The sequence below is a fragment of the Diceros bicornis genome, chromosome 5 (genome assembly GCF_020826845.1).
Source record: "Diceros bicornis minor isolate mBicDic1 chromosome 5, mDicBic1.mat.cur, whole genome shotgun sequence".
In the NCBI taxonomy this organism is placed as follows: Eukaryota; Metazoa; Chordata; class Mammalia; order Perissodactyla; family Rhinocerotidae; genus Diceros; species Diceros bicornis.
Window position 1 is genome coordinate 80,049,322 of NC_080744.1, and position 72,089 is coordinate 80,121,410.

Here is a 72,089-nt window from a genome sequence, read left to right on the forward strand (position 1 = left end):
CCAGGAGACACTTTTGTAGATATAGACATAGACACAGATATAGATGTTCTAAGATCTATGGAAAAGCAAAGGAAATAGAAGAGCTGAAACCATTTTTAGAAAAAAAAAATTGAGAAGAATCAGTCTATCCAATTACAAGACTTATTAAATAGATAAAGTAACCAAGACTGTGGTATTGGTGGCAGGACAGACATATAGATCAATGGAACAGAAAAGAGGACCTAGAAATAGACCCCCACAAATATGCCCAACTGATTTTTGATGAAGGTGCCAAAGAATTCAATGGAGGGAGGATAGACTTTTTTTTTTTTTTTGTGAGGAGATCAGCCCTGAGCTAACATCCGCCAATCCTCCTCTTTTTTTGCTGAGGAAGACGGCCCTGGGCTAACATCGGTGCCTATCTTCCTCCACTTTATATGGGACGCCACCACAGCATGGCTTACCAAGCAGTGCGTCAGTGCGCGCCCGGGATCCGAACCAGCGAACCCCGGGCCGCCGCAGCGGAGCGCGCGCACTTAACTGCTTGCGCCACCGGGCCAGCCCCTGGAGGATAGACTTTTTAATAAAAGGTACTAGAGAAACTAGGCAACGGTAGGAAAAAAATATGAACCTGGACCTAAACTTCAGATGTTATACAAAAAATAAGTTAAAATATGTCATAGACTTAAATGTAAAATGTAAAACTATAAATTTTTTAGAAAAAAAATTATAGGAGAAAATCTTTGGGATTTAGAGCTAGGCAAAGAGATCTCATCAAAAGCATAGTCCATAAAGGAAAAATCAACAAATTTGACTTCATCAAAATTAAAACCTTTTGTTCTATGAAATATCCTGTTAAGAGATGAAAGAACAAGCTGCTACAGACTGGAAGAAAATATTGCAAACCACATAAATGACAAAGGACTAGTATCTATAATATATAAACAACTTTAGAAACTCAACAGTAAAACAATAGAACAATTCTAGAAAATGGGCAAAAGACATGAAGAGACATCCCACCAAAGGGGATACAGGTGGCAGATAAGCACATGGAAAGATGTTCAACATCATTAGCCACTGGGGAAATGCAAATTGAACCCACAATGAGATATTACTGCACACCTATCAGAATGGCTAAAACAAAAAATAGTAACAACCCCAAATGTTAGCAAGGATGCAGAGAAATTGAATCTCTTCACTTACACATTGCTGGCGGAAATGTAACTTGTACAGCCACTCTGGAAAACAGTCTGGCAGTTTCTTAGAAAATAAACATGCAATGACCACACAACTCAGTAATTGTGTTCCTGGGCATTTATCCTGGAGAAATCAAGACTTAGGTTCACACAATAACTTGTACATGAGTGTTCGTAGCAGCTTTAGTCATAATAGCCAAAAACTGGAAGCTATCCGGATGATCTTCCATGAGCAAACAGTTAAACTGTCGTACATCCACACCATGGAATGCTACTCAGCAATGAAAATGAATGAACTACTGAGAGGTAACAACTAGGATGAATCTCCAGGGAATTATGCTAAGTGAAGAAAAAAAAAAACCAACAGATTACCTACAGTATGAGTTCATTTGTGTAACATTCATGATGATAAAACTGTGTGAATGGAGAACATGTAATGGATTAGTGGTTGCCAGGGGTTAAGGTGAGGGACAAAAGCGAGCGTGGCTATAAAACGGCAACAGGAGGGATCCTTGTGGTGATGGAAATGTTCTGAATCTTGACTGTATCAATGTCAATTTCCTGGTTGTGATATTATACTATAGTTTTGCAAAACGTTACCTACCATTGGGAGAGACTGGGTAAAATGTACGTGGTACTTCTCTGTATTATTCTTACAATTGCAGATGAACATGCAATTATCTCTAAATAAAAAGTTTAATTTTTAAAAAGCAAGAAAAATGCACATTACCTAGTAGTGCTACACTATGTGACACAGTGACAGTGGCTGGCAGCAGGAATTCTCCCTGAGAACTGCAGATGTGAGCAGAGATGGGACCTCAATGCGAGTGTGTATCAGTAACTCGGTGCATGCTCCAAATGGTGTGGAAAACCTTAAAAAGAGGAATTCCAAGTAAGTAGGATGGGCACTGGCCTGGCCTCTAATCCCAGTTCTGTCTCAAGCCAGCTGGACAACTGTGAGCATAACAGTTGGTTGCTTTGAGCAGCAAGTAGTGGCATACGATACTATCTCTTGCAATGTATGTATTATTATCTATAACCCAACAGGAAGCAGGGGTAGGCAGCTGCACCTGGGGTAGGATCAGTGGCCCTAAGCTGGCATTTCTGAGATTCTCTGGTCTAAGACAATTGTAGCAACTCAAGGCAGCACTGCCTGATACCATGTACACCAAACCAGAGAAAAGGGGACAGCAAAACAGGAACTTTTTCGTCTCATGCTCTTCTCTTGAGGAGGAAAATGACTCCACAATTTCCTAGTAGGTTCCTCCTTATGTCCCATTGACCAGAGCTGGTCACATGCCCACCACTGCCACCAATTGCTGGTGGAGAGTCTTGATTCATTCCTTATTTTTGGGCACATTGCCACCCAGAAACAACTGGAGTTCTGCTAGCAAGGAAGAATAGAGAAGAAGGAGACGAGACCTTGGACGGGCAACCCAAACTACTGCCCCCTATCCATCCAGTAAAAAGAGAATGGTTTCATCAAAAGAGAACAGGACATCCTTGGCACAATGTCTGGCCCAGATATTCACCCCACCACCTGCATCTCTAGAAGTTCTCTGGCTTCCTTGGAACTTTTCTGCAGCAATGACAGGTCTGCCAAGGTGGCCTGAGGACCCTGTAATGGATAAGCGTCAATGAGATTAGTAGAAGTAAGGAAGAGATGAGCTGATTGTTGGCTGTATACCTTATCTCTCTATTTCAAGCAAGATCTTCGAGACATTCTTCATCTGTTCCCTGGGGAGCTAGAAAATGACCAGATTCCTCCTGCATGTGTGTGGTTTAATATAAGTGCCCGTTAAATTTCTCCTGCAATTTAGGGGACCATATCTGGTTGGCTGTCTTGGTCAGCTTTAGGATATTGGTTTGAAAAAGGGTCATAAATTTTATTTTCAATTTTGTTTCTATGGCTTTTATACTTTAATATGCCCCTGCAGACTTGCTGATCCTGACGGTCAGGTTAAGGAGAGAAATGGGTAGTGGAGAAGAGTCCTCACCCCATGAGAGGATTTTCAGCCTCAGAAAGAATGCCTCCCTCCCTTTGTGAGTGTCAGGCCAATGTGGGGGTTAAACTAGTGTGTAGTGTAGAGTTGAAAGTGCATATGTTTTGTCTGACCCACTCTGTTGAGGAGACTACCCCTCCTTTCTTCTCTCAGTTGGGGCTGACTCCACTCTCTGGTTTGACATATGACCCAGATCCAGCCAATCAGAGAACTCCACATCTTTGTAATGGGTGGGACAACCGAAGCTGGGCCAATCATAGCCTTCACTGGAGCTGCTGGGTAACAATCTGCCCACCCCCTGGGTCCAGCTATGCCTGAAGCCAGTGCACCCATGGAAGTCTCAATTACACAAGCCAATAAGTTCCCCACCTACCGCTTTTAAACTTATAAGCTCTTTTGAGTTAATATTGTCTCTTGCAACTGAAAGAGTCCTGAATGATCTATGGGTCTTTCAGATATTGAATTTAGGGTATGCATTAGGTATTCCCCAGGACATCAACATTGGCCCCCGCCCTCAGTTATTCCTCCACAAAGTGGCATTTGAACAGTGTCAGAAGGGCTTGCAGCCACCTTTGAGCCTCACTACTGCAAACCTGCAGGATTACACGAGGGAATCTGTCCTGCCCTTAGCCTCAGTTCTCTCTTCTACTTTAGAGATGCATGAGAACAAAATGAAAAACCAGAGATAATACAAAAGTACAATGTCTGACAATCCCTGATCTGTGATTCCCAAGTCCAAAGAGCTCTGAAACTGAAGGTTTTTCCTAGCTTTTTTGACGGCCGAAACCTGACCCAATCTAGGCAGATTAGTGGACCCGATCCACTAATGGGGTGACATGCGGTCTATAGCCTGTGACAGCTCCCTTCCCGATTTTGGGTCTCCTTATAGCCTTGGGTTTCTCCCAAAAGTACTTCCAGCCCGATCCACTGCTATGCATGCTCAGAGTTGTCTGGTTCCTGCGGCTTCCACATCACTCAGCAAAAGTAACCGAGCCTTGCCCTGCACAGGGAAACTGCATCCGTCCCCGCCTTCAAGGTGAATGAAGTTACTAGTTATTATAACTAGTAAGATTTCTTCTCCCTCCCTCTCTCCTCCCCTCTCTCCCTGTCTCTCTTGCACACACACACACACACACACACACACACAAACACTTCTGGGATGGGGAGGGTATAGTACAAAATTATTTATGGATTCAAAGAAGTGAATGGTGGCGAGGAAGAGGGGCAGCCAGTGGTGACAGGGTCCCAGCTGGGGGCACTGTGGTGGCTGTGGCAGATATCCTTTGGCTGTCTTATCTCCCTCCTGGCTTCTTTGGGGATGCCTTCTTGAGGCTGGAAAGTTCACACCTGCATTTGACTCACTTGCCTCTGGACTGTTGGTAAGGGTGTGACAATTTCCAGGCACGACACCTGGAAAGGGAGGTGAGGCTGAGGCCTCCCTTCTGCTGCTTCCATTCAGCTCTGCTGGCTAGTACAGTGGAGGAGGCACTGGGTCTTTCTGCAGCAGTGGAAGCAATGGTCTCATGCTTGTGAGAGGCAGGCAGGGGCATTGGTGTGGCTGGCGTGGATTGTGGCTGAGCTGAGAAGCAAGTGGTCTCCCTGAGCAAAGAGATGGCAGCTGGCTTAGAGCCCAGCTCTGCAGTAGGAGAACTGGTCAGGAGCCCACGCCTTGAGTCCAGATGATTTGTGCACCACTAACACCTCTATTAACTCTCTTTCTGCGTAAACCTTCGAGATGGTTTCTATGATTGCACGTGACCTCGACTGTCACGAGGGCATGTGAAGGACAATGCAGAAGTCATTAGACTTGAGGGAAAGAAATATTCCAGAGGACTTGGAGCTCTGAAGGACTTTGTGTGAGGAATAGTTGGAATGGGTTTGGAGGTGGCTTAGGTAATGCTGACAGGGAGAGAGTGGATAGTACAGACTCTCAAAGAGGGCAGTTCTGGAGGGATGATTGTGAAACGATGTTCTGGATGCAGCTCTAGGATTTATGGACACTTCTTCCTGCCCCTTGAACTTGGGGGAGACAGCAGCCCCACCCAAGAAGACAGCCCAGCATGGGAGCATGAAGAGACCTTGTTTAGATCAAGGAGTAGAAAGAGACTTTAGGAGAAAGGATGAAGGATAGAAGGGAGATGTTTACCACAGAATGGGACTTGCTCAGGCCAAAGAGGAAGGGCTTGTGGAAGGACCTGGGTCAGTGCTGGGAGTGAGGAGGAGTGGGTCTGGGGCACCCCGTGGGTGCAGCTAGAGGCTGGAACAGAAGAATGAAGACAGGTGGCATCACCTGGCCCGGGAGGATGCTTATCCTTCTCTCCTCATTCCTGGATTAAAAGTTAGCCCCGGGCTGGGAATAAACCCAGCCATCCATAATTTGAATAAATAAGCCCTCAAATGAAATGAAATTGAAATGGTTTCACTTGCTGTGCTCCAATGATTAATTATAGATTATTAAATTGGCCCATCATTTTCCATTTGTCACTAATTTTTTTTTTTTCTGATGAATTTTCACTGGCTGATTTTTAAAAAAGGCTTTAGCAGGGCAAAATGTGGTGGAAAGAAATAGTATTGTTGTTCCTTTCGCATCTTTCTTTTCTCCATCTGCTGCTGCTCTGGCAGAGGTGTTGTATGGAGGGGGAACCGGGCCTGGGCTGGAGAAAGCTGGGACACAGCTGCAGTGCGGGGCTTCTCTGCCTCCAGAGGGGGTGGCGAGGGGCAGCGTGGGGAGGGTTGAGAGATAGGAAGACCAGACTGCCCACTGTCTTAACCAACCCTTGTCATCCATCCCATTTGACCCCACCAGCTGCCATGGAGGGATAAGCCCTGGTCCTGCCACCTCAAACTTCTCTCCAGTCTTCCTTGCTAGGAAGGCTCAGGACCATGCAGGCCTGCTCCTCACCCATCCCATCGCCTGGCTCTGACCTGGCCGAGCAGCAAGGCAAAGCCTTCAGCCCCCCTAGTTCCAAGGAGGTCTCTCCTTGGCTCTTCATCCCTCTTTTCCGCTGCCCTCCATCCCCACCGCTCATTTACTTTTTACCATTCTGATCTGTCTCTCAGTGTTTCACTTACATTTTGATATTGAGCATCTTTTCACATGTTTATAAGCAGTTGGAGTTCTTTTGTGAATTGCCTGCTTATATCCTTTCTCCATTTCTAATAAGTTGTTTCTTTTGCCAATACACAGAGCCTTTTTATGTATTATGGAAATTAACCCTTTGTCTACTATATATGGTGACTATTTTCTTTCAGCTTGTCCCTTATATATATATTTATTTTTACAAATGTTTCTTTTTTCTTTCCTTTTCTTTTTTTTTTTTTTTGTGAGGAAGTTCAGCCCTGAGCTAACGTCCATGCTAATCCTCCTCTTTTTGCTGAGGAAGACCGGCCCTGAGCTAACATCTATTGCCAATCCTCCTCCTTTTTTTCCCCAAAGCCCCAGTAGATAGTTGTACGTCATAGTTGCACATCCTTCTAGTTGCTGTATGTGGGACGCGGCCTCAGCATGGCCGGAGAAGCGGTGCGTCGGTGCGCACCCGGGATCTGAACCCAGGCCGCCAGTAGCGGAGCGCGCGCACTTAACCGCTAAGACATGGGGCCGGCCCCCCTTATCTTTTTTTTGTTGTTAGTAGTAGTTTTTTTTTTTTTTTTTTAATAGTAAACAGGTTTATATTTTTGTGCAGTTAAATCTCTCCATCATTTTCTTTTACGAATCCTGGGTTCTGGTTCTCGGTTAGAAAGTCCTTCCCAGTCCCAAGATTATAAAAATATTCTTCTGTACTTTCCTCTGATTCTTTCACGGTTTTGATTTTTACATTTTGATTTTTACATTTAGATCTTTAATCTGTCTGGAATTTACTTTTGGGTGTGGTATGTAAGACAGAGATCTAAGGTTTTTTTTTCTCCAAAACATCTGGACACTATTTATTGACGAGTCCATTTTTCTCACTATTATTATTCAATATTGGAAATCTATTAATGTAATTTACTAGCATATTAAAGGGAAGATACGTATTCATCTTGGTACCTTTTTGTGTGTGTGTATGTGAGGAAGATTCGCCCTGAGCTAACATCTGTGGCCAATCTTCCTCTATTCTGTATGTGGTTGCCACCACAGCATGGCTGCCAAATGGTGTAGGTCCACTCCCAGGAACTGAATCTGGTCCGCTGAAGTGGAGCACGTCAAAGTGGACCACTAGCCCACGGTACATTTTTTAAATTTAAAAATCTGACACCCAGCCTGATCAAAATCCTCAATAAGCTAATAATATAAGGAAACTTTCTCAACCTGAAAAAAACAAGCCACAGTATCAGTATTGGCTCATCAGTTGTAACAAATGTCCCACACTAAGACAAGATGTTAAAAATAGGGGAAATTGGTGAGGGGGTGAGAGGTTTATGGGAACTCTGTACTTTCCACTCAATTTTTTTCCTGTAAACCTAAAAGTGCTCAAAAATAAAAAATGAAATACAATAAAAATAACAAGCCACAGCAAACATGATATTTACTGGTGAAACTTTTGCAAGCATACAAAAATATCAGAACAACACATTTAAATGATATAAATATCTTGTCCACATTATTTCTCATTCTAGCAACTGTAGTCTGTGTGTCTTGATTCCTTACTCTGTGAAATGAGGGCGTGATGCCCCCACTCATCATCAGTTCTGCTTCCCAACTTCTGTCAGCATGTCTCTACTCTTATGTTGTCAAGATTGATAAAGTTTATGTGTAGCTTCATTTGTAGATTGAGTCTCAAAGGTGAAAACCAACAGATAAGCAAAAAACCAAGCTAATGTGATTTTGACTGTGTACATTTTATCCCTGCTGAGCCAAGTCATGCACTAGAATTACATTTCCTTCTTTATGAGTCTATTGTCAGTATCCTTGGGTCACAGAAAGAAAAAGTTTCACAGGGACTGTGTTTCACGCTGTCAATTGCTCAAAATCATGATATATTTCGGTTTGTTTCATGTTCAGTTTGTTTTTCTTTTGGAGCGAAGAAACATATGCCTTAAACAAATGCCTGCTAGTTCGCAGCTTCCTATAGTTCTATATTGCTTAGAATCCATTTCCTTCTTACTCTCAAACCCCACCCAAATCCTATACTAATTTGGATCAGGTGCCTCGTAGATAGATTATGACTCTACGTCCTTTTACTTTCCACGGAGTACCTTGAGGCGTTTCTGTTTCCGTCTTACATGTGTGCCCTTGTCACAACTTCCAATGCATGGAGCATGCTGTACTCCACGAAGCCCGTTTTTTCACAGGTCCCTCCCGCTGTCCTCCTGCTCCCATGGAAAGCTTGCTGTTCAGATGTAGACCTGGGGCTTCTCCTGACTGCTCTTGTGGGTTTGGAGCCATTGTTTCCCAGTCTCTGTTTTCCTCTTTTTTCGTTTATTCTCTTATTTTGCTGGAGTATTCTCTTTCGTTATGTGGATGCAAATAATCAATAATCATTATATTGTAAAAGAAAAGGGGAGAGAGAGTTTTATTCGAGCCAAAGTGAGGACTATAGCCTGGGAGTGCAGCCTACACGAGGGAAGGAAGTGCTCCAAAGACAAGTGGCTTTCAGCACAGTTATATACCATTTCCAAACAAAGAAACATACACCAAGCATGACAGGAGTAAATTCTTTCAAGGGCTCAAGGAGATATTTTGTTACAGATTAGCACATACACAGGGGGCCAACAAGATCTTGGAGTCACCGGAAGGGAGACTTATCTTCAAAGAATCACGGTAAGAGAGGCATCAATCCTTGTCTTCAAAGAGCACATTTTTTTTTTTAGGATAATGATTAAAGCAGATGTACAATGTATCTTTGACAAGCCACAAGTCAGGCCTTTTGGCTCAAATAAAATTTCAAGTTTAAACCAGAATGGCTTCCCCATACACCTCAGTATATAAAATTTTTCTTGTATCAGATATTTCCAAAGGAAAAATGTGTGAGAGGTTAACTTTTTTTATTCACAGGTGTCCAAAAGTTTCTTTGGTGTGTCCTCACACTTGATGGTCCCTTTGGCTGGCCTGTTAGATTGAAGCCATTTTCCTTCAGAGTCTGCGGGCTCCGCTCCATAGTATTCTAGCAGCCAGCAGTGCTGTCAGTCCACTGCTGTCTGATTCTCATTCCTTTGAGGACCATCTGCCTTTCTCCCCCTCTGAAAGCTTTTTAGGATTTTCTCTTGATCCTGGCTATTCTGAAAATTCATCCTGTGTGTTTAGATATGGATCTTTGTATCACTCAGGATGCTTTCAGCTGCAACAGAACTCCCAACACGTGGTAACTTAAAAGATAAGGAGACTTATTGGCTCATAAAATGAGAAGTCCCAAAGTAGGGCAGGTCCAGAGTTGGCTCATCTTCGCCCTCACGGCCCACTTTCTCTCCACCTTCTGTCTCTGCCAACCTCAACATGCCAGCTAGCTGCAGAGGCTGCAGGGACTCCAGGCATCACATTCTCTCTCTTTTTCTTTTTTTTTGTGAGGAGGACTAGCCCTGATCTAACATCTGATGCCAATCCTCCCCTTTTTTCTTGAGGAAGATTGGCCCTGAGCTAACATCCGTGCCCATCTTCCTCTACTTTATATGGGACGCCACCACAGCATGGCTTAACAAGCAGTGCGTCAGTGCGGGCCCAGGATCTGAACCTGTGAACCCCGGGCCGCCGAAGCGAAGCGCGTGCCCTTAACCGCCTGCACCACCGGGCCGGCCCCCAGGCATCACATTCTTGCCCTGCAGGGTTCAGAGTAGGAGAGGGAACCGTCTTGTCCTTGTGTCTTATTTTAAGAACTAAGAGGGGCCAGCCCCGTGGCTTAGCGGTTAAGTGCCGCGCTCCGCTGCTGGTGGCCCGGTTCGATCCGGGGCGCGCACCGACGCACCGCTTCTCCGGCCATGCTGAGGCCGCGTCCCACATACAGCAACTAGAGGGATGTGCAGTTATGACCTACAACTATCTGCTGGGGCTTTGGGGGAAAAAATAAATAAATAAAATTATAAAAAAAAAAAAAGAACTAAGAAATCCATCATAGGCTTCCTCCTGGGAGACTTTTCCTCTATCTCATCGGCTGGAATTGGGTCACATGCCTCTCCCTACGCCTGTGACTAGAATTACCATGACTGAATTAGACCAATGCAGAGCCAGTCTCTGGGGCTGGGCTGCACAGAGGAACATGAAGACTTAAAAAAAATCAGAGTTCTGTTATAAGGAGGAAAGAGGGAGGAATGGCTGTTGAATAGTAGGCCATTTCTCCTCTTATCTTTTTCAATTTTTATTTTATACTTTCAAATATAAAAATTTAAAATTCTGACACCAGTCATCTGAAAAGCATGCAAAGCAACTCAAAATGCTTACAAGCATTTCCCTTTAGTTTTTCTTCTTTGAACAGTGGTGTGATCAACATAACATGGTTTTCTTGTTGGGGAATACATATACAGACAGACAGACAGGTAGATAATAGAGCTCCAGAACCAATTCATTAGTAAGTGTATCGCTATTAGTTCATCTGACCATCCTCTGCACTCTTAACAGGAAAAGAACGTGGTATTTGCCCAACGGGAAGAGTTTTCTGTTTTCAAACTACGCAGAAAATAAATTTCTGCTTCATGCCACGGTCTTAATTGTCAAGGATCAGTGCACTAAGTCTCATCGCTAGTTTTTGTCTGTTCATATTCTAACATTGTGATCACGGGGTATTTGAGGGGGGCACTGAAAATTGAGCTCAACCCCCATGCAATCCATCTGTGCCATCAGACGCCCTTGAAAGGAGAAAAGCCCTGTTGTGTACACAACACTAAAGGTGGGAGACACTCTTCTTCTTGTTACCTGTGGTTAAACTGCTTCAGCGTGAAAATTGGAGGGGGGCTCTTGAAGAGGAAAAAAATACCCTTAGGCCTTTTAATTTAATTTTACTAAGCTGGGCTTCAGTCATGTATGTGGTAAGAATCACTGATGTAGAACTGAAGTATACAGTAGTCCATTTCAACCTGAATAATTTTCTCCTTTAACTCTAGGACATGTTCTTGTATTATTTTTTGAGAAGTACTACACATGAACTTGATTATAGAGAGGTCGAGAGAAAGTATGAGAGAGAATCTGAAATTCTCTGAATAGAGATTATGCATTCTTTTATATGACCATGGAATAATTTTTACATTTCTAATAAAATAGTATGTGTATTTTTAAAAATCAAAGAGTTTACTTAGGCTAATAATGAAAAACAGACTTTTCCTGCCTCATTCATGAAACTTCTAATTTTTACTCCTCTGAAGCAAATGTTTTTAATGATTTTAGCTGTTTTTTCTGGCATTTATATCCACATTTCTATATAACTTGACTATACTACTATTTCTTGAATTTTCAATTTTAGATATTATCTACTGATAATCCCTCTCCCTTCCCTGTCCACAAACACACCGGTACTTCCCCTCCTGCCAATATGATTCTGTCCTTTTTTAGATATATTTATATTTACATTATGAGCATGCAACTATGATTCACAGCCAGTCATATAATGTACTATGGTGTCTTTTTTTTTGCTCAGCTTTTTCTCTTTTCCAGATTTAAAAACTATCTAAAGTTGAGAGAGAGTGACATCAGCAACATGGTGGAGTAAGCCATTCCCTGTGTCTCCCCCTCTTCGAAATACAACTAAAAGGACATTCATGGATCAGTGGAGGATACCCACACAGCACACCAGGGCGCCTGAGACCCAAGCAGCTGTACATCTGAAGATGGATAGACTACCCCCCTGAGGAGGTGGTGGAGATAGGTGAGCACCCTCTGGACCCCAGGCAGTCCAGCGCTTGTATGCTACCACTTTCCTGGCTGGAGCGATTATAGCATCGCTGTGGCCTCAAGGGTGGGAGCGTGCCTCAGTGCGACTGTGGAAACAGGTGACGGCAGCCCTGAGCCGCCCATGTGATCACTTCCCTGTCTAGTGGGGGACCACTCAGGGCCACGCAGCCCACAGAGAGTGGCACAGGCTTGGACCCATTGGGGAAGCCCTGCCCGCCAAGCACAAAGGCCAGTGCTACCTAGGAGCAAAGGGCAACCAAGCTGCCACTCAGGCGAACAAGCTCCCAGCTGCCGTGAACACCCATAGTACTGCTGCGGCCCCAAAGCGGGGAAGCGTGTCTCGGCAGGACCGTGAGAATGGGCGGCAGTGGCCCCAATCCCCTGCGTGATCACTCTTGCATCTAGTGGGAGACACCACAACCCTACTGTGGTCCCAGGGTGAGGCTTTGGCTTGCTCCCAGAGGGGAGGTCCCGCCCACCAAGCACAACAGCTGGTGCCACCTAGGAGCAGAGGGTGGCTGAGATCCCAGTCCAAGCGAACAAGCTCCCGGCTGCCGTGAATACCCCTAGTACTGCTGCAGCCCCAAAGCGGGAAGTGTGTCTTGACGGGACTGTGAGAATGGGCGGCAGTAGCCCTGAGCCCCCATGTGACCACATTCTCATCTGCTGGGAGAATCCACAATCCCACCTGGTCCCAGGGAGTGGCTTTGGCTCAGTCCCAGTGGGGAGAGCCCGTCCACCAAGCACAACAGCTGGTGCAACCTAGGAGCAGAGGGCGGCTGAGATCCCAGTCCTGGAAAACAAGCTCCTGGTTGTTGTGAACACCCATAGTACCGCTGTGGCCTGGAAGCAGGGAGCACAGCTTTGTGGGTCTGTGGGAGCAGGTGGCAGTAGGCCTGAGCCCACCACGTGACTACTTCCCCATTCGGTGGGAGACCCCAGAGGGCCGCTGCGATCCCAAGGAGTGACCCAGGCTCAGACAGCCACACCTGACAGGGATCGCAGCAGCAGGCTCAGACTACACAGCTCCTGCCCTCCCCCCACAAGTGGCAGCAGGTGGAACCTGCGTCCAGAAACTATCACTATGTGCTGGCACAAATCCACTCCATCAAATGGAATAAAGAAATCTATTAATACTCCAGACCAGAAGGAAAAAGACAAACACCCAGAAATCAATCCTGAAGGCATGGAAATCTATGATCTAAATGACAAAGAATTCAAGACAGCCATCATAAGAAAACTCAATGAGATACAAGTGAATTCTGAAAGACAGTTCAATGAAATCAGGAACCAAATTAATGAACAGAGGGAATTCTTCACAAAAGAGATCGAAACTGTAAAGAAAAAACAAACAGAATTGATAGAGATGAGAAACACAATGGATGAGACAAAGAAAAATCTGGAGTCCTTAAACAACAGAGCTGATAATATGGAGGATAGAATCAGCAATCTGGAGGATAGGAACACAGAAATGCTTCAGATGGAGGAGGAGAGAGAACTTAGACTAAAAAGAAATGAAGAAATTCTCCGAGAAATATCTGACTCAATTAGGAAATGCAACATAAGGATTATAGGTATTCCAGAGAGAGGAAAGAGGGAAAAGGGAGCAGAGAGCTTGTTCAAAGAAATAATAACTGAGAACTTCTCAAACCTGGAGACGGAGCTGGAATTACATGTACAAGAAGACAACAGTACTCCTAATTATATCAATGTAAAAAGACCTTTTCCAAGGCATATATTAGTAAAGCTGGCAAAAGTCAATGATAAAGAAAAAATATTAAGGGCAGCAAGGCAGAAGAGAATAACCTATAAAGGAAGCCCTATCAGGCTTTCAGCGGATTTTTCAGCAGAAACCTTACAGGCTAGGAGACAGTGGAATGGTATATTCAAAATTTTGAATGACAGAAACTTTCAGCCAAGAATATTATATCCAGTGAAAATATCCTTTGGATATGATGGAGAAATAAAAACTTTCCCAGATAAACAAAAGCTGAGGAAGTTTATTTCCACAAGACCCCCCCCACAAGATTTGATCAAGAAAGCCCTCATACCTGAAAAAAAAGAAAGAAAAGGTTTATAAAGGCTTGAGCAAGCAGATAAATAGGTAGACAAAATCAGAAATTGCAACTCTCTATCAGAACAGATTAGCAAACAATTATAACTCTAAAGATAAAGGAAAAGAAAACATCAAAAATAAATATTATAACTTCATTTTAAACACAAATTTACAACACATAACGGAATAAGTTGTGACAACAACAACTTAGAAGGGGAAGAGGAAAGGGGTGAAACCTGCTTAGACTAAGGGAACAAGAGGATATCAGGGAATGGACTATTTCATCTACAAGATCTTTTATACAAACCACAAGGTAACCACTAAACAGAAAATGAGAACAAAGGCACGAATGATAAATAAAGAGAAAACTGAGAAAACCATAATAGAGAGCCACCAAACTGAATTAATAGTCCAAAATACATGGGATGAGAACCAAGAGAAATACATAACAATTGAAAAACAAGAGATAAAATGGCAGCATTAAGCCATCATGTATCAATAATCACTCTAAATGTAAATGGATTGAATTCCCCAATCAAAAGACACAGAGTGGCTGGATGGATTAAAAAACAAGACCCAACAATTTTCTGCCTCCAGGAAACACATCTCAGTTTTAAAGACAAACACAGGCTCAGAGTGAAGGGATGGAAGATGATACTACAAGCTAATGGTAAACAAAAGAAAGCCGGTGTTGCCGTACTTATATCAGACAAAGTAGACTTCAAGATAAAAAAGGTAATGAGAGACAAAGAGGGGCAATATATAATGATAAAAGGGACACTCCACCAAGAAGACGTAACACTTATAAATATATATGCACTCAACACAGGAGCATCAAAATACATAAAGCAGCTATTAACAAACCTAAAAGGAGATATCAACAACAACACAATAATAGTAGGGGACCTTAACACCCCTATTGATCAATCATCCAGACAGAAAGTCAATAAGGAAATAGTGGACTTAAATGAAAAACTAAACCAGATGGACTTAATAGATATATACAGAGCACTCCATCCAAAAGGAAAAATTACACATTCTTCTCAAGTGCGCATGGAACATTCTCAAGGATAGACCATATGTTGGGAAACAAGGAAAACCTCTACAAATGTAAGAAGATAGAAATCATAACAAGAATCTTTTCTGACCATAATGCTATGAAACTAGAAATCAACTACAAGAAAAAAGCTGGGAAAGTGACAAAGATGTGGAGACTAAATAACATGCTACCAAACAACCAATGGATCATTGGAGAAATCAAAGAATATCTGGCAACAAATGAAAATGAAAATACACCATACCAACTCATATGAGATGCAGCAAATGTGGTCCTGAGAGGGAAATTCATAGCAATACAGGCCCCCCCCCTTAACAAATGAGAAAAATCCCAAATAAGCAATCTTAAACCACACCTAACATAGTTGGAAAAAGAAGAACAAACAAAGCCCAAAGTCAGCAGAAGGAGGGAAATAATAAAAATTATATCAGAAATAAATGAAATTGAAACAAACAAACAAACAAAACCATATAAAGGATCAATGAAACAAAAAGCTGGTTCTTTGAGAAGATAAACAAAATTGACAAACCCTTAGCCAGACTCACTAAGAAAAAAAGAGAGAAGCCTCAAATAAATAAAATTAGGAATGAAAGAGGAGAAATCACAACGGATACCACAGAAATACAAAGGATTATAAGAGAATACTATGAAAAACTATATGCCAACAAATTGGACAATCTAGAAGAAATGGATAAATTCTTAGACTCATACAACCTCCCAAAACTGAATCAAGAACAAATAGAGAACCTGAACAGACCAATCACAAGTAAAGAGATTGAAACAAGTAATCAAAAACCTCCCCAAAAATAAAAGTCCAGGACTAGATGGCTCCTCTGGAGAATTTTACCAAACATTCAAAGAGATTTAATACCTATCCTTCTCAAACTATTCCAAAAAATAGAGGAAGATGGAACACTTCCTAACACATTCTACAAGGCCAACATCACCCTGATACCAAAGCCAGACAATACAAAGAAGGAAAATTACAGGCCAATATTGCTGATCAACATAGATGCAAATATCCTCAACAAAATATTGGCAAACCGAATACAGCAATACATTAGAAAGATCATACACCATGATCAAGTGGGATTATACAAGGGGCACAGGGATGATTCAACATCCACAAATCGATTAATGTGATACACCACATTAACAAAATGAGGAATAAAAACCACATGATCATCTCAACAGATGCAGAGAAAGCATTAGACAAGATCCAACATCCACTTATGATAAAAACTCTCAACAAAATGGGTATAGAAGGAAAGTACCTCAACATGCTATAGGCCATATATGACAAACCCACAGCCCAGATCACACTCAACAGGGAAAAACTGAAAGCCATCCCTCTGAGAATAGGAACAAGACAAGGGTGTCCGCTCTCACCACTGTTATTCAACATAGTGCTAGAAGTTCTGGCCACAGCAATTAGGCAAGAAAAAGGAAAAAAAGGAATCCAAATAGGCAATGAAGAAGTTAAACTCTCACTGTTTGCAGACGACATGATTTTATATATAGAAAACCTTACAGAATCCATCAGAAAACTATTAGAAATAATCAACAACTACAGCAAAGTTGCAGGGTTCAAAATCAACTTACAAAAATCAGTTGCATTTCTTTACTCTAACGACGAACTAACAGAAAGAGAACTCAAGAATACAATTCCATTTACGATCGCAACAAAAAGAATAAAATATCTAGGAATAAATTTAACCAAGGAGGTGAAAGACCTATACGATGAAAACTATAAGACATTATTGAAAGAAATCAATGATGATGTAAAGAAATGGAAAGATATCCCATGCACATGGATTGGAAGAATAAACATAGCTAAAATGTCCATACTACCTAAAGCAATCTACAGATTCAATGCAATCCCAATCAGAATCCCAATGACATTCTTCATGGAAATAGAACAAAGAATCCTAAAATTCATATGGGGCAACAAAAGACCCCGAATAGCTAAAGCAACCCTGAGAAAAAAGAACAAAGCTGGAGACATCACAATCCCTGACTTTAAAACATACTACAAAGTGATAGTAATCAAAACAGCAGGGTACTGGTACAAAAACAGACACACAGATCAATGGTGCAGAATTGAAAGCCCAGAAATAAAAGCTCACATCTACAGGCAGCTAATCTTTGACAATGGAGCAAAGAACATACAATGGAGAAAAGAAAGTCTCTTCAATAAATGGTGCTGGGAAAACTGGACAACCACATGCAAAAGAATGAAAATAGTCCATCTTCTTCTGCCGTACACAAAAATTAACTCAAAATGGATCAAAGACCTGATGGTAAGACCCAAAACTATAAAACTCCTGGAAGAAAATGTAGGCAGTACACTATTCGTCATTGGTCATAAAGGGATCTTCTCAAATTTCATGTCTACTCGGACAAGAGAAACAAAAGAAAAAATAAACAAGTGGGACTTCATCAGACTAAAGAGCTTCTGCAAGGCAAACGAAACCAGGATCAAAATGAAAAGACAACCCACCAGCTGGGAGAAAATAGTTGCAAACCATATATCCTACAAGGGGTTAATCTCCATAATATATAAAGAACTCACACATATGAATAACAAAAAAAACAAATAACCTGATCAAAAAATGGGCAGAGGATATGAACAGACATTTTTCTGAGGATGATATACAAATGGCCAATAGGCATAAGAAAAGATGTTCAACATCACTGATCGTCAGGGAAATGCAAATCAAAACAACACTAAGATATCACCTCATGCACATTAGAATGGCTATAATCACCAAGACAAAAAGATAACAAATGTTGGAGAGGATGTGGAGAAACAGGAACCCTCATACACAGCTGGTGGGAATGCAACCTGGTGCAGCCTCTATGGAAAACGGTATGGAGATTCCTCAAAAATTAAAAATAGAAATACCTTGTGATCCAGCTATCCCACTTCTGGGTATTTATCCAAAGAACTTGAAATCAACAATCCAAAGAGGCTTATGCACCCCTATGTTCATTGCAGCATTATTCACTATAGCCAAGACATGGAAGCAACCCAAGTATCTGTCATCAGATGATTGGATAAAGAAGATGTGGTATATATATATACAATGGAATACTACTCAGCCATAAAAAAGACAAAACTATCCCATTTGCAACAACATGGATGGGCTTGGAGGGTATTATGTTAAGTGAAATAAGCCAGACAGAGAAAGACAAACCCTGCATGACCTCTCTCATATGTGGAATATAAACTAACACACGGGCAGAGAGAATAGTTTGGTGGTTACCAGGGGGAAGGGAGTTGGGGGGTGAGCACAAGGGGTGAAGGGGCGTGTTTATATGGTGACTGACAAACAATAATATACAACTGGAATCTCACAATGTTACAAACTATTATGACATCAATAAAAATTTTTTTTAAAAAGTACTACACGAAAAAAAATTAATTTTTCCATTTGTTTTCTATATACTAGTCACCAATTTATCACCAAACTGATTGTAAAATTGTTTTGAATATGTTCAAACCCTTCCACACCAGTTTCATTTCTGAACTGAACCCAGCTTTCTTAGAGTCCTCGGGCTGCTCTTCTGCTCTGGCATTGTTACTTCCCGGGCCGGCTGCACAGCTGTTGTCCTAGGACTTCAGTATTATCCTAAGCATCTCTTTGCCTCTCACTTACGCTGAAGCCCCTGTTTGCTGAATTTCCAGGATTCTACTTTCTCAATTTACATATTCTTTTTTAATTGAAATGCAATTCATATACTATAAAATTCATCCTTTTGAAGTGTACAATTCAATAGTTTTACTATATGCATAGAATTGTGCCACTATCTAATTCCAGAATATTTCAGTCACCCCAAAAAGAAACCCCGTACCCATTAGCAGTCACTCCTCATTTCTCCGTCCCTCAGACTCTGGAAACCACAAATCTACTTTCTGTCTCTATGGATTTGCTCATTCTGGTCATTTCAAATAAATAGAACCATACAATATGTGGCCTTTTGTGACTGGCTTCTTTCACTCAGCATAATGTTTTCAAGGTTCATCCGTGTTGTAGCATGTGTTAGTACTTCATTCCTTTATATGATTGAATAATATTCCACTGTATGGATATACCACATTTTGTTTATCCACTTTTTGGCTACTATGAATGATGCTGCTATGAAATTCACGGCCAGCTTTTGCATGAACATGTTTTTTATTCTTTAGGGTAAGTATAAGTGTACTAATCCGAGTATACTTAACCCGTAAGTAAATATAGGTATATGCTTATTCATTTTGATGAGACACATCCTCCATTAGCTTCCTGAGAGAAAATTCATGGCAGCACGTTTTTGGGACCTCGAATATTTTCAAAAGTCTTTATTATACCCTCACACTTGGTTGTTAGCTTGAGTATGGACTTAGGTGGGAATTCTTCCCTCAGGAGGCATTTTCTCCATGGTCTTCTAGCTTTCAGTGTCGCCACTGAGAAGTCTAATGCCATTTTTATTCCAGATTCTTTTTATATGACCATTTTTTCCATTTCTGAAAATTTATAGGAACTTCTCTTTCTCCCTAGTATCCTGAAATTTCACAATGATGTCCCTAGTGTAGGATTTTTTCCATTTATTATAGTGGAAATTTAGCAGACCCTTTTAATCTGGAAACTCATCTTGTAAGTCTGGCAAATTTTCTTGAAGTATATTTTTGGCAATTTCTTTCTCTTTTTGTCTCTTGTTCTTCCTTCTTGACACTTCAATTATTGAGATTTTAAACTTCCTGGATTGGATTGATGCTCTATGTCAGTTAGCAGTTGCTGTGTAACAAACTACCCCCAAATCTAGTGGCTTGAAACAACAACCATTTATTTAGCTGAAGATTCTTGAGGTTATCAATTTGGTTTGGGCTTAGCTGGGCAGTCCTTCTGGTCTTGGCTGGGCTCATTCATGCATCAGTGGTCAGCCACTGGGCTTGCTGGTAGTAGGCTGGTATAAGATGGTCTCAGGACAGCTCATCTCCCTCCACATGCTCTCTCATATTCCAGCAGGCTAGTCTGGGTCTGTTCACATGGAAGCAAGATAGGATTCTAAGAAAACAAGCAGGGAAGTACAAGATCTCAAGGCCTTGGCTCAGAACTTGTATTCACTTCTGCCACATTCTATCAGCTAGAGCAAACTACAAGGCCAGTCCACATTCAACGGAAGGGGGAATAGACTCCACCTTTTGCGGCAGGAACTGCAAAGTCACATTGCAAAGGGTGTGTGCTACGGACTGAATGTTTGTGTCCTTCTCAAAATTCATATGTTGAAATCCTAATCCCCAAAGTGACGGTATTTAGAAACGGGGACTTTGGGAGGTGATTAAGTCACGAGGGTGGAGTTCTCATGATGGGATTAGTGCCATCGTAAAAAGAGACTTGAGAAATCTTGATTCAGCTCTCTCTCTGCCATGTGAGGATACAATGAGAAGATGGCAATCTGTAAACCAGGAAGTGGGCCCTCACCAGACACCAGATCTGCAGGCACCTTGATCTTGGACTTCCAGCCTTCAGAGCTGTGAGAAATTAATGTTTGTTATTTAAGCCACCCAGCCTGGTATTTTTCTCACAGCAGCCTGAGCTGACTGAGACAGCATGGATACAGCGAGGGGTGGAGAATAGTGGCCATTTTTGCGATTAACTCATGCTCTAGTCTGCTGTTGCTTCTCTTTTTTTAATATCTTTGTCTTTTATCCTTTTTGAAATATTTCTCCACTTGATCTTTCAAGCCTTCTGTCGAGCTTTTAATTTCTACTATTACATTTGTAATTTCCAAGAGTTATTTCTTGTTTTCTGATCATTTTTTTTTTAAACAATGCTATTATGATTCTGGCCTGGAACAGATCCTTCCCTTATATCCTTCAGAGGGAATCAACCCTGCTGCTACCTTGATCTTGGATGTGCAGTCTCCAGAACTGTGAGAAAATAAAATTCTGTTGTTTAAGCCATCCAGCCTGTGGTATTTTGTTATGGCAGCCCGAGCAGACTAATACAGCCACCCGTGGTTACCTGAGACGTACAGTGTAGACTGCTCAGCAGTTATTGGCGAGCTTCGGCTGAGGCCCAGACCAGCATACTTACCCAGCGTCTCTCTGACAGAAGGAAGCATATTCACTCCAGGCACCTTCCATCTACTGAGCCCTCTTGACCACCTTCAACTCTGGTCCTCATAACCACACTGTCAGCAGGGAAGGCTGATGTCGTAGAGAGAACCAGACTTGGGACGGTGGTCCTTCCAACCTGTTTGCCCCAATCGTAACTGTGCCAGACGCCCCCATCTCTTCCCCTGGCTTCTCTCTGTATCTTTTAAATTGGTTCAATACAAGTATGATTTGAGAAACTTAGTTGGGTCTGTGAGCCTTTCTGTTCCATGGCCTGTGTGTTGCCTCCCTGTAGAGTGCTGGCAGTCCTCGAGGTACATTCCCACCATGACAGACCCTCTATGCCTTTCATCTCTTCTCATGATTCTGTTTCTCTGCCCCTTTGGCTCTGCCTTCTACTCTTTTGTTCTCTGTGCAACAAATCCCATTGTTATTGTATATTCCTTCTACCTGATTGCACCTCAGGCTCACTCTGCCCTTAGAAATACTGTAAATGGTTGCAGAGATCATGGGGACTCTGCTGGTGGCCTGTGTGGTGGCTTTTTCCTTTGGTGGTTCCCCTTCATGCCCCTGCCCTCCTGCCCCTGGCTGGACACATGGGCATCATCTCAGCCTGCTGGTTGGAGACAGTCCAGTCCTGGAGGGAAAGCCCCTCCATCTACGGTGGGGAAGAAGTCCACACAAGGCAATATGACTTCCCATTCTTTCATTAGAAGAAATGGTCAGACAGCAGTGCCAGCATCCATTTGAGAAAGGACATTCAAAGCAAAGCTCTTAGTTTCCACAACCCTGGGTCTTTCTGGCAAAGATGAATAGGTGGTTATGGTTTACATTAATGTGTGAGATCCACTGCTTCTAAAACATCCAATTCTAAGACCTCTCTAACAGACTGTTGAACTCGGCATTATTCCTCAATGCATGACAGAGCACTTACATCTCCTAGACGCTGACACTGTCATTGTTCTCCAGTCTGGAGAGAATTAAGAAAGATCTTTTGTAGCTACTGTTATTTCAAACACTGATTCATTTCCTGTTTGGTTGACTCCATGAAGTACCATCTATCTCCAGAAGACATGTTGGGTAAGGAGAAGCTCTTCTCATTTTTCAATGATTTGCCCATGACGAAGTGATTGTTTCTTTTTTTCCCTCTGATGAAGCCTTTTGCCTCTCTTCTGAGTGAGTTTTCAGTAGCGTTTGTACCAGGAATGGCCACCCTTCTGGCCGGTTGCTGACCTTGTTTATACTCAAGTTCCTGTAAGCTCCTGGCAGGTGCCCAGAGGCAGGCTTCTCCCATGTGTGTCTGCACCACGTCTCAGAGGCACCATAGAAGGCCTCCGTGACTTTGGCCTGCTCGTCCATCTCAGCAGCACCTTTCCTGCCCTGACAAATATCTCTATTATGACCATTGCTACAGACCATTCCCATGCTTTGTTAAAAAAAGAAAGAAAAAGAAAAAAAAAAAAAAAAGGAAAAGCCTCTATTGGAGTGAGTGTCTTTGGGGAAGAGGCAAAACTTTCAGCAGAAGCTTCATGAGCCTGTCAGATGCATTCATCCAGCCTGTGTGGAGGGCTGCGTGAAAAACCGAGGCACATCCGGTATGGGCAGTGCTGGCTATGGGTAAGAGGGAAGAAGGGACGTGAACTCCTGCTCTTCCCCTATGAATTCATAGCTCCCTGTAGGAAAGGAATAACAAACAAGGACTCAGCCAAATACATCTTTCACAGCTCCATTCTCCTGACTTCTAATTCTGCTAGCACGGTCATAAATACAAAATATGTGATGAGGCCCTGTTCTCATTTCTTCCTCTGTTGTTTCTGGCCAAGTCATAAGCTCTGAAATCTTTGCCTCCAGAGATGCTGTGCTGTGGTAGAGAGCTGAGACTGGTGTCAAGTGAAATGGCTTCTGTTTCTGACCCTGGTACTGTCTGTGTGGACTTGGGCAACACTCCAGGCCTCATGTCCTCAAACTCAAGGCAAACACTAGAACCAATGACCCATAAAGATGAGTTTAAACATAAACTAGAATCTTGTAAATTAAGATATTAATGGTAATCCTCAGTGCAGTTCCTTAGATAATAACTCAAAATGTATAGTAAAACATATAACAAGAAAATAAAAATGGCATATTTTATCTATTTAACACAAAAGAAGGCAGTAATGGAGGAACTGTGGAACAATAACAACAAGAAAAGATAAATATTTTTACTTTAAATATTTTTTATTTTAAATCCCTTATCAGATGAAATTTCAACTATTCAGTGTTCCCCACAAGTCAATTAACTTGTAACATTCACACATTTCCCATTCTACAAAAATGAAATTTCAGATGTCTTGATGTCTCAACCTAGAGGGTACTGTCAGAGCTGCCTGAAAAAGAACACATCTATTATTTGGACAAAAGAGTTTTTTTTATCCATTTCAAAGTTGTTGTTTTTAAGCAGATAATTGGATGATCAGTTGGGCTACTGTATTAATTAAGACTATTGTGCTTGCAAGTGGCAGACACCCAGGTGAAGCTATCCACAAGAGGAATTTATTATTGTCGTACGTATAAATTAGGGTTCTTAGTTGCAGACTACAGAATCCACTCCAGCTTGTTTAAGAGAAAGGAATTTATTACAGTATATTATGTGGTTAACAGAAATTCTGGGCAGGTCAAGGTCCCAAGCTTAGATCCCACAGCCAGGAGAGATGCCTGACTGGACCACAGGACTTGTCTTCTGAACGTTCCACTGTAATTTCTGTCCCTGCCCACAGCTTGGGGCTGGGACAATAGACTCTCCACCTCAGCTGTTCAGGAGAGCCAAGCATCTGGTCCACTGCTTGTGGAAGTTCTAATCTCCCTGAATGTGGCTGCCACCCTGGGGTGCTCATTTCCGACTTCCACGTGTCCTGCAGTTGTGTGTGCCTGGTGGGATCTCGATCACATGTGAAACCTTTGTTGCAAGGAAGTCTGGGAAATGTAGACTTTAGCTTTCCATCCTCTAGATTACTGGATAGGAGATGGGTGGGTTGTGAGGTGGCCTGTCATAGCAGCATCCTGGGACATTCCTCAGAATCCAAAGGCAGGATAGAGCTGGGCCTCAGGAACAGAGCTGGGCACTGGACACTGTAGGGAAGTGAGAAAATTCTATCTCCATCTTTCCTCTCCCTCTCTCTGTCTGGCTGCTACCTTGGGGTAACAGCTTCCAGTAGCTTCAGAATTTTACATGTTAGAGTCCCAGCTCCAGAGGAGTCTAAGTCCCAGTTCCAACCTCCTCAGGAAAGTGATGAGTTGACTCAGCCAGGGTCAGCTGCCTGCCCCTCACAGGAGCAAGGCCACAGTATCAAACTGCCCTTCTTTTGGAAGTAGAGAAGAGCAATTTTCAGAAAAGAAGAGTAGAAGAGAGGAGAAGTAGGGTGGGAGTGTCTGGGCCAGCTAGACAATATCAAGAAGGCAAGAATTGTTGCTGAAGCAGCTTTACCCCTCAGTTCTTGTTGGCTGAGTCTAGCTGTCTCCTTGCTGGACGGGAGTGTGGTTTTCTTGGACTGTTGCATGTTCTCTCTTCTTCCACATTATAGTTGCTGGGAGCAAAGCAGGGTGGTGATAGAAAGTTAGCAGGGCTGGGCAAGCTGACACCCAGCCCTGACTGTCACCCAGCTGAGAGGTCTTGGCTAAGCCACTTCAGTCCTCTCTCTTCCCTGTTGCAAAAAGAGCTGGCAATAGCTGCTCTAGAGACCATGGAATTTATACTAGAGATACAGTGGTTTCTCTCCACAGCATCCTGAGATCTATACACAATGGCCATTGGAAAAACAGCAATGAATGAATCTAATCAAGCACCCAATTAGTAGCTCAAGAGAGGAGAGGATAATGAAGGAACACCTAGAGGTTCCAGATGACCTTGGGTCTCCAGACTCAACCCCACTATGGAAAACTTTCTACCTAATATAAAATTAATCATTTTAAAGTGAACAATTCAGTGGCGTTTAGTACATACACAACATTATGCAACCATCACCTCTATCTAATTCCAAAACATGTTCATCACCCCAAAAGGAAACTCTGTACCCATTAAGCAGTTGCTCCCCATTCTTTCATCCCCCCAGGCCCTGGCAACCACTGATCTGCTTTCTATTGTCTATGGATTTACTTATTCTGAGCATTTCATATGAATGGAATCACACAACATTTGACTTTTTGTGCCTGGTCTCTCTCACTGATGTAGGAGTGTTTTCACTTAGCATAATGTTTTCATGGTTCATCAACATTATAGCATGCATTTGCTTCCTTCCATTTTATGGCTGAATAATATCCCATCATATGTATATACCACAATTTGTTTATCTGCTCATCTATTGATATTGATGGACATTTAGGTTGTTTCCACCTTTTGACTATTATAAATAACGCTGCTATGAACGTGCAGGTATGTGTACGTTTGAGTATCTGTTTTCAATTCTCTTGGGTATATACCTAGGTGTAGAACTGCTGGGTCCTATGGTAACTCTATGTTTGACTTATGAGGAACTGCCAAATTGTTTTCCGCAGTGGCTGCATCATTTTACATTCCTGCCAGCAGTGTACAAGTGTTCCAACATTTCCACAGCCTTGCCAATGAGGGTGTGAAGTGATACTTCTTGTGGTTTTGATTTGCTTTTCTGAGAACTTTTTGACGTAATAGAGACACTTTGTTCTTAATACTTGAGGAGAATCCTGGCAAATAGGAAATGGGCTGAAAGCCTGTAGCAGAGCAAATGTTATCCCAATTCTCAGAAAAGAGAGAAAAGTGGACTCCAGAAACTCTAGCCTTCAATCCCCAGCCACACCTGAGAAGCATGAGTAACCAGATGGGAAACACGAAGAGAGAGGGGCTACAGAGGAAGACCATTCCCCTAGTGAACTTGTGGCCATGTCATTGTAATAGTGCCTGTTTACTTCAGCATGGTCTTTTACCAAGTTTCACATCTTTATGAACAGGATAGAGGGACACGTTAAGGATAGGCAGGGTCACAGCCCAAGACGAGCCCATGTCCGGACGGCTCTGCATGTGGGTTGTCTGGTATCAGGGGCTCTGGGGCAAAGATTGGGAAGAACCCAGGTGCAACGCCCAGCAGCAAGTGCTTGGCGAAGACATCCAGGGATGTTTTGGGAGCTTGAGCTGCCCAGAGATGACCTGGCTGTGTAAGAAGGCAAAATTGATTAAGACTGGGTACTGGGCTGGGTTTAAAAATGGATATACATGTCCAAAATGGGGTCTCTCTGAGTGAATCGCAGCTCGGGTGTAAGAAAATTTGCCTATTTAGCGGAGCGCTGCACTCTCTACATGAGTGGAGGAAGTGATGCGACTCTCAAGGAGCTAATCTAAGTGATAAAGCCATTAATGGACATCCTCCACCGGGGTGGGGGCAGCAGCAATGGAAGCGCCCTGCACCATCAGACTACCACATTCCAAGGATAGTGACAGCTGGCCTGTGCTTGGAGATCAAGGACAGCAAATGCCGCCCTGTAACAGGCAAGGGGACAACATGAGCCTCCCCGTTACCATTGCCCACATGATGTGTGCTGCTCCTTTGTCCCTCCGGCTTACCCACTGGATGCCTTTCTGGCTTCCACCTTCATTTCTGGTTTCATCTTCTTATTTCTTTGCTATAGATCCTCTGTGGCTTGATCATCTGGTAATGATTCCTTCCTCTGATCTCCCATCCCCTCACACCAGATGACACAGCCCCAGAACTTTTTGCACCTGTTCCCTGCCCATCCAAGCAGTTTCTCCAGGGACAGCCTGTACCATGGGAGGGGCCAGACAAGCTTCCGTGGACCAGTCCCTGGGGCACCTGGAAGCCAGAGGTAGAGACATTGTTTGGAGAAGCGGTTTTGCTGCTATAGGGGTGGTTGTATGAAAAGGCCTCCATCTGTCTTCCCTCCCAAGCCCCCAGGGGATGTGGGGCCTCCCCCTCCCCTCAAATAGCTCTGGTCAGATGCATTGGCTGGCACCTGCTGGCTCAGCTGCTCACCCATCCTAAAAGGACCTTGGAGACCGGACCAGCCTCCACATTTTATAACCAGTAGACAGCTTCACAACACTAACCCTCAGGCTGCTGAGCGAGGCACAGAGTATGTACAGAGACATTAAGGGTTTAGCTTAGAGGGTTTTCCAGTTCTACGTGTAAAGAGCTTGGAAGTTGCCACTTCATCTTAACAAGTAAAAAGCTGAACAGACTGAAAATTCAACTCTTCTTGGGTCCCCAAGAGAGAGGACACAGGGCTAACCTCTGTCCCAAAGACTGGAGAGGCAGACAGGTGGATACAGGGAGTCACAGCTTCCTGGAGCAGAGACTCACGGCTGCAAACTGCCACGGGAGCCAGTGCCCAGGTAGGAAAACCTAAGCTGTAATTGATGAATTGCTAGAGGCTCAGTGCAGAGAACTCTGAGAGTTCAAAACTCCAGGGGGATCCAGTCACAGGGGGTCCTCCACAATTTTGTGAAATCTACATCCAGGTGCTCGACCAGGCTATTACAGTAAATATCAGGAAAAAATCCCCTCATGCTTCTGGCAGGGGGAGAGGGAAAGGGACAATTTGAATTATGCCAGAGCATTCTGTTCTCTTAACAAGGTCTGCCCTCAGGGGAAACTAGTTAACCAGAGCCTAACCTGCTGGGGTATTATCAGAGCAGAGCTGACCTAGGGGAAGGGAAATACCCTACTCCAGACCACTTTAGCCATCCTGTCCCATCTAAGGAGAGAGAAAAAGTCTGAAAAACTCTTGTGGAGTTCACAGTCCAGAGGCATAGATTCACTAAAACATGAGACCTAATCATAAGACTATAGAACACTTTCCCTTCCTCAACACCTCACCACCACACTACTAAAGACCTATTTATAGCAGGTCTTTCTTTTACCTGGTACAACATGTCTGGCTATCAAAAAAAATTACAAGGCATATCAAAAGGCAAAAAAAAAAAACCAATTTGAAGAGACAGAGCAAGCTTCAGAATGAGATATGGCAGGGATGTTGGAATTATCAGACTGAGAATTTAAAGCAATTATGATTAATATGCTAAGGGGTCTAATGGAAAAAGTAGACAGCCTGTAAGAAAAGATGGGCAATATAAGCAGAGAGATGAAAATCCTAAGAAAGAACCAAAAAGAAATTCTAGAGATCAAAAACACTGTAACAGAAATGAGGATTTCCTTTGATGGGCTTGCTAGTAGACTGGACACAGCTGAAGAAAGAATCTCTAACTAGAGGATATAGCAATAGAATCCTCAAAAAAAAAAGGAAAAAGCAAAGAGAACAAAGATTGGAAAAACAAAACAGAATATCTAAAACTGGGGGACAACTACAAGAGGTGTAAAATGCAAATTGGAAATACCAGAAGGAGAAGAAAGAGAGAAAAGAACAGAAGATATAGTTGAAACAATAATGATGGAGAATTTCTTCAAATTAATGTCAGATACCAAACCACAGATCCAGGAAGCTCGAAGAACACCAAGCAGGATAAATGCAAAAATAAAAATAAAAATTAAAATTAAAAATCCAAAAACAACAACAACAACAACAACAACAATATGCACCTAGGCATATTATTTTCAAACTACAGAAAGCCAAAGGTAAAGAAAATTTTCTGAAAGAAATCAGAGGGAAAAAATCAACATACCTACAGAGGAGAAAAGATAAGAATTAATCTGACTTCTCAGAAACTGTGCAAGCAAGAAGAGAGTGGAGTGAAATATTTAAAGTATTGAGAAAAAACCCACCAACCTACAATTCTGTATCCTGTGAAATTATCCTTCAAAAGTGAAGGGGAAATAAAAACTTTTCAGATAAACAAAAATTGAGGAAATTTGTTGCCAGTGGGCCTGCCATGCAAAAAATGTTAAAAGAAGTTCTTTAGAGAGAAGGAAAATAATACAGATTAGAAACTGGGATCTACATAAAGTAAGAAAAAGCATTGACATGAAGGTAAAATAAAATAATTGTAGGTAAAATAAAAAATTTTCTTTTTCTTATTCTTAATTGATCTAGTAGATAACAGTTTGTTCAAAATAAGAATAACAACAATGTATTCAAATATGTATGCTTATGTATAATATACATATTATATTATACACACTTATATATGCTTATATACTAGTGAAATGAATGACAGCAATGATACAAGGGAGGAGAGGAAGGAATTAGGATTATTTTGTTATCATAAGTTATTCACACTACCCATTAAGTGGTATAGTGTTATTTGAAAGTGGACTTAGATTAGTTATAAATGTATACTGCAAAATCTATGGCAACCACCAAAAAAAGTAAAAAAAAAAAAAAAAAAGAAGTATAACTGATATTCTAATTAAGTAGAAAAAATGGAATTATAAAATACTTGATTAAAATAACAAAAGGCAGAAAAAGAGTGGAAAATGAAAATAGGAACAAAGAACAGGGCGACAAATAGAAAATAGTAACAAATATGACAGATATTAATCCAACTATATCAATAATCACTTTCAAAGTCAATAGTCTAAATGCACCAATTAAAAGACAGATTGTCAGAGTGGATCAAAACATAAAACCCAACTATATGTTGTCTACAAGAAACTCACTTTAAATATAAAGACACATATAGATTAAAAGTAAATGGATGGAGAAAAAATATACTATGTTAACACTAATCAAAAGAAAGCAGTAGGGCCAGCCCTGTGGCTTAGCGGTTAAGTGCGTGCACTCCGCTGCTGGCGGCCCGGGTTCGGATCCCGGGCATGCACCAATGCACTGCTTCTCTGGCCATGCTGAGGCCATGTCCCACATACAGCAACTAGAAGGATGTGCAACTATGAAATACAACGATCTACTGGGGCTTTGGGGGGAAAAATAAATAAATAAAGTTTGAAAAAAAAAAAGAAAAAAAGAAAGCAGTAGTAGCTATATTAATCTTAGACAGAGTAGACTTCAAAGCAAGGAAAGTTATCATGAATAAAGAAGGGCATTAAATAGTGATAAAGGGGTCAATTCTCTAAGGAGACATAATGATATTTAATATGTATGCACCTAATAACAGAGTGTCAAACTACACAAGACAGAAACTAATAGAACTGCAAGAAGAAATAGCTGAATCAGAGTTGGAGATTTCAACACCCCTCTATCATAAATGGACAGATCCATCAGACAGAAAATCAGTAAGGATATAGTTGAACTCAACAACACCATCAATCAATTGGATAAAATTAATACCTATAGACTACTTCATCCAACAACAGCACAATACACATTCTTCTCAAGCTCCCATGGAACATTCACCAAGACAGACCACATTCTTGGGCATGAAACACACCTTAACAAATTTAAAAGAATAGAAATCATACAATGTCTGGTGTGAGGCCACAATGGAATTAAACTAGAAGTTAATAATAGAAAGTAACTGGAAAATCCCAAAATACATGGAGATTAAATAACACACTTCTAAATAACACATGGGTCAAAGAAGAGATCTCAAGAAAAATTTAAAAATAATTTGAACTAAATGAAAATAAAAACATAACTTATCAAAATTTGTGGGATACAGCAAAAGCAGTGCTTAGAGGGAAATCCACATCATTGACTGTGTATATAAGAAAAGAAGAAAGATCTAAAATCAATAATCTAAGCTTCCATCTTAGGAAACCAGAAAATGAAGAGCAAATTAAATTCAAAGTAAGCAGAAGAAAAGTAATAATAAGAATTAGAGCAGAAATCAATGAAATTGAAAACAGGAAATCAATAGACAAAAAAAATCAACAAAACCAAAAGCTGGTTCTTTGAAAAGAACAATAAAATTGATAAGCCTCTAGCCAGGCTAACTAAGAAAAAAAGAGAGGACACAAATTACTAATATCAGAAATGAAAGGGCCGGCCCTGTGGCTTAGCAGTTAAGTGCGCGCGCTCCACTACTGGCGGCCCGGGTTCGGATCCCGGGCGCGCACCGAAGGACCGCTTCTCTGGCCATGCTGAGGCCATGTCCCACATACAGCAACTAGAAGGATGTGCAGCTGTGACATACAACTATCTACTGGGGCTTTGGGGGGAAAATAAATAAATAAATAAAATCTTAAAACCAAAAAGAAATGAAAGAAAGGACATCACTACAGATCTTATGGACATTAAAAGGATAGTAAAGGAGTACTATGAACAATACTATGCCCACAAATTTGATAACCTAGATGAAATGGACCAATCCTTGAAAGATACAATCTACCAAAACTCACTCAAGGAGAAATAGACAGTCTGGATAGGCTTATATCTATTAAAGAAATTGAATCAATAATTAATAAAGTCTTCCAAACAAAAAGTACTAGGCTTAGATGGGTTCACTGATGAATTCTACGAAACACTTAAGGAAGAAATTATACCAATCTTTTTCAGAGGATAGAAGCAGAGGGAATACTTTCTAACTCATTTTTGAGGCCAGTATTACCCTAATACTAAAATCAGACAAAAGCATTACAAGAAAAGAAAACTACAGATCAATATCTCTCACGAATATTGATGCAAAAATTCTCAACAAAATATTGGCAAATTTAATCCAACAATGTACAAAAAGAATAATACACCACAACCAAGCTGGATTTATCTCAGGTACAGAAGGCTGATTCAACATTCAAAAACTAATTAATGGGGCTGGCCCCGTGGCTTAGCGGTTAGGTGTACACCCTCCGCTGCTGGCGGCCCGGGTTCGGATCCCGGGCACGCACCGATGCGCCGCTTCTCCAGCCATGCTGAGGCTGTGACCCACATACAGCAGCTAGAGGGATGTGCAACTATGACATACAACTATCTACTGGGGCGTTGGGGAAAAAAATAAATAGATAAAATTATTAAAAAAAGAAAACTAATTAACGTAACTTACCACATCAACAGGCTAAAAAAGAAAAATCACATGATTATATCAATAGAGGCAGAAAAAGCTTTTGACAAAGTCCAACGCTTGTTTATGATAAAAACTCTCAGTAAACTAGAAATAGAGGGGAACCTCCTCAACTTGATAAAGAATATCTATCAAAAAACCTAAAGTTAACATCATATTTAATGACGAGAGAATCTCAAATGACGGTGAGAATCTCAAAACCTTTACTAAAATCAGGAACAGGGCAAGGATATCCTCTCTCACCACTCCTTTTTAACACTGTACTGGAAGTTCTAGCTAATGCAATAAGACAAGAAAAGTAAATAAAAAGTTTATAGACTGAGAAGGAAGAATTAAAACTATCTTTGTTCACATATGACATGATCATCTATGTAGAAAATCTGAAAGAATCAACTGAAAAAGTCCTGGAACGAATAAGTGATTATAGCAAGGTTGCAGAGTATAAGGTTAATATACAAAAATTAATCGCTTTCCTATATACCAGCAATGAGGAAGTGAATTTGAAATTAAAAACACGATACTATTGGGCTGGCTCTGTGGCTTAGCGGTTAAGTGCTCGCGCTCCGCTGCTGGCAGCCCGGGTTCGGATCCCGGGTGCGCACCAATGCACTGCTTCTCCGGCCATGCTGAGGCTGCGTCCCACATACAGCAACTAGAAGGATGTGCAGCTATGACATACAACTATCTACTGGGGCTTTGGGGGAAAAAAATAAACAACAACAACAAAAAAAAACACAATACCATTTACATTAGCACCTTCAAAAATTTATACTTAGGTATAAATCTAACAGAATGTGTACAAGAGCTATATGAGGAAAACTATAAAACTCTGTTGAATAACATCAAAGAACTAAATAAATGGAGAGATATTCCACCTTCACAGAGAGAAGACTCAATTTTGTCAAGATGTCAGTTCTTCCCAACTTGATCTATGGATTCAATGTAATCCCAATCAAAATTCTAGCAAGTTATTTTGTGGATATTGATAAAGTGATTTTAAAGTTTATATGGAGAAGCAAAAGAACAGAAGGGCCAACACAATATTGAAGGAGAAGAACAATTGGAGGACTGACCCTAGCCAACTTCAAGACTTAATACAAAGCTATAGTAATCAAGACAATGTGGTAATAGCAAAAGAATAGACAACTAGATCAATGGAACAGAATAGAGACCCCAGAAATAGATGCACATAAATAAAGTCAACTGATCTTTGGCAAAAGAGCAAAGGCAATACAATGGAGCAATGATAGTCTTTTCAACAAATGTTACTGGAACAACTGTACATCTACATGCAAAAAAAATGAATCTAGACACAGACTTTATACCCTTCACAAAGATTAACTCAAAATGAATTGTAGACCTAAACATAAAACATAAAACTACAAAACTCCTAGAAGATAACATAGGAGAAAACTTAGCTGACCTTGGGTATGGTGATGACTTTTTAGATAAAACACCAAAAGTATGATCCATGAACAAAATAATTGATAACCTGGACTTCATTAAAATTAAAGACGCCAGCTCTGTGAAAGACAATGTCAGGGAATGAGAATACAAGCCGTAGACTGGGAGAAAATATTTCCAAAAGACACATCTGATGAAGGAACTCTTCAAATTCAGCAATAAGAAACTCAAAGAACTCTTCAAACTCGACAATAAGAAAACAAAAATAAATAAATAATTAAAAACTGGGCCAAAGACCTTAATAGACTCCTCACCAAAAAAGATATACAGATGGTAAACAAGCATATGAAAAGATGCTCCATATCATTTGTCATCAAGGAAATGCAAATTAAAACAACAATGAGATATCACTATGCCACCCTATTAGAACGGCTAAAATCCAGAATGCTGACAATGTCAAATGCTGACAAGGATGTGGAGCAACAGGAACTCTCATTCATTGCTGTTGGGAATGCAAAATGGTACAGCCATTTTGGAAGACAATTTGGTGGTTTCTTACAAAACTAAACATAATCTTATCATACGATCCAGCAATCATGCTGCTTGGAATTTATTTACCCAAAGGAGTTGAAAACTTATGTCCACACAAAAACCTGCACACAGATGTTTACGGCAGCTTTGTTCATAATTGCCAAAACTAGGAAGCAACCAAGATGTCCTATTAAGGTGAATGGATAAATAAACTGTGGTACATCCAGACAGTGGAATATTATTCAGTGCTGAAAAGAAATGAGCCATCAAACCATGAAGAGACATGGAGGAAACTTAAATGCATATTACTAAGTGAAAGAAGCCAATCTGAAAAGGCTACATACTGTACGAGTCTAACTATATGACATCTTGGAAAAGGTAAAACTATGGAGACAGTAAAAATATCAGTGGTTGCCAGGGTTTGAGGGGGGAGAGGATGGATGAATAGGTGGAGCACACAGGACTTTTAGGGCAGTGAAAATACTCTATATGATACTGTAATGATGGATACGTGTCATTATACATTTGTCCAAACCCATAGAATATACAACACCAAGAGTGACCCCTAATGTAAACTATGGATTTTTGATGATAATGATGTGTCAATGTAGGTTCATCAGTTACAACAAATGTACCACTCTGGTGCAGGATGTTGATAGTGGGGGAGGTTATGCATGTGTAGGGGATGGGGGTATATAGAAATCTCTATACCTTCCTCTTAATTTTGCCATGAACTTGAAACTGCTCTAAAAAAAAGGTCTTACAAAAAAAAGACTCTAGCTTAGACTCTGTAATCTGATTTGCTGGACTTGAAACTGGCTAACGTGGCCTTGGACAAGTTGCTTAACCTCCTCGTGCCTCAATTTCCACATTTGTGAAACAGGGATAATAATAGTCCTGACCCATAGAGTGGCTGTGAGTGTGAATAAGACAATGCATAAAAAGTATATAGCCCTGTGTTTATTGAAAAAGAGAGACAGATTTAAGTTATTATTTAAAACTGGTTTGTTGAACAGTCTGAACCAGTGTGGAACAAACAGGAAATGACTTGATCTTTCTTCCACCCCGGCCTTCAAGTAAGTTCTTTCACATTTTCCTTCCCTGCCCCTTGACAACATCTCAGCTAGCCAGATCACCTCAGTTCTCCAGGCATTTTTAATCATAAGAACAAGCCCCGTTTCTATAAGGATGACTCACTCCAGGTATTAAAAAGCCTGGTCCAGTCTCAATCAAAATTTAATCTGACACTGAAGTCAAGCTCTCCCTGGGCTCAACCACCAACCAATAGGGCAGGCTTGCCTGTGGCTGGGCCACTGTGGGGAAGGGGCACTGTGTGTCCTTTTCCTAGTTCTCTCTCTCTCTTCCTCTTCTGGCTCTTCCAGGTTTGGGTCAAGGGGATTGGGAGATTAGACGAAGGGAGCATAAAATCTTTTTTCTTTTTACCTTAACTAGTTCTGCTGTGTAGTCCTCACTTGGCAATCCTCCAAATGTGGGCTCTCTTGAGGATCACATTTTGTGGATTCTTTGGAGGTCCCCAGGGACATGCAGACTACATAGTTTCTCAACCTGGGAGATACATTCTTCGGATAATCTCTTACAACTCTTCTTTGCTGGTTAATCTCCACTGCACCCTCCCCCCCACAGTCCATGCCTCTCTCTTCTCTTTCTCTGTGCCCTCAGAGGCTGAATCCCATGGACTGCACGTTTTGGGCTTCCTTGTTCACTTGTTTCTGGGTTCAGCCAAGGGAAGGCTCAGCAGGAGATGGGAAGGTGGGAGGAGAGGGGGATCAGAGACATTCTATCCCACCCATCCCTGCTGGAGGGCTGCACCTGGAAGTTGGGTGGCCCCTAGTGACCTCAGCTCCAGCTGGGCTGCCCTGCCTCCCAGCACCAGCCCTTAATGGGCTCAGATAAGACCATTTCATCCCCTTGACCTTTGTCCTGGGAACAGGAATGGCTCCTTGCTCTTGCTAGTCCCCAGGTGCCTTGACATCCCACTCGAAGTAGTGTTTTCAGAAAAATTCTTCAAAAGGCAACACATAGAGTGGGATATTGGAAATAGCCATCAGCAGTACATAAGTCTGATGAAGGACTTGTATACAGAATATGTACATAACTCCTGCACACCAATAATAAGACAGACAACTCAACATAAAAATGATGAGAAGATTGAATAGACACTTCACCAAAGAACATATCAAAATATCCTCTTTCATGTGTTTCATAAACGTACAGAAAGAGGTTCAACCATTTTAGTCATCAAGAAATTGCAAACGAAAAACTGCAATGAGATATTGCTGCCCACTCACTAGAATGGCTAAAATAAACAGGATGAAAAAGACCAAGCATTGGTGAGGATGTGGAGCAACCAGAACTCTCCTACATTGCTAGAAGGAGTGTCAAGTGGTGTGGGCATTTTAGAAAAGTCTTTTGTGTGTCTACTAAAATAGAATATACACAAATCTTATGCCCCAGCAATTCCTCTCCCAGGAATACACCCAATAGAAATGTGTGTGTGTGTTCACTAAAAGACAGGTACTAGAACGTTCATAGCAGCACTATTCATAATAGCTCCAAACTGGACACTACACATGTGGCTATTAACAATAGAACAGACGAATGAATTGTGGTATAGTCATCCAGTGGAATACGGCACAGCAATGAGAATCAGTTATCTGCAATGAGAGGCAACGACATGTATGAATCTCACAAATATAATGTTGAGCAAAAGAATTGAGATTTAAAAGAAGACATGCCATCTGACTCCATTCAAAGTTTAAAAACAAGCAAAACTAACCTTAGCTGTTAGAAGTCAGGGTAGTGGTTATCAAGGGTAGGGAGGGGCCAGTGAGCAGTGACTGGAAGGGAATATGGGCAGTTTCTGCAGAGCTGGAAATGGTCTGTTTCCTGATCTGGGGGCTGATAACACAGGTACATTCAATTGGTGAAAATTCATGGAGCTGGACACTTATGATATATGTGCTTTTCTGCAAGTATTTTACACTTCAAAACAAAGATCTCTTTTCAATAAATGGTGCTAAAACAATTGGATATCCATATGGAATGAACTTCAACCCTCACCTCACACCATATCTTAGTGTTAACTTGATGTAGATCATAGACCTAAATGTAAGAGCTAAACCTATGAAACTTTGAGAAGAAAAGATAGGAGAATATCTATGTGAACTTGTATTTGGCAAAGATTTATTAGCTACACCACAAAAAGCACCAAGTACAAAAGAAAAAAATTGATAAATGGGACTTCATCAAAATTTTAAAACCTTTGTTCTTCAAAAGATATTGTTAAGGGGCCGGCCCAGTGGCATAGTGGTTAAATTCACGAGCTCTGCTTCAGCGGCCCAGGGTTCACTGGTTTGGATCCCTGGCACGGACCTACCCACCGCTTATCAACCCATGCTGTGGCAGGCATCCCACATATAAAGTAGAGGAAGATGGGCATGAATGTTAGCCCAGGGCCAATCTTCTTCAGCAAAAAAGAGGAGGATTGGTAACAGGTGTTAGCTCAGGGCTAATCTTCCTCATCAAAAAAAGAAAATAAAAAAAAAATAAATAAGAGATTGTTAAAAAAAATGAAAAGACAAGCCACAGTCTGGGAGAAAATATTTGCAAAGTATATATCTGACAAAGGACTTACTATTATTCAAATTACATAAAGAATTCTTATATTTCAATGAGAAGATAAACAACTCAATTAAAAATTGGCAAAATATTTGAACAGACACTTCACCAAAGATATATGGATGGCAAATCAGCACCTGAAAAGATCCTCAACATCATTAACCTCAGAGAGATGCAAATTCAAACCTCATGAGATACCACTACACATCTATTAGAAAGGCTAAAATTCAAAAGACTGCCAAAGCTAAGTGCTGACAAAAAGTGGAGTTACTGGAACTCTCACACCCTGCTGGTGAGAATGCAAAATGATACAACCACTTTGGAAAACTTGCCAGTTTCTTACGAAGTTAAACATATACTTACCAAATGACTTGGCATTTCCACTCCTAGATATTTACCTAAGAGAAATGAAAAACATATGTACGCACAAAGACCTGAATATAAATATTTATAGCAGCGTTGTTCATAATTACCAAAAAATAGGAACAGTCAAAATGTCCTTCAACAGGTGAATGGATAAGCAAACAAATGTGCATCTGTAGGTAACAGTATCCAGAAATAAAAAGGAACAAATCAGTGACATAGGCAACAACATAGATGCATCTCAAAAACATTATGCCAAGTGAAAGAAGCTGGATACAAAAAGATACATATGCGATGATTCTACTTACATGGTGTTCTAGACAAGGCAAAACTCTAAGGACGGAGAACTGAGCAGTGGTAGCCAGGGACTAGAGGTAGGAGAGGGGATGGCTGTAGAAGGATGTGAGGGAACTTTTGGGAGGTGATGTAAATGTTCTATATCTTGTTTGTGGTGATGGTTACACACTGTAAACATTTGGCAAAACTCATTAAGTGGTTCACCTAGAAAGGATGAATTTCATTTTATGTAAATTTTACCTCAATAAACCTGATTCTTACAAATCTCTGCACTTCAACCATTTGGGGTGAATTTCTGTTGGGAGCTTGACGAACACACGTCCCCCTGCACCTGGTAACCCCCACCTCCAACCCCTGAGCTTCTGCTGGAGTCCCCTCATCCCGGCATACCACGCTCCAAGACAGGGTGCCTTCAAGATGGCTCGCGCTGGCCACCTTCTGTGGCTGCTCGTGGTATCCCGCCACACCCAATGGCCCAAGTGTGGGCGTCCCACCACTGCCCACTGCCCCCCTCTTGCAACCTTGGGCTGCTCCAGCCAGTCTCCCATCCTCAGAGTTTTCTAGAAAAGAAGCAGACATAGTTCTCCCTGTTCATCTTCATTTTCACACACCAGGGAACACTCACCTATTGTCTCCCAGGAAGTCTTCCACCAGGATAGCTCGGCTAGTTGCACGGGGTGGGCCGAGCTGTAACCAGGAAATGCAATGCCCATCTCTGGCAGGCACGCCGAGCTCTAAAGGGGTCTCTTGGAACCACTTCACTTGATCTGAGGGACTCCTCTCAGCACTGCCCACCAGGCGATGACCCCACTGCCTCTGTCGAATCCCCCACTTGACCCCATTCCTCTCAAGTTTCTACAGTTGGTTGGCTGATGCACTGGGATAAGGGCTGAAAAACAAGTTTAGACTTCTAGCAAACCCTAGAATGGACTTCTGGTAGCTGTTCGGTGTTCTTTTGAAAATGCAGGAGGTGCTTCATTCCTGTTGTCCTCGGCTTTGGGGCCTTAGCCAAAGTTCAAACACACCAGGGAACATTTCAATGGCTGTGGACCGTGCTGTCCCCTCATTTGCTCCCATCTGCTGGTGCGTCCACAGAAACGTATGTTACACAGTCATCAGTTGTTAAGCAGTTTTCACAAATAGCTGGTTGGTTGTTGAATTAGACCAGGCAGCTTTTTCTGGTGAGTTGCAGTGAATAAATACCAACCGCAGCGCACCTGGAGTAAATCCCAACCATTTCCTGCCCAGCTTGCGGGGCTCTGCGGGATTAAATAATTTGTGTTTGCAAAGTCCCAAATGCACCCACACGAGAGAGATTCATGCAGAGAATACTCTCCTAAGGATATTTATCCTGGGTGGTCACAAGAGCAAAATCCTGGAAAAGTTGGCTTTTTGTGCCATGGCAACATTCAGGGAGAATTAATCACTTTAAAGCTGAAGACATCTGCTGGCTGGTTCCCCGTTGAAAGCTGTGGCTGCTCGTGCATGGGCAGCTGGGAAGAGAGAAGAGTCTACCAAACACCAGGACTTGGTCACTTAAAATCTGCCAGGACCCCTGCCATCTTGCCAGGACTAACGCTTTCTCTAGTGTAGTTGGGGGGTCTGGCTTCCGGTCGTGAGCCCAAAGACTGTGGCAGAGCCAGGGAGAAGACGTGGCCCCTCAGAGAATCATCTATTCAGAACCCAGATGCTGGAGTAAGGGTGCGTGCACTGAAAACCTGCATCTCGAGGAGCAGTGAAGGCTTTTCTCAGGACGACACACGAGCAGGGTCACCCATCTGTCTGGAGAACCCAAGAGGCTTCCAAATGAGTGAGGGGAAGTGCCAGTGGGATTCAGAAAGTGGCTGCTTCAGCCACACACAGCCATCCCTCTACTTCTGTGCACCAGATGTGATTCCCTTCACAGCTGAGCTGGAAGTGTCTGTCTTGTTCTTTCAAGGTATATCATTGTCAGACATAGGCAGCTTGTATGTTAATTCCTGACACTTTTAATGTTAATTCGTAAGCCAATCCATTTAAAAACCCACTCCCGGGGCCGGCCCGGTGGCGCAAGCGGTTAAGTGCGCGCGCTCCGCTGCGGCGGCCCGGGGTTTGCTGGTTCGGATCCCGGGCGCGCACCGACGCACTGCTTGGTAAGCCATGCTGTGGCGGCGTCCCATATAAAGTGGAGGAAGATGGGCACAGATGTTAGCCCAGGGCAGTCTTCCTCAGCAAAAAAAAAAGAGGAGAATTGGCGGATGTTAGCTCAGGGCTGATCTCCTCACAAAAAAAAAAAAAAAAACCCACTCCCATTTCAAGTATTAATGGAGAGCTCTCAATGACCCAAAAACAAATTTCCTCCTTGGCCTGCCTGCCGCTCCTCTCCGGCCCGTCCTGGAATCAGAGGCTGCCTGCTGGCAGGTGAGGCCCTCTGCCATCACTGGTTGTCCTCGAATTTCCTTCTGCTTCTAGTCAATTAAGACTGGGGTTTGTCCAGTCAACACACTTGCTAGTTAATTAGTTCTTGACAACTTGTATGACTAGCCCTTGTGATATAAGACTGAAGTTTCTCTTTCAAGTGTAAATACTTCCTAGTAGGAGAAGAATTCCAAGTGGCTTGTAAAATCAAATCATTTAAACCCATAGGGATTTTAGTCCTAGTCAGTTTCCATTCTTTAAGGTTTCCAAAGCTGGGGAAGTGAGGACCAGGGAGAAAGCTCACGCATCACCTCCTGTGCCGCCAGAGGTGTTCTTGGTTTGGTTTGGATTTTGAACGCTGATCTGATCACGACCTCCCCCACCCCCACCACCTCCTTTGCCCATAACTTTGGGACAAAGTCCAAGGACCTTAGCAGTGTATTCAAAGCCTTTCACAAGCAGACTCAAATTTGCTGATTTAACTCAATCACTTGTCCATGCCCTGCCCTCCTCCCCATCCTCACCATGCAGCCCACACTGCCACCAAATGAACTAAAAGCCATTCAGGAGCTGCCCACAATGTGAGTGTCTTCCTGTGCCCTCTGCCTCATGATACCCCATCAGCTCCCTCTACCTCATGACACCACCTCCAATAAGCTCTCTGTCTCCCTAGAACCCCCTCATAAGCTCCCTCTGCCTCATGCCACCCCATCACATCCCTCTGCTTCATGACCCCCCATCGGCTCCCTCTGCCTCCCTGAACCCCCATCAGCTCCCTCTGCCTCCCTGAACCCCCATCAGCTCCCTCTGCCTCCCTGAACCCCCATCAGCTCCCTCTGCTTCATGACCCCCCATCAGCTCCCTCTGCCTCCCTGAACCCCCATCAGCTCCCTCTGGTTCATGACCCCCCATCAGCTCCCTCTGCCTCCCTGAACCCCCATCAGCTCCCTCTGGTTCATGACCCCCCATCAGCTCCCTCTGCCTCCCTGAAGCCCCATCAGCTTCCTCTGCCTCCCTGAAGCCCCAGCAGCTCCCTCTGCCTCCCTGAACCCCCATTAGCTCCCTCTGCCTCCCTGAACCCCCATCAGCTCCCTCTGTCTCGCTGAACCCCCATCAGCTCCCTCTGTCTCCCTGTACCCCCATCAGCTCCCTCTGTCTCGCTGAACCCCCATCAGCTCCCTCTGCCTCCCTGAACCCCCATCAGCTCCCTCTGCCTTCCTGAATCCCCATCAGCTCCTCTGACACCCTGGTTTGAAAGGAGCCACCTCAGATCTCTTGGGCATAGAGTTATGCCCTCCTTTGCATGCCTAAAGCATCTAGTACATTCTTCTTTGAAGCCTGGGTGTCAGCTGAGGTCACCTTGTCCTTTGAGGTTCACAACAATTGGCTTGTGCCCTCATCCCACATTCTATCAGACATCTGATGCTCTTCAAGATGTTGTGTCTACATCTGCTTTCTTGCAGGGCCCTAATTTTCTGATCCTGATCTGTGATTCCTCCTGTCACCTGCAGGCCTATTCTTCCCTCTGCCCTGCGTGGCCCCAGAAGTGAAATCCAGCCTCTTGTATCTGATTTTCCTCGCTCACAGGGGATCCAGGTCTTTGTTGAAGCTGTGGGCTGAGTGAAGGGTTATGCTTCATTGTTTATCTGAAATTCAATCCAAATCAAATTTAACTGAGTATTCTGGGGTTTTTTTCCCCCCTAAATCTGGCAACCCTGCTCCTCAGGGATGCCAATGTCACCTTGTTTTAGTTCTTCTGAGGAAGAGAAAGCCCGCCTTCCTTGCAGGCACCAGGAGGCCACTGGGACTTGGCCCTTTTATACTTTCTGAATCCCCCTGCTGGACAGCGACCCAAGGTCTGAGAGCATACAACAGTTCTTTCTGGAGGCTGCATTCCAGTTTCTATTGTGTCGTGGCCAAGGTGATGTGCTTCACTTCCACGTCCACAGACAGGGGACTGTTGGGAAGCCTTCCCTGAAGCTGAGCAAGACTCGTTTCACTCCAACAGATGGGAGCTGAGTCACTCAGGGCCCCCCCATTTTTTATAGGATCCCAAGCATACTCCCAACAGCTTTCACAAGCACTATTTGGGATTCGTGAGTCACACAGAAACGTGTCTGGTTCCATGGAAAATGTGCCAAGCTTGGCAAAATGGTGGCTCAAACCCCTGCCTCAGAGGTCGGGGGCGTCCGTGTCTGGCCCAGCACAACAGCTTTTCAGTGGGGGATTTCATAACCCTTTACAAACACTGTGGATTAAAAACAGAGTTGGCGAGCTCAGCGTTTGTATACAGCAATTTCCCAGAAAGATCTAGGTCTATGTTAACGTTTTAATGTTGTCTTTAAATAAATAAAGAAAGAAAGCAAGAAGGCTCATAGTTCTCACTGACTTGTGTTACTCATGAGAATTAGCTTCGACTTCTATGTCACTGCTCTGGGCCTCGGTTTCCTCTTCTGTCTAGTGAGGACAATAACAGTATCTGCCTCAAGGATTTGGGGCTCAGTTAGGTGAAATAATCCTAGTAAAGTGCTTCTTTCAACACTGACAATGACAACTACTCAACAATGGTAGTTGTTAGATTGTGGTGGTGGACAGAATAATGTCCCCCCTACCATTTTGCCAAGCTTGGCACATTTTCCGTGGAACCAGACATGGCACTGTGTGACTTATGGATCCCAAATAGTGCTTGTGAAAGCTGTTAGGAGTACACTTGGGTGCCCATTAAGAAAGGAGGGGCCCTGAGTGACTGTCCACACCCTTATCCTGGGAACCTGGGAATGTGTACGTCACAGGGCAAAAGGGAATTTGCAGGTGTGATTAAGGTTAAGGACCTTGAGATGGGGAGATTATCCTGGATTTTCCAGAGAGCCTAATGTAATTACACAAATCCTTGGAATCGAAGAACCTTTCCCAGCTGTGATCGGAGGAAGATGTGACTATGGAAGAGAGGCGCAGAGAGATGCAAAGCTGCTGGCTTTGAAGATGGAGGAAGAGGCCATGAGCCAAGGAATATGGACAGCCTCTAGAAGCCAAAAAGGTGGGGAAATGGATTATCCCCTAGAACCTCCAGAAAGGAATGTAACCTACCAAGACTTTGATTTTAATCCATTGAGACCCATGTCGGGCTTTTGAACTGCAGAACTTTCAGATAATAAATTTGTATCATTTTAACCCACTGTGTTGTGGCTGTTTGTTACAGCATCAATAGAAAGCCAACATAGTCAAAATCTGTATTAATAGAATTGTGGTCTCCTTCAAGATCAGAGCCACATGTTAAGTGTCTTTTGGGTCTTCTAAGGAACATGGGGACACAGTAAATATTTGTCCATTTAAAAAAGAATAAGCTTCATAGCATAGTGGTTGGGGCTGCAGTGGTGCCAGAAAAATAGTGAAATAATCAGAGTGTTCATGACAAGAAAAATTTTAGAAATATTACGGAAAAGAGTAGAATAATTGAGTGTCAATGTCAAAATAATCCAGAAAATAGAATACTGTGCAGTCAAAAGTACCGAGGAAGAATATTTAATAACATGGAATTTTCATGATGTTGAGTGAAGGAAGCAAAATACATGATTGTATGTTGAGAATCAGCTCATCCTTCTATAAAAACGAAAGCAACGTGTAGATATAATACACATACAGGAAAAATCTCTCGAAGAATAAATATTAACAGCATTACAAGGGATTTATTTTTTAGCTTGTTGCTTCCGCGTATTTAGAATGTTTTCTACCACAGTCTTGAGATTGTAGGTTTAAGGACACATTTGTTCAGAAGGGGCTGTCCCGGAGAGCTACAAAATGGGATGACAGAGAGAGGGTGGAACAACCTCCCCGGTGTGTGGTGGCCAGTTGCGGTCCTGCTGGGGGAGGCTGACGTTGGAGGCTGACGAGGAAGGAAGGAGCCTAGAGCCTTCCTCTTCTGGGCCCCCATCCTGGGTCCCCTGGGATGGACAGAGGAAAAGATGCAGTGTCTCCGTGGCACCCATCTTACTTTAATCAATTGTAGTGATTTTTCTAAGCGCTGGGCAGGAGACCCCTGGGAGAAGAGAAATCTCAGTATCCCCTTTGGAGGCTGACACGTTGCGACGGGAGCGTCAGGCTGCAGGAGCGCATCACTGAGGCTTGGGACACCGTTTAGGTCCCAAATTTAGAGGCCTGACTCTGAAGGACTTAGTTTAGCATTTCCCCCTTAAAAATTGCATATGTCCTTTTCTTCTCTACATCCACCCGCTCTCCATCTGCCTGAAGCCGGGTCATCTGCTCAGTATTCAGAGCACTGCCTGTCCACGAATCATCACGAGGAGGAGAGATCCAGTGCCCCCCATACCCAGAGGACATAGCGACTGCACCAGGGTACTGAAGCCTGTCTTCTCAGGCTGTTCTTCTGAGATCATAAAAGGAACTTCAAGTCCCAAGGCAGAGATTGTGCAAGGGCGAACCTCCCTCCTCCGCTGTTTTGGCGCGTCCCTGTGGCAGCCGCGGGATTTTATATTGCCTGGTCCACAGAACTCAGTGGCGCTGCATGGACTCTCCCTTTATTTGAAAGATGCACAGGCTTTACTTGTCTCTGAGCTGCCTTGGGCCCAACTACTGCTATCACGATGGGTAAGAAGTCTAGGATCACCCCAGATGCCTCTCCCCTTCTCCAGGGTCAAAGGAGAGCCCCTGGGGTGGAGGTGGGTGGGGCTGTGGCTGTGCACAAAGAGCTGCTCAGGCCCTGGGGGACGCCCTGTGTGGCCACCCAACACTGCTGCTGGTTATAGTCTGCCACCACCTGCCTGGCCCTGTGGGCACACCCACATGGGGCTACTGCCTGGCCTTGGTCTCAGCCACTGGGGCCTACCAGGAGCCGGAACACTCACACCCCCACTCAGCCCGGGAGGGAGGCTCTGCTGCCTTGGAGGCACCATTTCCACAAGCTGCCACCTCTGAGAACCTCCTCTGTCCAGGCTCTGGGCTCCAACAACCTCCTGGGTTTTGGTCGCTCCCCACTCCAAAACACCAACTGTATTGGGCCTGGGGAGAGTCACCAACGCCTCCACAGAAATCATTCCTTGCATCTTAGCTATGAAGACCCCCTCAACTGCCTCTCAGAGATCTTCTGCACCCCCTTCTCTGGCCAGAGTACTGTCTCCACCACTGCCGTGCTGGCATGACCTCCGGAAATCCAGAAGAGTCTACCTGCCTGGAGGCTGGGAGGTCGTCCAGGCTGTTCCTCTCTCTAGTCCAGATTGTGCTTCCTGGTCTCAAGGTGGAAACTTTCAATATTTCATGGTTAAGTGTGATGTTTGCAGTAGGATTTTTTTGTGATACCCTTTATCTAATAAGAAATTCCCTTCTATTCCCAGCTTATGTAGAGTTTCCATTATGAATAGGTGTTGGATTTTACCAAATGCTTTTTCTCCATCCAGTGAGATAACTATAGGATTTCCTTCTTTATTTTATTAATGTGGTGAATCACATTGTCCTTTTGAATGTTAAATCAACTTTGTATTCCTGGGATACCTTTTTATATACCATGGATTTGGTTGGCTAATATTTTGTTTGAGATACTTACACCTATGTTTATGAGAATGATTTACCTGTAATTTTACTTTTTTGTAATGATCTTGTCAGGTTTGGTATCAAAGTTATGCTTGCTTCATGATAAATTGGGCAATATTTCCTTGTTTTCTGTTATCTAGAGGATTTTGTATAAGATCAGTGTTATTTCTACCTTAAATATTTGGAAGAGTCCACTGGTGAAGCCATCTGAACCTGGAGTTTTCTTTATAGGAAGGTTTTTTAATTATATACTTAATAGATACAAGATTATTCAGATTTTCTGTTTCTTCCCATGTCAGTTTTGAAAAGTCATTTTGGAGGAGGATTTGTCAATTTCATCTAAATTTCCAAATTAACTGGCATAAATTTGTCCATAAAATCCTCTTTCCTTCTTTTCAGTTGTCCACAGGACCTTTAGCACCACCCCTGTTGCATTCCCGCTGGTGGTAATTTGTGACTTTATCTTGTTGACCATGTGTAGAGCTATTGAGAATCACCCTTCAGAAATGAAGTACTCATTCTCCCAGCTACTGAGAGTTCAGGCGGCAGACAGCCCCGGACTGTCAGCCTCCTCTGAGAATTGCCTTGGCTGAAGAGACTCACCTCATCCAAGGTCATGCACCCTCACCAGGGTGGCCTGCAGGCCATGACCGATCAATATAGGACGTAAAGTTCTGGCCCCTGGCGCCAACTTAGGACAATTCATAAGAGTCATTTCAGCTTCAGACTTGCCTGGATGTTGGGCTGAGGCCTCTTTTGAGACTGAATGACAGCTCAACCGCTCCCTCTGCCCAATCCTGCTTTCTTCTTGGCTCTTTCCCTCCCCAACTGTGGCTCCCAAGAGCACCCCTAATGCATCTCCACATGCTAATCCTCATCTCAGAATCCACTTCCAGGGAACCCAACCTGCTATCAAGTTTATTACTCATTTCAAAAAAAAAAACAAACAAACTTTAGCTTTGTCCATCACCTCTAATTGTAAATTTATTTTCTATTTCATTAATTTCTGCTATTATATTTATTATCTCTTTTCTTTTCCTTTTTTCATTTAATTTGTTGTTTTTTTCAACTTGAGATGGATGCTTAGCTCATTAATTTAAAATTTTTTAAATTATGGTAAAATATATATAACATAGAATGTACGATTTTAACCATTGTTAAGTGTACAGTTCAGTAGCATTAAGCAATGTTGACATTGTTGTGCACCCATCACCACCATCCATCCAAAGAAATCATCTTGCAAAACTAAAACTCTGTACCTGTTAAACAACAACTCCTCATCCTCCCTCCTGCTGGCATAAATTTGCCAACACTCCTCCCTCCCTCCCTCCAACCTGCCAGGTTCCCCCTGGCAACTGCCATACTACTTTCTATCTCTATAAATTTGACTACTCTAGGTACCTTACATAAGTGGAATTATCCAGTATTTGTCCCTGGCCATTAATTTTTAGGCTTTTTACTTCTCTAACATATCTATTTCAGTATAACTTTAGTTGCATCTCATAGCTTTTGTTCTGTCATATATTAATTATCCTTCAGTTCAAAATATTTTCTAATTTTCATTGTGAGCTTCTCTTTGACCTATGGGTTATTTAGAAGCATATTACCTAATGTAAAACTGTTTGGGGATTTCTAGTTATTGATTTCTGGCTTACTTTGTGGTTAGAGAATACACTCAGCGTGATTTCAGTCATTGGAATTGTGTTGAGAATTTGTATCATGTCCCCAGAATATGGACAAATTCAGCTGATGTTCCATGTGCAATGAAAAAGAATGCACATTGTGCAATTTGGGGGTGCAGAGTTCTGCATATATCAATTAGATCATTTGTTAAACATGTTGTTTTAATTTTCTACATCCTTACTGATTTTCTTCAGTTTACTTGTTTTTTCTGTTACTAAGAGAGATGTGTTAATCTTCCAGTATATGGTGGATTCATCTGTTTCTTTCATTTTAGTTCTGTTAATTTTTGCTTCACAATTTTGAGGCTAATTTAGAATTGTTGTATCTTCCTGGTAGATTGATCTTTCATCATTATGAAAGTCTCCCCAAAACATTATTATTATTGTTTTGCACAGCCTTCATTTACCCACATTCTTTCTGTGTCTTCTCGTTCTTCCCTGCATCTCTCTTCTTTCATTGGGGATCATTTTGTTTCTGCCTAAAGAACTCTTAATAGTTCCTTAAATGTAAGTGCTCTGGTAAAAAATTCTCTTAGTTTTCACTTGTCTGAAAGTGTCTTCATGTCACCTTCACTTTTGAAGGATATTCTTGCTGGACCTAGAATTCTAGGTTGAAAGAAATTTACTTTCAGTACTTTGAAGATATAGTTATGCTGTCCACTGGCTTTCATTGATTAATTTGAAAGAAATATGGCTTTTTTCTATGGTTGCTTCTAGGATCTTCTCTTTAGTTTTCAGTAGTTTTACTAGGTTGTGTTTAGGTATGGTTTTCTTTTCATTTATACTGCTTAGGCTTTATAGCTCTTAAATATGTGGCTTTCTGTCTTTCCTCATTTTTGGACAATTCTCAGCCATCGTGTCTTCAAATATTACTTCATGCTCCCATTATCTCTTCTCTTTCTGCAACTCTAATTATGTATATTTTTCTTTAATTCTTTTCTGTATTTTTCATTTTTTTTTCCTCTTCTTGCTCAGTCTCTCTATTTTTCTAACCTATCTTCACACTCACATTTTTCTTCAGCTCTGTCTAATCTTTCGTTAAACTTAACCAGTGCATTAATTTTAGCTACCGTATTTTTAGTTTCTAAAATTTTCATTTATTGCTTCTAGGCTGTTACTGAATATATTCATCTCATCATTTAATTTCTGGAACATATTAATCTCCATTATTTTAAAGTGTTTAAAAGCCCGACCACACCAATATCAGAATCTTCAGTGGGTCTGTTTCTATTGTCCATTTTTTTCTCTTGGTGCAACCTTGTCATTTTTCAGATCTGGTTATTTTAGATTGAATGTTGAACATTGTGCATGACAATTGCAGAGAACATTCGAGGCCATAGGGTGATATCTTTCTCCAGAGAAGATTTGCTTTGCTTCCGACAAGCATCAAGGAAGGGGCAGATCACCTAATCTAATGAGGGACTGGGTTGGTTTGAGGCTGGGCTTCAGTATTACTCCTACGGTATACTGAGGGTGACCAGCCATCCCAGTCTGCCTTGGACTGAGAGGTTTCCTGGGGCAGGGGACTTTCAGTGCTAAAGCCGGGATGTCTCAGACAAACCAGGATGGTTGGTCACCCTCAGTAGCTCGTCAGAGCTCCAAAATGAAAGCCTGTCTACCTGGACTCCTTCTTTGCGTACCTTCTACTGCATATTTTGTCCCCCTGTCCTCTGAGACTGCCAATAGTTCTGCCCAATTTTTCAGCTTCTCAGTGACTGCTTGTTGAACAGATTTTCAACCTCTCAGCCACAGCTTGTGAACTGGCAAATGCCTCAAAAGAGAAAGAGGCCCCATATGTCAGGCTTATCCTGCTCTGCAGGATCTTGACCTCTCAGATCCTCACTGTCCTGGGGTTTCTCCAATGCCTTCAAGCAGGTGTTTTACATATTTTTGTCCAGCTTTTCTAGCTGTTCTTGATGGGAGGCTTGGTCTGAATCAAGCTACTCCAACACTGTTGGAAGTATAAATTGGTTTGCATATTTTTAAGGCTTTTGAAAAATATTGCCAAAATGTCTTCCAGAAAGGTGGCAGCAATCTTTGCTCTTAGTTGTGGACAAGAAAGCTCATTTCTCCACATCTCACCAAGGTACTAAAGATACCTTATCTTTGTATCTTTGCAAATATGCTACTTTTAGAATGGCATGGAGTTTAAATTTGTACCTTTCTTTGACCCATCATGAGGTGGAGTCTTATTTCTTATTCTTACTAGCCATTTGTATTTACTCAACAGAACATTTTTAGTGTAAACCTTCATTTGGGCCATATATATTGAACATTGCAGAACAGATCTGAAGGATGGAAATTGGAAAGCTATTGATGAGTTTACAGACAGCAATCCCTTTGTCACAAGTGCACCCAGTGACCTGATCAATTAAAACATTTCCAAACCATCAGTGTTCACTCTTTATTAAAGACTCCAACGTCAGTGTCCCTACTGACGGGAGCCATTTCATATTTAAGCCTACTGGGCTCAGTGAAATCCTGACCACAAAGACTGAGTCCTGATAGGAGGGGGTGCCGGATTCTGAAGGGTCAAGGGCCCTGTAATAAATGCAGTGATAAAGGAAAAAGCGGGGTCAATGCTCAAAATCCTGTGAAGAAGAGAAATGACCCAGGCTCAGAGTGGGCAGGCATTCTTGTTTCCACTGTTCTTTCTGTTTCATTGACCATCATCACAATGGGCAAAGGAGAGAGTTGCTTTTGCAGGAAGGTTATTTTGACCCTGACTGCATCCCGTGCCAAGCCATCCATTTGGGATACACTGTCTCAGCAGCCCCATTCTCTCACAGTCCCTCTCGTGCAAAGGGTACATAGGCAGCACCTTCTGCAGAACGAGTTTGTGTCTGGGCTTATTTTAGCTGTTTGCTTTCTAAATAATTCCCTTGGCGTGTGCCAAAGCAGCTGTACGTGGGCATTTAATTAGTAATGTTTAAAATAAGGGAGTGGGTCAAAGCATTCTTAGTTCAGGAGGGGAGAAAGAAATCTTGCTGTTCTCCTCAATCCCGCAGCAATTCTCTTTGGGCTCCCTTGTGGTCACGAAGGCGGCGGTTCTGGAGCCAGATTCAGGCTTCCCACAATGGGAGGTTCAAAGAGGGATTTTCACAGTTAATGACCCCCCAGGTAGCCCCCAAACGTTTATCCAGTAAATGTGTAATTGGGAGTTCCTGCTTGGGGACTGGAGTCTCTGTGACAAGAACTTGAAGACCAACCTCCCACTGGTTCTAAATGGGCTTTTATAGCTGAATGAGACTCCAGATACAGGGCGTTTTTCAAAGGCTTTATACAGCAATTAATGGCTGCAAGCAAATACCCAAACCTCAGATCCTGACGGAGTGCCAAATTCTTCACTGCTAGTAGAGCCGAACAGCAGTGTTTGTTCTCTTAAGGCGCTCTAAACAGGGAATATTTTACAGCCATAAATAACTGTGCCTTTTTTTGGTGGGGGGGACAGGTGAGCCACAGCAAGATATTTTTTTAAGAAAAAGAACAGTAAACTTATTATGCCTCAAGAAATTTCCAAGGATGTCCCATATATTCCTTGCAGGAAATACCCTGTAATTTTCCTGACTTTCATGCCAATTTTCCTTACTTTTATTTTAATGAATGAGGCTTGCAGCCATCCCATGTTAGCGCTCGTCTCTTTAACATTTTTTCCATATTGTTATTCGGAGACTGGCTTTCCCTGCAAACTCTTTTCCACCCACATATATGGTTGGTTGAAACTGGCCATCCAGATGGTCTCTATGGGCAGGGGGGTCCGTGACACAGGGGAGCAGGCCTCTGGCCACAGCAGCTGAGACGTGTAGGGCAGCACAGACTCCCACGGGTCACTGGCCGAAGTCACATGGACGGGCGTGGTGGGGAGGGGGGATGGCATCAGACCCTCAGAGTCTTTGTTGTTAAATAAGGCTCTCCTGTTATCCTGTCAGGAAGCAGAGAGTGTTCTGTGTCACCCATTCTTTCCCTGCATGACGGCCACTTAGGAGCACAGGCAGTGCAGAGGGAGGTGGCGTGGATAGATGAGCAGTGAAACCTGCGTGCTTGAGGAGGTGGCCGTGGGACTCCAGGGCAGTGACACATTCATACAAACTGAGAACAAATCCTTCAGGCTTCGGGCGCTCTGTGGAAAACTCTCTCTAAAGCGAAGCCCTCCCTGTTTTCCAGGGCAATGAATGTAAACATGAGCTTCTTCCAGGACTGAATCTTCTGATCTTCAGGTCATTGTTCTAATCCTCCATCCCTGTTGAAAACCAAAGACTGCTGGCTTGACTGCTGGGGGTTCCTGGGGAAAAGTCTACCCAGGACCACTTGAAAACAAAAAGTCCACTTGTCGTGACCTCTAAACCTTTTACTTTTCTGAGCAAAATAAGAAACAGCAAGCACTAAGCTCTGGGGGGTGTGGAGTCTTTGGCGTGTGGGCTCAGGGCCCCCTCCTCCGCACGCCGCTTCCTTGCTTCCCCTGCCTCAGCCTCCTCATCTGTGGAAGGACGATAGGAGCTCTGACCTCATGGTGAGGAGTAAGTAAACCCTAGGAAAACGGCCCTGCATGCCATACGTGCTCAATAAATGTTAGCTGTTGCTAGTATTTTACTTCATCAGATAAGAGTAAGGAACATAACACTTGATGTGATAAATGGTTCAGAGGAGGGAAGCTGAAGGAGAAAGGATGGGAGCACATGTGGAGGCAGGACCAACACGGAGGAGATGGCGAGATGGGACCAGGAGGCTCCCCCATGAGCAGGAGGGAGGTGCGAGAAGGGCCAGTCCTTCCTGCCCGCGGGTTCCGGAGTCTTCACTCAGGCCCATCTCTCTCCACCTCTCCCACCAACACCTGCCCTTCCAGTCCTAACCCGTTCTGTCCTCCTGCCCCAGATGTGGCAAGGTTGCCCCCCGAGGCCCTTCACTTTCATGGGCAGAGTTCTTCCAGAACCCACCTGGACTGGTCTGGCAGATGTTTGCCTCAGCCCTGGCTGCAGGCTCAGGGGAGGCTCTCCTGTGCAGGGCTCTGGCAGGGGGACCCATCTCACAGTTATATGTGAGTCTGGGGGGTGGAGGGTGCTTTCTACATGGCGCATGGGCTGGAGGAGAAGGGCTGGCACAGTCCCCTCAGTCCCACCTGAGGCCAGAGCCATCCCCCTCTGAACACCCATCTTCTCCCAGACACACTCCAGATGCAGACATTCCCTGTCCTGGGCACTGGCTGGGGAGGGGGTTGCACTTAGAGAGAAGACTGCTTCCCACTCAGGACAAGGAGCAGAGTATGGGCAAGGCCAGCAACAACCAGAGCCTCCTGCCCCCTGCACCCCTCCCCTCCTCTGGGCTGCAGACTGCAACCCCCAAACTAGGCATTTGCTCAAATTGGTCTCCCCAGCCCAGGACACTGGTTTTGGGTGCTGGGCAGGGCAGAGGAAGAGGGGGGAAGGGGTATGGTGTGGACAGGGGTTAGGTGAGGTCCTTCAGCCTCAGGCAGGGGAAAGGGTTGGAATGAGGGGTCTGGGCCATGTGTGCGGACAGTGACATGGTCAGGCCCCGGGGCTGACAGCCGCGGAGCAGGACGCTTTTGCTGGGGGCGTGGTGGGGGCGTGCTGTGCACACCTCTTCCTGGATAGAGCACACCCCTGGGCATTCAGGCAAAGGCCCAGTGCCCGGGAGAAGGAGGGGGGCCAGGGGGATTGGGGAGGTGCCTGGAGGAGAAGTGGGACCTGAAGGGGGCCTGAGGATGTGTGTGCAGGGAAGCAGCAAGGGAAGAAAGGAGGCCCAGACAAACCAGAACTTGGCTGCCGGCCTCAGCCTACGTTGCACTGGCCCCAGGGGTGCACTGTGCCATCCCCCACAGCGTGCTCCTCCTCCTTCCTGCCCATGGAGACCTGGTCTCTGTGGGTGGCCCCCTCACACTCTTTCCAGAGGCCTGAGAACCTTGGCCAGAGGCTCCTCACGCCCCTCCGTGTTTCTGTCTGTAGGATTTAATGGGGCAATCCGCATGTGGCATGGAGCCCTTTAGGGCTTTGGTGGCTGTGTGTTATTTGTTGCCGTGTCACCAACACCCACCCTGGAGCCTGGGTCACTCACCATCCCCCTGAACAAGGGTGGCGTGAGCCCTGCCAGGCTGCGGGCTCTGAGCCGAGTGGGCAGGCAGCAGCCCCGGCCAGCAGGTTCTGGTCCCTGCCAAGCTGACATCCTAGAGGGGAGGCGGGCGATAGCAGACAGGTAGAACAGATCATTTCAGAGTGTGGGTAGAGCCACGAGAACAGTAAACAGAAGAATAAACAGGACTATGGGTGGGAGGGCTTGGGGGGGGCGGTCCACTATGGCCTGAGCTGTCAGGCATGGCTTCTCTGACGAGTGGGCAGTTGAGCTAAGACTGGCATGGTGAGAAGGTGGAGAAGGTGCTCTATAAATGGATGCAAGGGGCTTGATGACAATGGGCAGGAATTGGAGCCTTAGCCCTTTTGCATGGAAATCTCCTTCTCCTCTGGGAACCCGCCAGATGCTCCCACACAAGGGCTAGCCAGCATCCTGGTCCAAGATGCAAAGGTCCCCATCAAAGGGGAAAGGCAGGTGTTCTCAGGAAGGGATGCTCGCATCCTGGAGAGCATCAGGAGCTTCAGACTACACTGAGCCCGGTGGTTGGTTGATGGGGACTGCAGCAGAGATGTGCACTGCTTTAGGCCTCACCCCTTCACTGGGGTTCCAGGTGGAGGAGGGAATACAAGGCCTTGCTTTCTTCCCCCTGAGGCTGCAGATCTGTCCCTGACAGGGAGGAGAGACTCCAAGAATGAGGTGTCAGCCTCATCAGGAGCCTCAGTGTCCCAGGCCACGCCCACAGGAGGGGCACACCAAATGTCACAGTTGACCCTGCACCAGCATGGACCACCCCCCCAAGTCTTCCCCTTGGGGAGAGGCCCAAGAGCATCTAGGTGGTCTTGCAGGCAGCCATCGGTGGGCTGCCCCCATCAGCCAATGCTCCAGCTGTCCCTGGAGCCCTTCTCTCTCCCCCTCCCTCCCCACTAGGCCAGCCCTGTTTTGGTCCACTCTGGTTTTCTAGTTTCTACTAGAGTACTAGTTTCTACTAGGTTGGAGTAGCACCACCACCCCAGATCCAGGCCTGCTTGGATCTGGACCCCCAGCCTCTGAGCTGGTCCTGGGTCCACAGTGACTTCCAGCTTCCCTGCTCCTCCGCGGGACCCCTCATGCCCCTTGCTCTCAGCAGGCCTGTGCTCCTGCCCCCAGGCTGGTCCTTAGGCCAGCTCCCAACAGCCTCCTGCCACAATTTTGCCCTCTTTGTTGGAGAGCCGTGACCCTCGGCCCTCTCCACCATTCTCCAGCCATCCTCCAGTGAACGGCACTCCCGGCAGCTGGCCGAGATGTGCGGGCGCCCGGAGATGGACATGCTAGTGAGGCTCCCTGTGAGACCTCACCAGCTTCCCCTGATCCCCCAGCATCATCCCTGCAGGCTACCTTCGGAGCCCTGGGGGAGGAAACCAGTAGTACAACAATCCTCCCGGACTCCATGTCTCATACGGGTGTTTAGATCAAGAACGAAGCCCACCTTGATTGGTTCAGTTTCTTTGCAGAGTCAGCCATAGAAAATAAATAATGAAGGGTAAAGAAGGAGGGAAAGAAAAGAAAGACTTGACGCCCCCATTTCTGCTGAAGTATGAACCATGAACAAAGAACTCTCCCTCAGTTAAACTTTGAACAAGCAGCTATTTTGAACCTTAAAATTGAAGATAGGGGATGCTCTAGGGGGATTGAGGAAATGGGAGTAGGGAAGGGGAAAGAAATGGCTTGCAACACCGCCCTGGTTTAGAGATAAAGGGCGAGGGTCCCTCTGGCCCTTGCTTCCCCTGCAAGGCAGTATCTTGACGTTATTATTCCATGGCCAGGGATGTGTTGAACCCACCGTATTTGTGTTGAAGCCTGTGTCTCTCATCACCTGGCAATTTGCATTCCTAAAACTCAAAATGTGGGAGTTTATGAGAATATTTTAATACTGTTCTTAGATGCAGCGTTTGAGGCTAGGCCCCTTAATTAACTTGATTTTCGGAAGGTGTTTCGAGAGGAAAAGTTTAGCCAGGAATGCAGTACTGGCCCAGCAGGAGCCCTTCCCACCTCCTGCACGCACACACACGTGCACACAGTCCCCTCCATCGAAGGCCGACCGTTGTCCAACAACCACAGGTGCAGAAGCCGCTCCTGCTGGAGCAGAGGCTACAGCAGCTCCCCCTGCCTGAGCTCTTTCTGCCCTTCTCGGCTTTTCCACAGACTCGCCCCGGTGGCAGGAGGGCAGCAGAGCACTGGCTGACCTGGCACAGCACATTTGAATATACGCTGTAGTCTTGTTTCCATGTGAGGAATTCATTTGTATTGTTTTATTTTCATAACATGAATAATACCAGCTATTATAGCAACATTAGAAAATATGAGGGGCCTGGCCCCGTGGCACAACAGTTAAGTTCACACGTTCTGCTTCAGCGGCCCAGGGTTCACGGGTTCGGATCCTGAGCACGGAGCTTTGGGGAGAAAAAAGTAAAAAAAAAAAAAAAAAAAAATGGACACTGTAGTGTTTAAAAAAAAAAAAAGAAAATATGGGAAAACGATAAATGAATAGCAGCTCTAATCCCTGTCTTCAGATATTCAGAAATTTCCTCCAGTTATACACACATACACACGACATACATTTCTAGTTATGATGGCTTCTACCATGGTCTGAATGTTTGTGTCCCCTCGAATTCATATGTTGAAACCTAATCCCCAATTAGATTTGCTAGGAAGTGGGGCCTTTGGGAGGTGATTAGGTCATGCAGGTGGAGCCCTCATGAATGAGATTAGTGTCCTTATCAAAAAGACCACAGAGTGTTCCCTCACCTCTTCCACCATAGGAAGACGCAGCGAGAAGGTGCCATCTGTGAACCAGGAAGCTCTCACCAGACACTGAATCTGCCAGCATCTTGACCTTGAACTTCCCAGCCTCCAGAAATGTAAGGAATAAATGTTGTTTATAAGCCACCCAGTTTATGGTGTTTTGTTATAGCAGCCTGAACAGACCAAAACAGCTTCAGAAAAAATTACCCCCAACACTGAGTGGTATAAAACTGCCATTTATTATTCTGTGGGTCAGGAAAGGAATTTGGATTGGGCACAGAGGGAACGGCTCACCTCTGCTCCGTGATATCTGGGGCCTCAGCTGGGAGGCAGGAAAGCTGGGGCCTGGAAAGTCATCTGAAGGCTCATTCCCTCACATGGCCAGAGACTGATGCTGGCCGTCAGTGGCTGTTGTCGGCCTCTTCAAGTGGCCAAGGCTTCCTCACAACGTGGTAGCTGGGTTCTGAGGACGCGTGCCTTGAGAGATGGAGAGAGCCAGGCAGGAACAGCTTTCCTGATCTAGCCTCAGGAGTGATACGGCATCACTTCCACCACACCCTATTAGTGGAAGCAGTTACGAAGGCCTGCCAGGTTCAAGGACAGGGGAGACAGACTCCACTTCTGGATGGAGTTCTGGAAGAACCTGCCTGCTAAGTGCACCATTGGTCTTGACCCACCTCATAAACACAGCTGGATACCTTCACCCCAGCCCCAGCCTTCTTGGGGGGCCTCTATGGGGCAACCATACGGCACTGATTATGAGCGGAGAGGGGCCCCCTCAGAGGCCATGTGGGTTGACCATCCTCGGGCTGGCCCAAATCACTTGGAAGGAAGATTTATTTCTCTGTCACCACGTTAACATCTATGTATGAACAACATGCCCCAGAGGCTGAACATATGCATTTACCTTGTATTCTGCTCATCCCTTTTTCACACACGCTCCCCTATGTTTCTCTGCTTTCTTATGGTGGATGGCATTTTCCACCTGTCTGCATCACTTTCAGATGCTTACGCTGAAATATACTTTGTAATTAAGTGGCAGCGTCTTGCTCTATAGAGTCTCATCGTCTGAGAGCTCTGAGTGTTTTCTATGAGGTGTCATCTTATTTGTCCACAATCATCCGAGAAGAGGAAAGGGAGGAAAGGAGAGGACGTGAAGGAGAGGGAGAAAGAGGGGGAGGGTTGGGAGGAGGAAGAGACGACCATTGTTCTCATATTGCTAGGAGGGAAGTGCGGGTTTTTGGAGTTGTGTATCACCGCGTTGGGTTTACAAATAAAGACACCAGAGGCCACTGGTACTCAAATACAGGATGCAGACTTTCTGTCTACAAGTCATTTTTTCTAAGGAAAATTAAATTCCAGAAATATTTGCACTGACAAAAAAAAAGTTTCTCTACATGTCTTCCATTTTTAGCTACATTCTTCTGTACTCTAATCTGTTCCTTTTTTGAAAGTTTAAACAGGAACGGAAGCTATCCACTAAATCCGAAGCCAAGATTAGAGAAAACATCATGTAAATGGAGACAACACGCTAAGCGGAAGACAGAAAAAATGGAGAGAAAGCCCCTTCCCTCCTTTCAATGGCACTGAAGGCCGCCCTAGAAGTCTACCTCCTGATCACCAAGCTCCCCTGGTGGGGGGAATGGAGGGGAGTTTAAGGAGAGCTGTCTCTACAGGTAGGGCCAGCATGAAAGGGAGGCCCAGGTGATAACTCTAGGATGGAATGAGAGCGCCTCACCTGCCGGGATGTTCCAGGGGCAACAAGTAGCAGGTGAGAGAGTGAGTCTGCGGGTTTTAATCCTGACCCCAGCCCTTGTAGACTTGCAAGAAGGGCATCAGCAGGCAGCGCCTTGTAGAAACATAGAGCAATTGAGCCCAATTACCTTCCCGGGCTGGGACTAACAGCAGGGGAGAATGCCTTTGGGATCCAGGGACTAGAGCAGCCGCTTTTGCATTGTCCCATCTAGGGCACCTGCTGTCAAGTGCGGGGCCACAGTGCCACCATGACAGGACACACCACCCCTTCCATCACCTCTGCCACACTGGGCAGTCACTGCATCCCTGTCCCCTGCCACACACCAAGGGGCCACCTCCCTGCAGGAGACACCTCAACGTAGGCACCACATGCCGTTTCATCCTTGACTCAGCACAGGAGAGGTTTGCTTGTGAGCCCCCAACTTGTCCCCCTCTGCCCAGTTATAGGACGGCTCTGGGAAGGGTCCGTCGTGGGCAGGCAGCACGCAGGAAAGGACAGAGCTGGACGAGAACTGGAAGATCGGATGCTAGGCCTGGACCCTCTGCTCAGAGTGCAGGCCCACAGGCTCTGCCTCCTCTTCTTTGGCTGGAGACACCATTTGCCCTCCTGGTGGAGCCAGTGCCCTCCCTTGGCCCCAGATCCCACTTCTTTTGGCTGCTTGAGGACATCCCTCCATCAGGCCACCCTCTCCACCCCCAGCAATTTTTAACTCCCTCCTGGATCATGTCCAGCAGCTAGAAACACAAGGTTACTTCTCTTTTCTCATGTCTTAAAGACCAACGTCAAACAAAAAATCCTCCCTTGACTCACTTTCCCTTCCAGGTACTGCCCCACTTCTCTTTTTCCCTTTCCAGAAAATTCCTTGACAAATCGTCTACACCCGCTGTCTCCAATTCCTCTTCTTCTATTCTCTCTAGAAGGCAGTCCAGCTTTCACCCCCTGCACTCCACCAAACGGCTCTGGGCAAGGTGGGTGCTGTCCCCACACTGCGAACCCACCACCAGTCCCAACCTCTTGCTGTTCTCTGACAGCACTGGGCCCAGTGGATCCTTCTCTCCCCAAGCGCTTTCTTCTCGGCCCTCACCTGACTTTCCTTCCCCGCCCCCACTGCTGGTCCCCCTCATCTCCTCAGCGGGGGCCCAGGGCTCAGTCTCGAGCTTCTTCCCTTTTTGGTCAGCACTTCCTCCCTTGGAAAGCCCATCGGGTCTCCTGGCCTTAAATGTCAAGTATGGCTAATGACCCCTGAGTGTATGTCTCCCGCCGGCCTCTCCTCCTACACGCCCTGGGTGGCTCAGATCTCCAGCACAATGTCTAAAAGTGACTTGAACCCAGCGTGTCCAGAACTGACCCTCCACAGTGTCCCCGCTCCTCCTCGATCTTACCCATCCCAAGAAACGGCAGTTCCCGGCGCACAGGCTACATATTTGAGTTTTCTCAGCTCCCCTTCTCTCGTACCTTGTTACTCCGAAGTGCACCCACTGTGGGACCACGTTTCCACCATCACTGCCACTACGCTGGTCCCTGTCATCACCGCCTCCTGCCTGGATTACCTCCACCTCGCCTCCACGTGTCCTGTGTGCCCTGCAGTCTCACCTAAACACAGAGGCTGACGTATCCCACTGCTGTTCCACATCCTCCACAGCTCCCCGGCTCATGCAGAGACAGAGTCAGAGCCCATGTGATGGTGGGTGGCCAACCTGACCCGCCCTACTGCCCCAGTGATGTCATCTCCCCTGCCCCCCAACCTCCATGGCCTCCTGGCTCTTCCCCACCTCAGGGCCCTGCTGTCCCTTTCAGGGCTCCCTGCCTCATTTTCTTCAGCGTCTACTCAGATTTCACCACCTTGGAGGGCCCCCTACCACCTACCTGCCAGCCTATTTAAATTGCAACTTCCCCAGGGCACACTTCCTGTCCTCTTTTCCTGCTTCATTTTCCTCCATATCACATATCTCCCTCTGTGTGTATTTTATTTAAGTGTCCTGTTTATGTCTGCCTCTCCCACAGAGTGTGACAGAATGTCCACTCCATGAAAACAAGGTGTGTGTCTGTTCCGTCCAGCCCTGAAACCTCAGGGCCCAGATTGGAGCTGACACAAAGCGGCTCTCTGGGCAATTGAGTGGACAACCCAGAACCAGCGTCCCACTCCAGCGTCGCCGTGCCCTCAGCCGGCTGGGGGACCTGCGCCAGAGCTGCTTGTCTCTGGATGGTTACAGGGCAGCACATGTAGAAGAGCACAGCGCAACTCAGGGTGGATCCAGTGAAGAGCAAAAGTACAAAGTGTGCAGAGCTCTCGAGTCCCACACGAAACCGTCCACAGTGAAGCCCACGAGGAAGGCCAGGCAGCATCGAAGAGGAAAGAACATACAAAAATGACGGATGGCCCAATAAGCACTTCCAAAGAATGGTTTAGAAGAGACAGCATTCAAAGAGGCCCTTGGGGAAATGGTGAGCCCTCTGGCTTGTGGGAGACTGAGCCTCTTCCTAGTCAGGGAGCAGAAGCCAAACAGGAAGTGAAGGACACCACGGAGCTCAGCTGGGGGAAGCACTGGGACCACGGCCCTCCTAACACTGGCTGTGGCAGGTCACTTAACCTCTCAGCGCCTCAGTTTTCTTACCTGTAAAGTGGGGGTAGTAATGGTGTTTGTCCCATATGATTGTTGGTTAAATTAGTATATATATATGCATATATGGGCTCTGACTCTGTCTCTGCATTAAATTAGTATATATATATATATATATATAGAAGTAAATACACACATGTATATACATATATATGTATACATATACTATAGATCTATCTATCTATATACAGTCATGCATTGCTTAACATCGGGGATACATTCTGAGAAATGCGTTGTTAGGCAATTTCATAGTTTTGCAAACATCACAAAATGTACTTACACAAACCTAGATGGTACAGCCTACTACACACTTAGGCTGTATGTTATATATATGTTATGGGACCACTGTCATATATGCAGTCCACAGTTGATTGAAATGTTGTTACGTGGCGCATGACTGTATATATATATCTACATCTGTAGTTTAGAACAGTGCCTGGCATGTAGTGAATGCCATAGAAGTATATGCTATGTACAAGCGTATAAGATTATGCCAAAAAACTAATTAACAATAGATTTCTTCCTCTTTCATTCTAAGAAGTAGCTCGTATTGGGTTAATTTTGTTTAAGTATAGGACAAAATGAACTTTCCATTTATGAATCTTTATACATTTTCACAATTGTTTTCATTTTCTAAGAAGATTCCAGTCAAGCCCTTTTTTTTCACTATTGACTGTAAATGTGACCTACCTTCAAGTGTATTCATGTTAGGTGACTTTATCCAGGTCCACTCATCCTTCCTCCAGGTGAGTTGAGACTGATGGGGGAAGGGTGTTCTCAGAGAGGGCAGAGCCAGGGATAGGGGAATGATGAGGCCCAGTTTACGGGAGGTCCTCGAATGAGTGCTGAAGGTGGGTTCAGCGGGGAGTCCATCCACCATTTCATTCATTTATTCATCCAACTATGTTTATGTTCATCCCCCATGGGCTTCGAATCCAGTTGGACTTGGTGGAGGGCACAAGGATGGACAACAGGCTTCTGGGTCCAGACAAGATGGCGAACAAACAGGGGCTGCCCTTGCTCCCACCAGCATCAACCTTGGAGACCCTTCAGGAGAGGGAGGGAACACAAAAGTCCTGGGGAGACCCAAGGCTGATGGGAACTGTTGGGGGAGGTGATGGGGGTGCTGAGGGGCGGGCACGGCCTCCAGGGCAGAAGGCACAGGGCAGACGGTGGGGGGCAGCAGGGGAGGGAGAAGGGCGGGCAGAGCTCGGAAGCTCTGTTTCTCTCTGCCCTACTTTGCCTTGAGGGCAGAGCCCAGCAGCCCAGCCCGGCAGCCTTGTGTAGGGGAAGGCCCATCAGGGCCCAGTCCTGCTGGGTGAGGAGTTGATGGAAGCCGGGCTCTGTCAGATCAGCCTTCCTCAACACCCAATCCCTCCCTCCCCTCTCTGCTCCGGCCGACTGGTGGGCTGTTCCCTCCCAGGGGCAGTGACATCTAGGAGTTTAAGGAAAATTCTGGTGGAGCAACAGCAAATACGTGCGGTCAGCAGTAATTCTGTGGTCTTAGAGCTCATCCCTTCCTCTTGTCAACACCTCCAGGAGGGACACAGACACCCAGACGGATCAGGGCCTGAGCATCCGCTCCTCCCTCATTACCTGTCCCCAAACAAGATGATGACACCCATAAGAGAACAGGAGCCCACAGACAAAGGCAAATAGAAATCCAAGAGGGACAGCATCTCTCATATGGAGGCTACGCACTGAACCACAGTCACCCCATGCAGCAGAATTCTCAGGCAGATCTGGAATTTAAAATAACTGTAATAAATATTCTCAGCCAACAGAGGGTATTAATAACATAAAGCAGAAACGAGGAGTCATAAGAAGAACCAGAGGGTGGAAAATACAAACATGGAAAGAAGGGTAATGATAGATGAGACCTGCACACAGATGTTTTTGCAGAACCATTTGCGGTGGGGAGGGGCTGGCATCTGTGGGCATCTGTGACGGGAGAAGGGGTATGCCACCTGTGGAGGGCACACCTGGGATTCTAGGTTCCTGTTAGAAGCAAAGGCCTAGATGTGCATACAGAACAGGAATTAATCCAAAAGTCATAGTGCTGAGTGAAAGTAAGAAACCAAACAAGGCCAATAAAGTAATACAACTTATGTAAATTAAAAATGCAAAACAATAATGTATGTCAGCAGATGAGTGGACCAAAATGTAGTCTATCCATAAATGGTATATTATTTGGCCCTGAAAAGGAAGGAAATTCTGACACCTGCTACAACACGGATTAATCTTAAGACATGGTGATAAGTGAAACAAGCCAGGCACAAAAGGCCAAATCTTGTATGATTCCACTCATATGAGGTTCCTAGAGCACTCAAATTCATAGAGGCAAAAGGTAGAATGGTGGTTGCCAGGGGCTGGGGGAGGGGCGCCAGGAGTTAGTGTCTGATGGGCGCAGAGTTTCAGTTTGGGAAGATAAGAGTTCTAGAGATGGATAGTGGTGATGGGTGCTCAACAGTGTGAATGTACTTATTGCCACTGAACTGTACACTTAAGAGTGGTTAAAATTGATGGATTTTATGTTAGGTATATTTTACCACAATAAAAAAATAAAATTTTAAAAAATCTAATAAAGATAAACAATAAAAAATCTCAATACTGTTGAGTTCATAATATATGAACACATACAGATAAAGGACACACATTAAACATAGCAGGATGTTGAGGTCACAAAAGGGAATAAACAAACAAAGGGGCCAAAGAACCGCAATGCAGGGCAGACGGTGACCCTTCGCCGGGGCCAGAGAGCGGCACTCTTGTCCTCGCCAAGAAGTGAGCAGCCGGCCGGTGGGCGGGCAGGATCATGCAGGACGAGAATCCCTGACCGGCAGCCTCGTGGATGGAGGATGCGGGCGGCTCCCACAGCCACAGCACACCCGCCGGCCCTTTCAAGCCCCAGCCCCCACAAATGCCTTTCCTGCTGCCCTTCTCCTCTGCGTGGCCTGGCAGCTTCGAGCCCAAACACCAGCTGCATGTGAAGCTCAACCCAGGCTCGCAGGCCACCCGGCCACACCTGCTCCCACCCCGCGGCCACGGCCCCGCACACTCCTCCCCGCTGCCTGGAGGCTCGCAGCGGGCTCATGCGGGCAGTGGGGGCTCAGTGCGCTTCTGTGCGGTGAGAATGAATGATGAGAAAAGAGAAGGGGAGACCTCCCTTGACCTAGAAGAATGACAGGATGTTTTCCATTTGGGGAACCCCAATTGATGACGGGATAAACCTCACTCCAAAATTCAGAAGCATAAGAATGGCCACTTTCTCTATTTTTCAATGCCTGAACTTGGTTTTTATTTTAAACCTTGCTTCTGCCTGGTAAGGGAGGCTTAATCTCAGCCAACGCAGGGTCTCAAGCTTTCCGGCCACCGAACCCCCTCCTCATGCCTCCTCTGTCACAGTGCTCTGCTGCACAAGGGTCAGCGGGGACAGAGTCGCCCTGTAACCACCGAGAGTGTGCTGAGTCACTCAACTAAGTGTGAGGACGGCGGCTTCTGGGAGCTGTGCAGCCTGGCCTCCGCCCTGACTCGGCCTTCAGAAAAGGAAAGTGGAAAAGCCATTGGATAGAGTGGCTAAAACATGAGTCTGCTATAGCCCTTCCAGGCTTGCAATCCCATTTCTAACTCGCTGTGACAGACAGACAGAGGGTGCCACTCACCTTTCATGAGCATGCTGCTCATGCATTTGATTGATGTGTGCAATTTTTGGAACAACTGAGGCTGTCAGCATGCCCAGGTGGGAGGGAGTGGGAGGCAGTGCAGAGCAGGCCCCGCCTCTCACAGGCACAGAGGTCAGAAGCTGAGGTACATCTAGCGCCCGTGGAGGCTTTGAACAAGAGCTCTGCCAGGACAGGAGGGGTCCTCCCAACAGCAGTATACGGTTGAACAAGGATGATGCTGATCAGGGGTCCTGGCTGCCAAACAACTCTTGGTAATCATCGGGAGAGGCATTTACTAAAAGGAGACCAAGTGGCTGGAGAATCGCTTTGGGAAAACGGTCAGAAACCCAGAGGTGTTGAGTGGCCACAACCTCAGCCCAAGTCCCAGCCCGGTTAGGGCACAAATGTGGCTGCCCCTGCCAACTGGGGATGGAGGATGAACTCTGCAGTCTCCTGCTTGCTGGCATCCCTGACACGGCTGGCATCCTGCTGGGGCCTCTGCCGAGCCCTGCTCCCCCTTCCAGGGCTCAAGGAGAGCACATTTCCAGCCTTTTAGGTTTTCATAGAGAAAAGCAAGGTCTTACCTCCCACCAAGATGGCTGATTCTCCAAAAGTGAGAAGGCCGTTCTGATGCTGGACAACCATAAAATAAAATTCGTCCACAACAGTGACCAAGTGACTGCTCAGTGACCATGGCCTCTCTTTTGCTGAGGTAGAATAATTGCTGTCTGTTGTAGTTTTGATTTTTTTTACTCCCTTCAAGTGTTCCTTCAGATTTCTAGTTTTCAGAACTATGCTGTGAACACAGAAAAGGTTCTTCAAATACGTTAGACAGCCTTGTGCCAACTGTTCTCAGAATATAAAACTGCTTTGAAACCTGGGGCTAAATATCTACTCAAACATTGGATCTAATAAACTAAAAGTTATTTTAACAAGGATTAATGTGCAGGGCCCCAATTCTTGTACAGATTTGTCATAGTGGGACACTGTTCAGCATTTCATCTTCTATCATCAATGGCCAGGTGTGTAAGCAACTGTTTGAAGAGTTGTCCGTGGGTCAAGGTCAGCTGTGGTTTGGGCAGGATGGGCAGTGATAGGCTGGGAAGTGCCCAGGGTCGTGGGTCTACAGTTGGGCAATTTCACAATCAATGTCCTGGATGATGAAACAGAGAGCGTGCTTCTTAGAGTCACACCTGGTCTCCACCACAGCACCCTGGAGGCCAGCGGCAGAATTCAAGATGGGAGCACTCCTTGGTCCTGAACTGGAATTTTACAACCAGTTGAACCCAAGAACAATCCGTCTGGAGGGGCTCCATGAGGTCTATGTGGGAGGGTGTTGGAGATGACCGAGTGGTGGGAATATAGGCCCATGGGGAATAAAGCTTGAGGTAAGTGGATTATCCCTCACTCTTTGCCTGATTTATCCAGACTAGGTAAAGATGGCCAGGTTCACGGAGGTCTGGCACACAGAAGTGGAAGCTGTCATGAAAAAGACTCCTATTCTACAGTCCCTGAAAATAGGCTAGCTTGTCATCTCTGGGAAACTGTCTGTCTGGGGGGTCCCTGAAGACCCGAGTGTGAGCTGGAGGACTTTCAAGCAAACTTGTGATTCTTTTCACAAGTTACAGCCTCTCCACTTGCGAGCACCTGCCCCTGGCTGTCACATGAAGTCTGCAAGGAGTCCTTCTGGGTCAGTGCAGGGGGCCAGAAGGACAGCCCGCCAGGGGCTGCATGGCGCAGCTGCCCAAGCTAGGGGCTGGCTGACTAGCCAGGAGCCACCTCCCAGGCCCAGCTGCAGGGCTGGGTTTCCTGCAAACCACGATTCTGGAGCAGGGCAGCCAACACCATGATGCGTGTTTATGGTTTTTGCTGCACCCCAGGGAGAGCCACTGGCCTCCCTGCCCCTGTGGCCTGGTGGTGGAGTGGGCCCACGTGTAGAGCTGCTATGATCTAGAAACACGAGCAGCTGCTTGTCCCCTAGAGTCTCCCCCTAGCTGTGAGCAATCTGGATGTTTGTTAATCTCTCCCATAAACAGCTGTTTCCCAGTGACTGCCTAGCTTGTGTCAAATATTAACAAAGAGTTGTCTCCACAGCCGCTCACAGGGCATCTGCTTTAAATATTTAAGTAATTGCCCTTCTGTTCCTGTGACCGTTTAGCTCAAACTCCTCTTGCCTCCCTGGTCATTGGGTAGTGTGAAATGTCAAACATTTCTCCTCTCTCTACCTTTTCTTCACTCGCTGCTCACTCTCTCTCTTTCTCATTCTTCTTTCCCCCTCTTTCTCTCCCTCTCAGTGAATAGCGCTAAACAGCATGAACAGCAGCCTCTCTCACCTCCAGGAACACTGAGGGACATGTTGGGTTCCAGGGCATTCTGCTGCGAGGTTCTGTGAGGATGCCCCGGCTCCCAGGGAAGCAGATTGCCTTTCGGGGTTGACATCTCTCAGGCACTTGGTCAGATGTGGACAGCCAGGGCGCACCCCCTTCACTCTCTCCATTCTGGGTGTGCATGTGTGTGCGTGCGTGTGCGCTCCTGTGCTCCCGGGCCCAGTGAGTTGTGGAAATGCCGTGACTGTGGATACAGTCTACCTCTGAGCCATTCTCATTTTCTGCACTCTTCATTCACATCAGGGCTTGTGTGAGACGTCTGTTTTCTTCTGCAGGCTGATTAGGAAGCTCAGAAAAGAGGATGAAGAGCTCAGATAGCCGATGAACACACAGGGCTGCATGATCTCGGCCCCACAGCTGGGGAAGCTCGGGGGCCTCCCCATGAAGAGAATGGGTGAGAGGGGCTGACCTCGGGTGGAACACTGGGGGCTTCTGGGAGTTGGGGCTGTGCAGGGTGTTTCTGTCCCTGTGTGGCATTTGGTATAACCACAGAACTTGGGAACATTCTCCTTGAAACCACAACTTTACCTAGACTTAGCTGTGAAAACTTCAGCGAATCTGGCCCCAAAAGGTCACTATGGTGAATACTACAGGCAGTGAGTTTCTTTAGATTCCCCATCCTCCGTGGAGGGTTGGGGATGAAAACACCACGGGAGCTCTCTATAGAAATCCAACGGGCCTCTCTTGTTGAGAGAAAGAGACAGGCTCTCCCATCCTGGCTTCCAGCCCCCTCGTGGGGTCTCCTCTCCCTGGCAAGGATCCCAAGGCAGGCCTCGGGCGGAAGGCAGGGAATTATCTTTCTCCAGCTTGGGCCAGAGATTTCTAACCTATTTTTGTGAGACCCCAAGACAATTATGCATATCGTAAAAGCTATTGAGATCTTCTCAAAGCTAAACTAATTTAAATTCACTTTATCTCAAGAGCTCCTGTGAAGCTCTCAGAATGAAATGAACTTCAATTCACTTTAATTTTCAAAAGAAATGTTTATATACATATACCTTTTTTTAAAAAAATACTTTTTTGTTTAACAGGGAGAAGAGCTCGTGGTTGCAAAATCACAATTCCCGTTTGGCCCAGGCAGGGCACCACCACACCCCCACTTCCTGTGGGAGGAGCATGTCTTAAGAGGGCAGGTCTGCGTGGGAGTCATGGGCCTCTGGCTGTGTGGCCCTCTGTATCTCACTGTCCTCATGTCTAAATGGAGAAAAGAACAGTACCTACCTCATACTGTTGTCAGAGATTGCCTTGACCCTGTCAGTGAAGTGTGGAGCCTGGACACAGTCAGCCAGCACCATACATGCTAGAGCTACACGTGACTGCAACTGGAAAGCAGCCCCAGCTGGGGAGAGCATCCAGTATACGCAGGGGTCAGAGGTAGGGGGTGAGCGGGCGTCTGTGCCGGCCAGCCTGGAGACCGGGTCATTAGCAGTCAAAAGATTTGAAAAAATGATTTTGCAAGCTGGAAAGCCAGTGGATGGTATGGACGGAGGAGAAAGAAAGGCAGAGCCCGCAGCTCGGAACCTCGTCAGAGGGAAGCTGCGGGTTGGAGGGGTGGAGGGGGGCACAGGCCGCCACGGGCAGGCTTGGAGGGATGGGGAGGAGTGTGGAAAAGGACAGGACTAATTGGAAACCTCCTAATGAAGCTGTTCAGTCAGTTGGCCTCCTTGCCCCCTCAAGGCACAGAACAATTGCAACCTCAGGCCGAAAAAAGGCTGTTTTTTAGAGAAACTGAACAAACTTCCCAAGAAGAACCAGACATCCAGTGTGGGCTGATTTGCTCTAAAGGTGTGCTTCTCAGAATGTTTCTTGATTAGCAGCATCAGTGTCACCTGAGAACTTATTAGAAATGCAGATTTTCAGGCCTACCCTAGACCTTCTGAATTAGAAATTCTTCCCGTTGGAGTCCATCCATCCATGTTTTAACAAGCCCTCCAGGAGACTGAGTCTACACTAAAGGCTGAGAGTCACTGCTTCAGAGCAGAGCTTCTCAACCTCAGCTGCATATTGGAATCACCTGGGAAAACTTTTAAAAATGCTAATGCCTAAGTCCCATCCCCCAGAGATTCTGACTCAATGGGTTCTGCACGTGGTCCGGGCATCAGGATTAAAGAAAATTTACCAGATCCAGCCAGGATGGAGAACCACTGGTCTAGAATAAGGCCTTCCTCATTTAGCATGTGCCAGCCGTCAACCCAACTGCTCATCCCAAGGTGAAGCTTCTAGTCCACAAGCCCCGTCCACTTATACAAACCTCCCTGTCACCCTTTCCAGTCAAGGGAGAGGACTCCTGGGATACAGACCACGACAACCACAGGGGGACCACACGCCAGGCACCCGGAACAATCGGCCTGGAGCTTCACTCTCAAGTATGAAAGGAGGGCCAAGGATCGCCAGACACGTAAGGAAGACCAGCAGTGCAAAAGAGAAATGTGAAGATGAGCAAGCAAAGCAACCAACCCCATAGGAAAAATAAATAATTCAGGGATCAGAAGATAATTCCTAAAAATTCTAATATCCTCAGAGAGATATGAGAAGTTATTGAATCTGTAAAACAAAAACTGGATGCTATGAAAAAGAAGTAATCACATAATAAAGAAGAGAGCTTAGAAATTAAAAATGTGATTCTTTAAATAAAACTTTTAATAAAATAAAGTTGGGAAGCTTCCCAGATTATAGGACAAAAATGAGAAAGAAACTGAAAACATGAGAGAGAGGAGAACAAAGAGAAGTAGCAGATCAACCCAGAATGTCCAACATTTGACTGTTCTGGTTCCAGAGAAGGCAGAGAATACTGAGGAAAAGAAAGTCATCTCAGATATAAAAGAAGATGTTATCTCAAAGGTGAGGGATAGAAATCCTCGGACTGAAAAGGCCTACCAAGTGCCAGTCTGGATCAATAATAAGATGTTCACACCCAGACACAGTCTCATGGAATTTGAGAACGCTAAGAATAAAAAGAAGATGCTAAAAGCATCCAGGGAGAAAAAAATAAATAAAAATGAACTGCCTGTAAAGAAATAAAAACCAGACCTCCTCAGGGAGAGTGGGTTCTAGAAGAATATGAGGTAAAGCCTTCTAAGGTTTGAGAGAAAATATATAGAACATAGAATTCTATACCCAGTGAAAATATTCTAAAAAGTATTAGGAATAACAAATGCATTTTTCAGACAACTAAAAACTCCAAAATCTGCAACCCTTTCTTACAGAATTTCTTGAAGAAGTACTACAGAAAAATAGGAGAAAAATCAATAAGGAATACATAGGATCCAAGGAACAGGAGTTCTAATCCAAAGGCTCAGCGCAGGGAAGTCCCCAGAAGACAAGGATGCAGTAGGCCCAGGGAACAATGGGTTGGGATTTGAGCCTTTCAGGAGGCTCTGAGACGATGTCTGCAGGCAGGGAAGGTTTAGTGCAATAGGATAGCATATCGGTTGGTGTCCAGTCAGGAAAACAAACTCCTCTAGATATTTCCACAGAGGGGAGTTTGGAATCAGGAAATGCTTTAAGAAGTATAGGCATACCTTCAAGATATTGAGGGTTTGGTTCCAGACCACTGCAATAAAGTGAATGCTGCAATAAAGCAAGTCACACAAATTTTTTGGTTTCCCAGTACATATAAAAATTATGCTCACACTGTACTGTCGTCTATTAACTGTGCAATAGCATTATGTCTGAAAAAACAATGTACATACCTTATTTTAAAAATACTCTGTTAAAAAATGCTAACCATCATCTGAGCTTTCAGCAAGTTGTAATCTTTTTGCTAGTGGAGGGTCTTGTGAAAAATGTAATATCTGTAACACACAATAAAGCGAAGCACAATAAAACGAGGTATGCCTGTATTGAAAGTGACTTACAGTTTCCGGTCCAGCGTGTAAGGAGCTTGGAAGTCATCACTCCTGTCTGCAACAAAAGAAAAATTGAACAAACTGAAAATCGACAACTCCTCTTAGATCTATAGGAGAACTGAGGTCAAAGGCAAACCACTGCCCCAAATTTTGGGGAGATAGCCAGGCAGATATAGAGAATCACAGCTTACTAGGGTTGAAGCCCGGGAGCGAAAACCTCTGTGGGACAAGTGCCAGGGCAGAAAAACTGTCACTGATGAGTGCTGGAGACTCAGTGTGGACAAGTCTGAGAGTTAAAAATTCCAGGGATCCCAGACTTAGGGAGGGCCCCACACTTGTATGAGTTTTACCTCCAAGATCCCTATAGGTTCTCACAGTGAAGATCAGAGAAAAATCCCCTCGTAATTCTGGAAGGGGGATTGGAAAAGTAGCTATTCTGAAATTGTCCCAGAGCCTGTTCTTAACAAGCCTGTCCCAGAGAGAAACTAGTTTTCCAGAGCCTGGCCAACTGGGGTTTTAGCAGAGCCTATCTGACCTGGCGGGAGGGAAATACCGGATTCTAGCCCCCTCTAGTATTCCTGTCTTACCAAAGCAGCGGGGCTGAGAAGCAGTTGTGAAGTTCACAGCCCAGGGGCACAGGCTCACTAAAAGACTGAGACCTGATCACAGGACTATGGAAGGCTTCCCCCACACACACCTCACCCCCACATCAGTAGGGCTCCTCGATAATACCTGGGAACACAACAGAAAGAACTGCACATCTCAGACTTCATTTAGGAAGTCTCTAGAGAAACCCAGAGACAACAAGGGAAACAGCAACAAGGACACCAGAGGAAATTTTAGCCTCAGACCCCTATAGCAAGCAGTAAACAAGGCCTAACTCCTAGCCAGACAAACAAAACCTCGCAGTAAAGGCCTACTTACTTCAGTTCCTTTCACCTGATCCAGCATGTCTGGCTTTCAACAAAAAATTACAAGGCATACTAGAAGACAAAAACACAGTTTGAGGAGACCAAGCAAGCATCAGAACCAGAC